Source organism: Pteronotus mesoamericanus, unplaced genomic scaffold (genome assembly GCF_021234165.1).
Source record: "Pteronotus mesoamericanus isolate MK-2021 breed Mesoamerican mustached bat unplaced genomic scaffold, CSHL_Meso_final contig_101, whole genome shotgun sequence".
Classification (NCBI taxonomy): Eukaryota; Metazoa; Chordata; class Mammalia; order Chiroptera; family Mormoopidae; genus Pteronotus; species Pteronotus mesoamericanus.
Genome location: NW_026555001.1, coordinates 15,734,432 through 15,799,148, shown reverse-complemented (window position 1 = coordinate 15,799,148; position 64,717 = coordinate 15,734,432). Strand labels below are relative to the sequence as shown.

Genomic DNA, 64,717 nt, shown 5'->3' with positions numbered 1-64,717 from the left:
GTCCTGGGAGGACTGGGCCCTAACTGCCCTGGAGGCAAGTGGAGGGGGCCTGCCCAGAGCCCGGTGTCCTCATCCCTCCCCTCCCCCTCTGGCTCGGATGCGCCTCAGCCTCCAGGCGCTCGGTTCCCTTAGTGGGGGCCCGGGCTCACCCTCCGCTTGTCCCTGGAAACTTCACTGTCTCCCCACTTCCCTGCAAACACCCCTCCTGGCTGAGAGAGGACATGGGTGTCCAGGGAGCTTGAGGGACAGGGCCAGATCTGTCAGATCAGAGGAGCCGTGGGACCAGCGCAGCAGGCCTGGGCAGGCCCTCGCGTTCCACCTTAGCTCTGGCACAGAGCGCGGCCTGCCCAAGAGGGAGGCAAAGGGAGAAAGGAATGCACAAGGAGCTTACCTGTGCCACCTGCTGAGCTGGGCCTCATTTACCTTACCCCTGCTGGTCACTCGTGCCATTTACTCCCCACAGCAAAGCTGGTGCGGTGTGTGTCCTTATCCCCATTACACAGGTGAGGAGCCAGGCTCAGAGAGGCCACCCAGCTGGGGACTCCTCCAGGGGCACCAGGGGAGACAGACACCACTCCTGCTCAGGTGCAGCCAGGCAGGGGCTGCAGGTGCCCAAGGTCACTCCTGCACACTAACAAACTGTCATCTCATCCTGGGTCAAACTGTAGATGGCACAGCAGCATCGAAATTACTATCAAGACAAGACGGAAGTGGTACCCCGGGTCCCCTACTTCGTGCTGCCTGTGAGGGAGTGGGATCGGTACCCCATCCCCACCGACCTGTGAGTACCTGCCTTCCGTCCATCTGTGCATTAACAAACACATGAGCACAAGGCCCCTGTGCTCAGCCAGCCATGCAGGCACCGCAGACCAAGAAATGAGTTAAGGCCTTGCCCTAAGGAGCCTTTGCTCTAAAGGGTGACAGTTACAGAGCAAGGGGGTCAGGGTTCCAAAGCTTCAGGATTCCAGGAACCTGAATGGGCTGAACCAGGAAGAGCATTTTCCTGACCAGATGCAAACCCCATCACTTTTGCGAGGCTGAATCTAGGTTTCTTCCTTTGCACGGGCACTGGTCTGAACGCAGGTGCAGCTGCTCTGAGCTGCAAGGGGCTGCTGCCCTCTGGTGGACGTGGAGGACACTACACAGAACAGGGAACCGATGTCTCCAACCCCAACCAGTCTTGGAAAATGTTCTCCTAGGGCCTTGAAGATAGCTTTCAAACTCCAACTGTCCCTGACAAAATATGAAAGTTCCTCCAAGCCTGCATTTTATCTGGGAGGGCTTTCTTTCCCCCAGGGAAGGCCAGCTGTGCCCTGCAAGGTGACCCAGGCACACGGTTGCCTCACTTTCCCTCCTGATGCCCAGGCAGGGAGATCAGAAGTCTGTGCCATCGGGGTGTCGGGCAGGGCCAGAGGCACCAGGGGGTCAGTGGACAGATCTTGGGTTTCCAGCTCCATGCTGGCCCCTTGCTTGCCTCAAGAGCCCTGAGCCCTGCCATCGTCACTGTTGACAAAGCAGCAACCCTTTCCTCAGAGTTTAATGATTCTGTTAAAGAAACAAATTTAACTGCCTCTATAGGTTTCCCCCTGCAAGACAGATGAGCCCATTTCATAGAGAGGAAAACTAAGGTTTAGCAGTAGCCTGAGAAATTTGTGCCTGGTGTCAAGTCCGGTTGGAAGTAGAACCCGGAGGAGCTGAGGCCTCCTGATGCCAACTCCAGGATGGCGGGTTAGCCATCCCCGCCCCTTGGGGTGGCTCAAGTCGAGCCAAAGCTGGAGACAGTGTGGGGCCTTTCCTGGGGTCAAGCCTCCTCTTGAAACCACTCTGGGCAGGGTTTGTATCTCCCACAGCTGTGGGGAACCCAGGACACCCCAGCTTTGTTTCTTATCCAAACTGCCTGGCATCCTGTGCTGTGCTGATGGCTTCATGTCCAGTGCAGAGGGCTGGCCAGGCGTTGGGGAGTCAGAGGGCCACCGTCTGCAGCCAGCCCTTTCCCTGGCTGCCTCTGTGGCCTGGAGCAAGTTCCTGCCCTTCCCTGAGTTTCATCGCCATCATCGCCGTTGCCACCTTCACCATCATCACCACCACCGCCATCACCACCACCACCACCATCATCGCCGCCATCACCACCACCATCACCGCCATCACCACCATCACCACCATCATCACCACCATCACCACCACACCATCATCATCACCGCTATCACTGCCATCACCACCACCGTCACCACCATCATCACCACCACCGCCATCACCACCACCATCACCACCATCATCACCATCACCACCACCATCACCACCACCATCACCACCACCATCACCACCATCATCACCACCATCACCACCACCATCACCACCACCATCACCACCACCATCACCATCACCACCACCATCACCACCATCATCACCACCATCACCACCATCACCACCACCATCACCACCACCATCACCACCACCACCACCACCATCACCACCACCATCACCACCATCACCACCGCCATCACCACCCTCACCACCGCCATCACCACCACCACCATCACCACCACCATCACCACCATTCCTTACAACATTGGTTGAGTGTTTGCCCCTTGTGCAGCATTACATTAAGTGCTTTATATGCATTACCTCATTTATGCCTCAACACAAAGCTAAGAGGGAGGTCCAACATCAGTTCATGTGATACGTGTACACTCCTAGCAGCAGCTGGGCCAGAATCCATTCCAGGTCTGCCTGACACCCATGACCTTGCACTTAACCACTCTCCTATTGTACAAAGATAAGTTGTGTCAAGTGCAGGGTTCCTTGTCAGATGCTAAGCTGATGAGCAGCCAGCAGGGTGAGGGTCAATGTGGGTTAGAAAGTGAGCAGGTGGGGTTGTGGTCGGGCATTTTACACCCTCCCTCCCTGGCACCCTGGCTAACCCTGACTCCATCCTCAACCCCAGGCCTCCTCTGAGCCCGAAGGATAAGTGGCATCTTTTAAGAGTATCCCCCGAGAACTTGAAGACCTACCAGACGTTCCCATCGGGGAAGAGGGTCTCCTCACAGGAGCGGCAGAAGAGAGACTGTTACTTTGAGTTCAGAGCATGATGCCTGAGAGCTGTGGCCTTAACCAGGTTGGCTCTTTGGAATAAAATCTTTAGCCAGGATTCTCCTGCACTCCTCTGAGCTCCAAGAGTGTCTGGCCACAGCAGAACAGCGTTGGAGGGTCACATAGCACTACGTCTTAAGGGCTATAAAAAGCTCAGCCCAAGAGGTTCAAGCCAAGAAAAAGTAGTGTCCAGTGACCTGCTCACCCACCTCTCCCCCTGACATGAAGGAGGTAGAGCTGAGGACTGTAGGGCTTCTGAGTCTGGTGGCAGGTCACTCAGGTACAGAGACACGTTCCACTGGTGTAACCAAGGAAACCCCATTATCCCATGTCTGCGAGCTAGGGTGAAGTGACTGCAGACAATCACCCTGGGTGTCACATGCAAAGAGATCCCCGCTAGCGCCCTGGCTCGGCATTATTCAGCCCACACAACACCCGGTAACAGCAGCGATGCTGCTGATAGGCACTGAGGCTGCAAGAAGCTGCCCGAGTTCACACGGCTTGGAAATGACTCCGCCTGGACTTGAACCCAGGCTCTTCTGACCCCCAAGACCTGGTTGTGGTCCATATGGAGACTGGGGTGCAGGGATGTTGCAGCCCTTTGGATCCCAAAGGACACTGTGGTGCCCCAGGGAAGAAGCACAGCCTCCTGCCTCCTGCACAGATGGGCGTGGACACGCTGATTTGCTGTCTCCCCTGGGACTGTTTCTAGGAGGGAGTGAGCCAGGACTAAGCCACTCTTCAAGGAACCTCTGTTTTAGGAAACTCTAGGCCAGACGTGGCCACTGAAAGTGGGTTCCGAGGTCACATGCCTGAGGTGGCCTGGGAGGGCCAGGGTCTGGAGTGTCTCCTCTCACCAAGCTGCTGCTCCCACCTCCTGGGAGGCCTCCTGCCTGGGACAGGGGACAGGATACGAGTGACAGCCCCTCGATGGACAGGATGTGGGGTGGGGACCGCAGGCCAGAAGGAGTCCTCCAACATTCCAGCGTCTCCTGGATTTGATCCAGGGACTCCATCCAGCAGCGGAGCCCGTCTTACCCCTGAATGGCGAATCGGGACCTTCAGGCAAGGGGACCACTGCCAAGTACGGAAGGTGAAACAGCCTGTGGGCCAGCATTTAGACCCCACCCCCCAGGACAGTGTAAATAAGAAAAACCATGTTCCCATCCGAGAGGCATCTGACAGCCCTCAGAGACCCCCAGAAGGGGCTTCTCCTGTGTCCTCAAGTCCCTGACCAGCTGGGCCCCAAAGAGCTCCTGAGGGAGCCAAATTCCTCCCAGAGCTTGGCCAAATAGCAAAGCAAATAAACCCTGGTTTCTGGTCATACACTGTCACATCCCAAGGGCCCAGGGGTGGCAAGGGGGCTAAGATGGAATGACCGCTATGAGCGCCTCTCTGTACAGGCTGCACGGAGGGATTCGAGGACGGATGCAGGGCTGGAGGGTGGTGGGCTCCGGTGAAGGAAGGGAAAGACGTGTCTTTTCCTAGTGAATTTCATTCCATTTGGCCTGGGCCCCACTGTGCTGAAGGCTGGGATTTGAAGCCTGCCCTCACAAAGACTGGCCACCCCGGCTTGCTTGGCATCATCGGCAAACTTAAGCGCTAGGACAAGGAGTTCTTAATTGGGGAAGAAAAAAAAAACAACTTCTATGTGACCTTGCATTAAAAAAAAAAATGATGAACTGATGGGACAAAGAAAAGGCTTTCCTTTTGCTTTATTACATAAACAATATACTGTAAGGGAGGGAAGGACAGGAACAAAGTCATGCTTCCAATCCCAGCCCCCTGGAGCTGGGAAGGGGTTGGATTCCAAGTGCCAGTGGTCCCCTCGAAGTCACCAGAGCAGGTGTCTGTGGCCACGTCAGCATCCCCAGGAGTGAATCCGAAAGGAGCTGGAAGAACCCACGAGCCGCTCGGAGCCTGCAGGCCTAACACGCCCTCTGACCTCGCACGTCCCTTTCTCTGAGCGTTGGCCCATCAAGCTCTCCCAAGCCAACCCCGAGCCTCCTTGAGGCAACTTTATGCCTCGCTGGAATGCACAGGGTGTCAGAGCCTTGTGGGGCTGGAACCCACTTAAAGAAATGGAAGAGATTCAGAGAAAAACTCCAGAAGGACAGGATTCTGGCCTCAATTATGCGGTGGGCTGTTATGAAAGAAGAGGAATTACCCTTGGTTGGGGTGGTCCTAAATGTGGACCCTCGTACAGAGAGTCTGCCCAAGCCACGACCCCCTACAAATTTGGGGTCATACATGGCTTCTCAGCCTTTTGGTTAAGATCAAGTGTAAATTTGGAGTCACAGCTGAAGGACATTACTTAGGAGTCACTGAGGGTCATTTGTAGTCAAGGAGATGTAAACTTGATTGCTGTGGGGAGGCCACACTTGGCCCCTGTGTGACGAGGCAGGGGTTGCTGGTTTGCATGCAGAGCTGAGGATGGGGTTGCTGAGGAGAGACGCAGGGACCGGGCGCCGAGCTATCCCGGGCTCCTGGCCGGGGCTCTCTGGGGCCTCGCTGTCTTTGTTCTATGCTGATGGGTTTGTTAAATCATTTTGTGTGGGCATCCTTTCTTCCCATCGAAATCCTCTTGACTATGAGACCGAGGGCAGAATAGGGTCCAGGGGTGGCAGGCGCAGGCAAAGAGATGCCAGCTCCACGTGGCAGGGGCTCTAACGGGCTGCCTCCAGGGGCGGCACCTCACCCACATGTGGAAGGCTCCAGACAAATATGGAAACGGTCAGTTATCTCGAGGGTGTTTGGACCAGACAAGACCATTAAGGCCCCTTTCTGCCTGAAACAAGGTTTGAAATGCTGGAGCTCTTCTCTGAATTCCACCACCAGCATCTTCACACCCCTCTGCACACCCCCAAGGTTGTGGGGGAAGGGAGAGGACCAGCAGGTCGGCCCTGGAGCCCAGTGGGCTTTGGGAGCAGCACACAGGTGCTGGCTGTAGAGGAGCAGCGCCTGAAGTCTGTACCCCACACATCATTTGCAAAGCCTAGGATGCAATCCTCCCCTTGCCTTTTAAAACCCTTCTGGCTGGTGTGGCTCCGTGGATTGAGTGCTGGCCTGCAAACCAAAGGGTCACTGGTTTGATTCCCAGTCAGGACACGTGCCTGGGTTGTGGGCCAGGTCCCTAGTAAGAGGCATGTGAGAGGCAACCACACACTGATGTTTTTCCCCATCTCTTTTTCCCTCCCATCCCCTGTCTAAAAATAAAGTAAATAAAATCTTTAAAAAACAAACCAAAAAAACCCCTACTCCCTGACTCTAGGTTATCTAATTTCTCTGAAGCTCTAGTTTTGTTGATTCTGAAAGAGTCTGCAAAGTACCCTGGAAACTCGTTACCCCCTTGGGAAGACAGAGGTGCCCCACTGGCCGAGGGGAGGCTGGGGGCCCCTCTCTCTCCCACTGTGCTGGGCATACCCCCCACCTCCACCTGGAACACCTTACTTCATAAAGTCTGGAGCCTTGGCCATCGCGTGTTCAAACTCGGAGAAAGACAGCATGTTGTCGTTGTCCAGATCCGACTCGTTCAGGACCTGGCCAGGGTGCGGGCAGAGCAGAGAGCCGGGGGAGTCGGGTGTGAGAGAGAGAGGGGGGCTCAGCTGGGGGGCGGGGGGGAATACTGCACGCAGAGGCTTCACACACATCCCAGGGTCCCCGGGCCCCCTGTGAGGCAGAGGGTCTCCTCCCCCCCCACCCCCCCGACCCCAGACAAGGACACCGAATGCAGAGAAATGAGGTCCTGTGCACGGAGGTCCAGGGCCTGTGGGCAGGTCTCATCACGGGAAGGGCCCCCGTGTGCCTCCAGCACAAACTTGGCGGTGAGAATGGGTGCAGGGTGAACAGGATGACACCTCCCCATTCCTGTCACCCGGTCACAAGCAGGGGTCGTGCACGGAGAGGGGCTCAGTCAGATCTGCCTCTTGTTCCCATCAAGACCAAAAGCCCTCACAGGCCCTCATGGTCTTAAGACCAGGGGATCCGTGCCCTGTTGGGTGCCCGAGGCGGACTTCATGTCCTGTCACACCCTGGGCTGTCACGCCGGGACCCGTGGCCATTACGTTATGCGGGGATAGTGTGGGCAAGGGGATGATGCGATGTGGTCATTTGCGGCCAAGCTGCTGTTGGGCCACCTGCCTGCTGCGTTGGTGAGAGCGGCCCTTGGAGTGGGTGGCTCGGCACACTGCTCTGGGGACCCTGGAAGGGAGTCATGGAAGAAATACTGATCCTGGAGGAAGGACAGAAACTTGGGGGGTAGTGGCCTCCAGCCATGTGCCCATCCCTCAGGGCGCCTCCTTGCCCGCCATCCGGGGCTCTGGGTGACTGCCTGTCCCAGCCCGGCTGTGTAGCCCCAGGCACACACGTGGTTCGTGAGGTCGGTCAGCAGGTCCTCCGACACGTCATCGCTGTTGAGCAGTCGGAGGACAATCCTCTGCAGGTCCTCCTCATCGATGAAGCCGTTCTCATTAAAATCTGCGAGGAGGAGGCAGGGCCTGAGAGGAAGGGCCCCACAGGCTCCCATCAGCCCGTGGGACGCCCCGCAGAACCCAACTGTCCCGGGGGGCCCAGGACCCAGCGCTTGGGGAGGTGGGGCAGGCCCGAGGAGCGGGGCACCACCGCAGCGGGGCAGGCTGCACATGAGGGTGGTGCTTAATAACATGATAAACAAGAAGGAGGAGGAGGAGAATAAGAAGAGGAAGAACAAAGCAGCAGCAGCAGCTTTGATTTAGTTGTGTACCTGTCCAAATTTGCCCTGAGAGTTTCATCCGATTTAAGTCACTGAATCTTCATCATCAACCTTTTATTCGTCTCACTTTACCAAAGGGAGATGAATAAATCTTGGAGTTTTCTGTCCCTTTACCCCGCAGCTCATGTGTCAGCAAACCTCCCCAGCTCTACCTTCAAAGGACAGTAAACCCAGCCTCCTGAGCCCTCCTGCCACACTGCCTCCACTGCCTCGGCCCTGGTCTGGCCGCCAGCACCTCCTGCCGTCACCTTCCGGAGGGATCGCGGTCGGTTTCCCTACCCTCGGCTGCCCCCTTCAGTCTATTCTCCTCTCGGCAGCCAGTGAGGCTGCGAATCGCTCTTCAGTCCTCCCTCAGCACCTTTTCCCGTCTCAGCCAGAGGAAAGCCCGGGTCCCGCCGGTCGCCCCCCGGGGCTGCGCTGCCCTCACTCCGCGGCCTGCCATTCCCCCGCGGGGCCAGGCGCCCGGCCTCGGGACCTCTGCTCCGCCTTTCCCCTCCCTGGAGCGCTCTCCCCAGAGATTCCGAGTCTTCTTTCCAATGCCAGCTTCTACCCAGAACTGCCCAGAAACTGTCTAAAATGGCACCTCCTGTCCTTTTTCCTGCTTTATTTTTCTCCAGGCACCAAACACTACCTAACACGCTATGTTTCCCCTACTAGCTCGTTTATTTCCCTCCACCGGAATGTAAATTCCACAAGGACAGAAAGTCTGTCTTTCAGTCACTGCTGTATCCCCAGCTCCTGGAACAGTGCCTAGGACCGAATAGGTGCTCAATGAACACGGCTCGAGTAAGTGGATGAGTGAACTATCCAAGGTCACACATTGGTAAGTGACAGAGACAAGGCCAAACCCAGGCAGCCTGGCTCTGTGAGCAGCTTCTGCTCTTAACCACTCATAACTCTTGCTGTACTAAAGTGCCCGATTTTTAGATGGGCACGTGACCATCTACAACCAGCACTGCATTTCCCCAGTCTCCCCTGCAGCTAGATGGGGGCACGTGACTGAGTTCTGGCCAATGACATGCAAGGAGAAGAGGCACTATCAACTTCTGGGCAGGTCTTTTTTTTAAGATTGTATTTATTTATTTTTAGAGAGGGGAAGGAAGGGAGAAAGAGAGGGAGAGAAACATCAATGTGTGGTTGCATCTCCTGCGCCCCCTACTGGGGATCTGGCCCGCAACCCAGGCTCGCACAGTACCCTGGGAATCAAACCAGCGACCCTTTGGTTTGCAGGCCGGGACCCAGTCCATTGAGCCACACCGTCCAGGTCTGGGACTGTCTTTAAAGAGAAGGTGTAGCCCTGTGACAATGAGGTGACTTTGGAAATGGATGAAGCAACAAAATAAGAGGGACCTGGGTCCCCAGAATTGCACAGCCACCGTGCAGTGGCCTCTGTGACTCTCCATGTTACAGGAAAGACATGTAACTGCCAGAGATGTTGGGAGCTATCTTGCATAAACCATTTAGGATTCCTGTCATTTGCCACCAAATTTAATATCCATTCATTGCCTGAGCCTCATCTGTGAAGTGGGCAATAGCAGTACCTCCACACAGTTTCTGTGAAGATTAAATAAGAAATACATGGAAGACAGCTGGCATGGGGTTTGGAATATAGAAGATGCTTAATAGAGGCAATAGAGGCTCAATTCTCTATCACCTGATGGTTCTTAAACACAAAAACGCAAACCTTAAAACTGTAATATTCTGCTTTAAAGAATGAGAGTGGGTGTCATATTGGGCCCAGAGTGGAGGAGTTTGCTGATGTCACAGGACCCTTCAGTGGTAGAGCCAAGACTTTTGTCTGTTCCCCAAGGCAGGATACGGACGTGGAGGTGCAACTAACCACCCCGCTCCTGGAGCAGGTAGCCGTCCCTGGGCCAGGACCGCTCTGCCCTCACATGCCACGGCTATGGCTGAGAGCAGGTGGAGGGAGCGGAGGGACGGTCACCAGGACTGGAGGCAGTAAGCTACCGCAGTGACACTGCACTGCCGGCGAGAAGCTCTGCAGCCTCTCCCAGAGACCCCGCAGTGTCCCCAGGCGTCCTGCTGGCCCAGCTCCCATATGCAGAGGCTGCAGCAAAGTGACATGGCTTTGGTCCCAAGCCATCTGGAAACAAAATCATTTGCTGGAATAAAGTGCAGTCCTGGACAGTGCCCCTCCTTTGGGGAGCGGGGGGAGCAGCCTGGGAAAGCGCTGGTGGCTGGGAGGTCTGGGCCGCTGGCCAGCCCGTGGGGCCTCAACAGGCCCGGGGCCTGCCACCTCAGGCCACTCGGGGCGGGGGGCGTCCTCTTGCTGTTTCCCAACAACAGGGGAGACTAGAGAGCTGGTGGGATGAGGGTTCAGCCTTCAGGTCCCCCCAAAACATTCTTACAGTCAGCATCCCAGCCTCTCTGTCACATTACTCTTTGCAATTTACAAAATACTTTTGCAAAAATTACTCTGTTCAATGGAGCAAGGCAGGGCATGCTGTTGCTATTTTATTCCCCCGAGAACTGAGGTGGCCTCCCAGGCCTCTCCCTGGCCACTAGCATCCCTCCTGACTGTGACAGATCTTGGGAAGATGTGGGAAGATCTGGCGCTGGCGCTCTGGCACCTGCCTGAGAGTAATTCACATCTGATGGATGCTGCACTGATTGGAGCAGGAAGGCAGTGCTGGGAGGCTGGTGTCCGATAGGTAGAACTTCTCCCCAGAGGCGCTGAGGGGGCGGGGACGGATCAGCTGAAGGCCAGGAAGCATCCCAGGAAGCAGGAACCAGAGCCCAGGTGCGTCCCAGGCAGGTGTGGCTGGTCCTGCTGGGTTCTTGACCAAATAGCCATTCCCTCTCTCCTTCTTACAGTAGAGTTACAATTCTTGTTCAGAATGACATCAGCCCAAAATCCTCAGTTTCCCAGTCTCCCTTGTAGTTATGCCACGTGATGTAGTCTAGCTGATGAAATGTCAAGTTGCTGGGTGGGGCTTCCAAGAAGGTTTGCTAAGGGAGAGTGGACTTAATCGGTGCCTTTGAATGTCCACTGTGCCCATATCCTTTCTTCCATCCCTTTGTCTTTCTGCTGGAATGAAGATGAGATGCCGGTAAGCACAGCAACCATCTTGTGATTGGGAGGACAACAGCCTTAGACTAAAGGTGGCAGATGAGGAGGCTTGAAGGGGTTGGGCCCTTGCTTACTTCCTGCAGCCTTATCCCGGCTCTGGACTGCCTGACTCCAGAATGCTTTTTTGTATTGCTTTGGTTATTTTTGTTTTTTGATTTTTGTCTTTTAATATGGACATTCTTACTCATAACTGAATGCAATCCTAACTGATAGAGCAGGTTAGAGCAGCAGTTCTCAAATTCTGCTCCACTTTAGAATTGCCCGGGGAGCTTTAGAAAGCCCACCAACCAGGGCATATCCGGCACCATCACATCAAATCTCTGCAGCAGGGGCCCAAGTGTCTGTAGGTCTTAAAATCTCCCCAGGTGATCCCAGTGTGCAGCCAGGTCTGCGAACCAGTGGGTTGGAGCTTCTTAAACTTTAAGGTACAGAGGAACCACCTGATTCAGTAGGTGGGGCGGAGATTCTTTATTTCTAACAAGCTTCCTGGCAATGCTGATGCTGCTGGTGCACGGGCCATGCTGGGAGTAGCAAGGGGTTGGGCACTGAGTTAGGTCTTTGGCTTTGGCTAAGAGCGATCATCGCAGCCATTACCATCACTGCATTTCCCTTCCTGTCTCCTTCTCTTTTTCCTTCTATTTTTTTTCTCTTTCTTTGTCACTGCTGTCACAATGGCCTGAATTTATGGAGCCACAACCACGTGCCAGGCACCAGGCTCAGAGCTTCACGTGCACCATCTCTAATCCTGCTGACAGCTGTGTAAGGTAAGAAATCTTCGGAGCCCAAAGAGAATTGGGATTGTCTGGGTGTATCTGATGAAGGCTTGGAGTTTATGAGTCCCTAGGCATCTCTTTGCAGAGCTGATTTGCATGAAGGCTTTGCACTTTTTGATTTTGTGCCTGAGCTCAAGGAGGAAGGAAACCACAGGAGGGGACCCGGGGAGGAGGGGCGGAGGGAGATACAAGGACAGCGTGGGGGACAGGTGGTATGTGGTCCTTGATCTGACCTGAGGCTCTCTGTCTGACCTCTTGGAAGTGAGGGCGTTCTCCCCACTTCTGAGCTGAGCAGTTTTAGCTCCTGTGCATTGAAGCCTGAAGGGAATCTGCCACTCGCCTAGTTCCCTGCGGGTCCGGGTGGTTTTGTTTGCTTCGCTCTGGAAACCATGGAAAGACAGCTGAAGCTGATATCTTTCGGGACATCTGCCCAGCCTACACTTCACCACCTCGGGGAAGTGTCCCCAACACCAGCGGTTGCCCTCTGCAGCCGTGTTTGTTTCTGTGACTCTGCTTCTTCTTGGCTGTGGTTGATTGGACAAGCCTGGTCACCCAACCTGGAGGGAGCCAGGTCACCGGTTTGGCTGAGGCAATCAGTGTCTCCTGGGAAAATGGAAATGAGAAACAGAGATGCTCATGGCTAGTCAGAGTGAAGGAGGCCATGTGAAGGGCCAGGGTAGTCATCTTTGGCCCATAGACACAGGGGCATAAAGATCAGATCTGCAGAAAGTGCTCAGAGAGAAGCAAAGAGGAGAGGCTAGGCAGCCACAGAGAGAAGAGGAGAAAGCAGCTCTCTCCCTTCCTGCCCACCTGCCAGCTGCACCCCGGCCCTCTGGAGGCCTGCTTCAGGTCAACTGTGGGCACCAGACTCCTGCGGTGGACACACTCAAGCGCGCCCTTCTCCTATGATCTGCCTCTCTTGGTGTTTACGCTTCCATACAATGCATACCCCCCTTTAATGTAGGCAGGATCTATGACCTCTAACCAAGAGATCAGCAAGAGCGATGGGATGTCACTTCTGTGATTATAGCAAATTATATAAGACTCCATCTTGCTGGCACACTGGCTCAAGAACCTCTCCTCCTGCTGTCTTGGAAGAAGCAAGTGGCCATGTCGGGAGGCCCAGATGGCAAGGAGCACATATCAGCCTCCAGAAACTGACAGCACCCAGCCCAGAGCAGGAAGAAGTCCGGGCTCTAAGTTCTGTACGCACAAGGAAATAAATTCTGCCGACAACCGGAGTGAGCTTGTATGTGGACTCCTCCCCAAGTCAAGCATTCTCCAGGTGAGAACGCAGCCAGGCCAGACCTTGAGGGCAGCCGTGTGGAACCCTACGAGGAGGACCTGACCAAGCCATGCCTGGACTCCTGACCCACAGAAACTGTGAGAATATAATGTGTGTCTCCTACAGCCACTACGTTTGTGCTAATTTTTTAGGCAGCAATGGAAAACTATTATACTGCTGTTCTTCATCGGTTGTCTTTCACACAAGTACATTCCTGTTATATGCAACCTGAAGATTCTTGGATAAGATAAGAGCACCCAGCCTTGGGCCTACATCCCCACCCAGAAGAGGTGCCCCATCTAGAAGAATACTGACAGGAGACACAAGAGGCTATAGACCTCGTAGCAAGTCCTCGGTGGCAGAAGGCCTGACAGGGAGTAGCTGGTGGACTTGTACTCCTTGAATCCGTTGAGAGCTTCCTGGGGACCCTCAGAAATACCTGTGTTAGCCAGCAAAGCTGTATAGTTTTTTTCCATAAAATAGAAGACACATTTTTCATTTTCACCAATAACTTTATGGATTTCAGTACTTTGAGTATGTCGGCTCTCTCCCATATGGTACAATGTTGATTTTTCTCAATTGATGTCTCGATTTCATTGCCATCAACCTCAGCTGGTCTGCCTGACCATGGAGCATCATCCAGCGAGAAATTGCCAGCACAAAACTTTGCAAACCACCTTTGACACTTTCGATCAGTCATAGCATCTTCTCCGTACACTGCACAAATCTTTTGTGTGGGTGTTTCAGTTGCATTTTTACCTTTCTTGAAATAATAGAGCATAATATGTGAAAATGTTGCTTATTTCCTTCCATCTTCAATATTAAAATGTCTACACAAAAATTCACCAATATTGCTAATTTTTAAAAAAATAATTCATGATGATATGACAGCTGTGACAATACAATCTAACAAAATTGTCTCAAATTAAGTTAAAGACAATTAAGCACTACTAGAGCCACCTTATAGAAAAAAACAAATGGAACTTTTTGGCCAACCCCATACTTTGGATACGGAAGGATGAAGTGGATGGGAGGTGGGGGCCATTAAGCCAACCAGATGTGGGTATGTGACTTCATTTGTACTTACTCAGCTTGAAGGCCACTGTAAATGTGTGTCTCATCAAATTTAGGACACCTGGGGCCATTATTTCCCCAAATATCTTTTCTGCTCTCTTCATTCTCTTCTCTTCTTCTGAGACTCTAATCGATTATATGTTAGACCTTTCTATTGCCATTTGTGTCCTTGAGGCTCTGTTCCTTTTTTCTCTTCATATTTTTTCTCTCTGTTCTTCAGATTAGATTTTATTTCTATTGATCTATCTTCAGGTTTGCTGACTCTTTTCTCTGTTATTTTGATTCTCCAGTTAAGCACATCCAGTGATTTTTTTATTTCAGATATTTTATTTTTTTAGTTATGTTTTCCATTTGGTTCTTATGGTTTTTATTTCTCTGCTGAGACTTTCTACATTTTTATTCTCTGTGAGCATACTTTCTTTTACATCATTGAGCATGGTTATAATAGTTGTTTTAAGATACTTATCAGCTAATCCCAAACACCTGGGTCATATCAGAGTCAGTCTCCATTCTTGAGAATGCAGCAATTTTTTAAAAATTTTAAAGACTTTATTTATTTATTTTTAGAGAGAGGAGAAGGGAGGGAGAAAGAGAGGGAGGGAAATGTCGATGTGCGAGAGAAACATCTATTGGTTGCTTCTCGTACACACCCCAACGAGGGACCGAACCCACAACCCAGTCATGTGCCCTGACCATGAATCAAACTGGTGACCTTTTGCTTTGCAGGACGACACCCATCCAACTGAGCCATACTGGTCAGGGCTAAAATTTTTATATATCAACTAATTTTGGATTATATCTTGGACATTATAAATACTTTCCTGTGGAAATTCTAGGTTCTGTTATATTCCTCCAAAGAGTGCTAAATTTTTGGTTTTAACAGGCAGTTGGTTGGACTCAAACTGCTAACTCTGTCCTATAGGGTCCTTGTTAAAACACAGTGGCAGCTCAGCTCAAATCTCAGTTCAGTTTCTTTTTCCTTACCTAAGCTGCTTTGAGTTTGCCCTTGTACATGTGGTTTAGAGGTAAGAAAAAGATTTAGGCGTAATTCATACACAAAATTTGGGCACCCTTTCTCTGGCTTCTTTCATGGACTCTCCTCTTCTTTTTGTTTTTCAAGGGCAAAGTGCCCCAACCTCTCTGATTCATCAAGTCAGAAGGTATACAGAGTGTCTATCAGTGCTGCATGAAGCTACTCACCGAAATGCACCTTCAGGCTAAAAAAAGTTGGGTTTTTTTTAAAGTGTGGGGGAGGAGGACTGCCTAGTACCATTTCCTTCTTTCAAGTGTCAGCTGCCTCTAGAATCTATTTGCTTTTGGTAGCTTTCCAGTGCCATCAAGTAGTTACTTTCTATATATCTATTTAGAGTTTATGATTGCTATCTGTGGAAACGACATGCGGTAGGAGCTTACTCAGCCATTCTCAGTAGAGCGATCTATGATTGCAATTGAGTTTACCGGACACTGAGCCTGAGGACACGTAGGATGCAAAAATAGCATTAAGTCCTCTTTATAGATTCCAAAACTGAGTCCTCACAGGTCCATCTGGCTCAAAGCCCTTCTACTCCATCCTATCCAGTCCACTTGGGTGAAGCGGGACTGAGACGGTGTCTCCCGCGCAATGACAGGGGAGGAGCTGGCAGGAACAGGAGGCAGGTGAGAAGCCAAAATGTGTAAGCCTAAGTGAACAGGTCCTTGGCGGGCAAGAGTGGCCACAAGAAGCTTAAAGCCTTGTACATGGTCTTTGTCAAGGCTTCCCAAGGTTTTTTTGTTTCGTTCCTTCTGATTCCTTTCGAGAATTGCAGGCATCCTGGCCATGCTAAGGGGACAGGGCCTGCTGAGAGCACACGTTTTGTAGAACCTATGGTTTTCCGAGACAAAATCAGAGACCAAAAAATGTCATACGGCCTCCAAGATGATCCTTTCATTTAGAAAAGTGAAATGATTTACCCAAGATTGCTCAGCCACTTAATGGCTGAATTGCAGTGTTCAAATCTCTTTGGCAAAACAAGCGTAACTCCGTTATATCCTAATGCAGTCTCTCCCCGGCTCTCTCGCCATCTCTATCTGTCCGCTACCCACACTATGACCATGAAACAGCAACATCAAAGACTCCATTTGCCTCTGATGACACAGAGGAGAATGCATCAATCCATTGGAATAGTAACTCTCAATTTTTAAAACAATCTACAGTCCTTGAGAAACATGATCATACCCTCACATACTCAAGTAAACCATAGTTAACACCCTCCCATCCATGCGCTGATGTGGATGCACGCCAGATGCGGCATGAACTCTGCCCCCCTCATCACTCAGTCCCCCACAGCACTGACCATAGATGCGAAAGGCATACTCGATCTTCAGGCTGGGGCAGGCCTGCTCACTGAAAACAGACGCCATGCCCAGCACGTCCTCAAAGGAGAACACATCGTTGTGAGAGAACACCCTGCAGATTCGGTCTCTGAAAGGGTTGACCTGCGGGTGGGGAAGAGGACGGAGTTCTATCAATGCCGGGTTTGTGCCTCCCTGGGTTCTGCTTACCTTCCCAAAGTACAGTGTCCTGAGTTTGAGAGGAAAGTAATAGCAACGAGCTTGAAACTGGCGCTGACGCTGGGTGGGGGAGCCCGGCCCCCGGCCGTGGGAGGGGCGCCTGGGAGGAGGGCGTGCGCTCAGGTCACTCTCTGCACCATCGCCGCCTCCTGCACGAACCTTCCAAAGGTGTTTCTGTTGTTTTTTCATGAGGTTACTAATTTTTCTCCATTTTATGCATAGAACTTGGAGAATACCAAGAAAAAGAATAAAGAATGGGGTCAAAGTGGCTTGTCATCCACTCCCCTGTGTCAGCCACTGCCAACACATTGGTGTGGAGTCAGACAGACCTGGGTTTAAGCGCTGGCTTCACTCTGTGCTAGTGAGCGACCTCAGTTTGGACAAATTATACCATCTCCCAGAGCCTAAGCTCTCTCATCTACAAAGCAGGGTGGGATAATACTCTATCTACCTGGTCTACGGCTGTGAGGATTAAACGGGGTAGCTTTAAAGTTGCAGAGTGACTGATAATGTAAATACCACTCAACAAGTGGTAGTTGCTAGTTGTTACCTAACTGTTATAGGTAACAATTTTCTCTTTTAAACCAAACTATCTATCAAGTTAGAGCCCCTATGAAGAAGGGTCATGTGATCCGAGGAACCCCTGCTTTCCCTAACCTGGGCGTGGCCAGGATCGTGGGGGAGAGGGCCCTTCCGACACTGGCTCCACAGGATCTGGCAAACACCCAGCCACTTCTCTTCCAGCTCAGGGGCAACTTACCGGTGCCTGGCGACTCCCCTCCGTTGCCCAGGAATGGGCAGGTTGGCCAGGCTGGGGGGTGAGGGAGACCAGTGCGTCTCATGAGAGGCAAAGGGGGAACTGCACCAAACAAGCCTGGATGTCTTTAAAAGTAGCCAGTTCATCCTTGGCGCCCCCCTCCTCCCACTTTCCGTGTCCCTAATCCAGCCCTGTTCCAAAGTGACCTCCATCCCTCCCCCTCACCCCCCAACCAAAATTCCCTTCCCTCAGATGCACCTCCCCTAAGAAAGCTACTTGATTCTGTGAATTCACAAAGCAGATCTGAATGGCCAATAGTTCTTCAATCTTCCACATTTTTAATTAGTTAAAACAAATGTCTGGTTCCCCTTTCACTGATAAGGTATTTCCTCAAGGCTCAGGCTTCGTGAAAAGGGACTAGTTTCTCTGCCTGAGGCATGCAATGGCCCTGTCACGTCCTCCATGGGCATTCGAACCCCAGCCCCAGCCTCTAGGGGCCTGTACCCTCCTGTCCTACGCTGCTCAGGGTGGCCCCAGCCTCAGAAATCGGATTTTGAGTTCTCCATTTTGGACACATGAAAATTCTTCTTTCATTTCTCTTGAACTCAGCTGTTTATTGAAATCTATGGTTTAATTTTTTTTTTTTTTATATTCCTATGTATTTGAGGTAGAAGAAAGGACATTCTGTGTCAGCTCAGGTGGCCATGGAGTTCTCAGATTTTAGTGAGCGCATGAGTTACCCGAGGTTCCTGTTAAAAACATGAATTGTAAGCTTCCACCCTCAGAGATCCAGTTTGAGAAGGTCTGGAGTGAAATTTGGACACAGGACACGTACACAGGGAGAACAGCGTGAGAAGATGCAGGCAGAGATCGAGTGAAGCTTCTACGTGCCAAGGAAGACCAAAGACTGCCAGCAAAGCACCAGAAACTAGCGGCGAGGCATGGGACAGATTCTCCCTCACGGCTCTCAGAAGGGACCGACCCTGCTGACACCTCGATCTTGGATTTCCAGGCTCCAGAACAATGAGGTAATAAATTTCTGTTGTTTAAGTCACATAGTTGTGGTACTTGGTTATGAAGCCTTAGCAAACGAATACACCCAGGAATCTGGACTGTAAGTAAGATCCCCAGGTGACAGGGTTCGTCTCATATATACCCGCACATGTGTTCCAGGAGTGTCCAGTGTCCAGAAGAATCCTGCTGGGCCCTGTAAACCAGCTCCCACTCAGCCTGGTCCCTCCGTCCTTTTACTCCCAGAAGCTCTGGGTTTGACTGCCTCAAATGGAAGCGAACAAGACTTATCTGCTGTGGTGTGTCTCAGGGCACATGTTCCTAAGCCAAGTGGCTTTGCAGATTACTTTGTTGAATTTTAACTAAATTAACTCTCACAAATGAATAGGTGGCTTAACACGATTCCTGCAAGGAACCCGCAATTGAAGATAGTGCTTAAAATGCAAATGCAAGTGAACAAGAAGAAAATGTCAGGGCAGGTACCTCTCCTACTTAAAACACAAGTTTTTTTCTAGGAGGTAGAAATGACTGAAAATCCAGTCAGACATAATCAGAAGGACCGTCTTCAGTTCTCTTGTCCTGCTCTCAGGCAGGTGCAAGGCAGAGCAGCAAGCTGACTGGCCAAGCGTACAGGCAGGGGAGCAAGACAGCCATCTTCCCTTCCCTGGGGCACCCCCATTATTGGCTTTGCTGGTAGCAGAAGGGGAGGGGGGTCTATTGGCAGAAAGCCACTGCACTTCCCCTTACACCCATGCCACGTGACTGCTCTGCGTGCGCACACACCTTGTCTTACAGGGATGGGGCGGGGACAGTTGGTGTGGTAGCTGTCGGTAGCAAGAACAGTATGTAGAACACAGCATGGTGACCACAGAGATGCTGTTGGAAGATGTGGAGAAAACATTGCTGAAGATGTAGAGAAATAAGCATTAGAACAAACATCACACTGTGGAAGTTTTGCTAACAGTTGAAGAAAATGTTACAGATGTTTCTCACATGGTTTTCCTAGATTCTGTTTCAATAATGAAATACATGGAGCACCACATTTCTGTGAGCCATGGAAGGAAAGAGATGATATGGACTGAGCAGCACATTAGTGCTTTAATAAAAACACCATTTGTACGGGAAATTGTCTGAGTATAATCGCTGATGGAGGGGCTGCTCCATGGTGAAAAGGATTCTGGGTAAGGATGCAGGGTGTGAAACTGTGGACCAGCTCCCTGCAGTTTACTGCAGCCAAAAGTTACATCCAGAAGTACCAAGTGCTGCAGGATGCATTGATATGTTGTTTTTCTTTAAAGAGTTTAAAAAGTAGTAAAACCTGTACAATGATTTGTAATCAGAGGGAAGTAACTATGAAAATCTTTTGAACCACCTGAGGTCTGCCTGATTACCCCATGGCAGGGCACTTAAAATAGCCATCAAACTAAAAGAGGAGTTCTACATGTTTCTTGTACAAAAAGGAAAGTCTCCCAAAGTTGCCGAACTTTTTATGACGACAAGTGGCGGTTGGCAGTTTCATACCTTGCAGATATCCAGCAAAAAACGAACTCGAATACTTCCAGCTCTTCAAGGTAAAAGTGACTCAAGTCAACAATGAGTAAGAGAATATTTTGAAAGTGAGATTTTTATTGTTGAGCACATGTGGTGTCACCTACAAAAAATGCTCGCAGCTGCATACCTGAGAATATTAGAAACAGATATTTTTAAAATGTTTGAAAATCATCCAAATGAAGAATGTCAGTGGATTTTGAGTCCGTTTGTTAAAAATATGAAAATGCAATGTTTTCCATTTAGCTTGTAAAGAGCCACTGACTGATGTAAGAGGAGATGGACATCTACTAGCTTAATTTCAATAAAGAGCCATTAATTGGTGGATGGGACTGATAATGAGCACCATAATTTAATACAGCCAATGATATGCCTCTTCTCTTTGGATTAGTTATGACAGCCATTAAAACTAAACTCGGCCAGAACCAGACCTCCAAATGGCTCTATGTCAAAGTGTTAAAGCAAGATTTCAAAGAGTAATGAAGAACATCTCACCATATTGCTGTTCCTTACCCTCGTGTTATTCATTATAAGCAAACAATTCAATTGTGGGTGGAGGAAATTTTGTTATATAAAATAAAAGAGAATTTATTCTTAACATATCTTATATAACCTTTAGCTCTTGTATGTTAACACAGTAGTATTGTAGTAAAGGCACATAATTTATAAATGAACATAGGTATATTATGGGTGCAGGCTCCACATAGTTCACATATTTTTATTGCCGGAAATGCCCGATAAAAAAATGCCTGGAGATCTCTGATCTCGACTAACCCCCTCATCTCACAGGTGTGTAAATGCAGTCTGGAGGTGGAGAATGACTTGATCCAGGTCACTCAGCCTGCGACCCAGGTCACCTGAGTCTGCCTGGCACTGTTTCCACGTTGGTGCCTTGTGGCAAATAAACATAGAAGAAAAAGGTGGTGATGGAAGCGGAGCATGTGACCATCAAAACGTGGAAAACTTTGGGAGTAGAACCTTCTTCAATTTTTACTCTAATTAAAAAAAGTAAACTTTTTTTTTTAACTTTGACACCAACCGCAAAAACAGAGCCTAAATTGAAGTCAAAGGAGTGGCTCATGCCTGTGCGAGCGGCAGAGGCCGTGGGCAGTGACCGTCCACACAAGTGTGAGCCCTGGCGTGGCAAAGACTGCGGGAGGGAGAAGCGGAGGGCCAGGGTGAAGGCCCCGGGGAGTCTCAGGCTGGGGAGGCTGGAGGAGCCAGAGCGAGGAGCGGGGACCCTGTTCCCGAGCAGGCAGGCTGGGGCTGGGCCGCCAGAGCTACCCCTGGGCTCTGGAGGCCAAAGGATGGCAGGCGCAGGCCCTGGGACCGCGGGGGCACCTTCCAGGAGAGTGTCCGGAGGCTGCCTCTGTTCCAACAATGGCAGCGTCCCTGTCCCCCAAGTTCCCTGCTTCTGCTTCATCATTTCTGGGAGGGAGGCCCCTGGGGCCAGGCTCCCCAGGGCGCGAGACAGCCTTAGCGCAGATGCAGCTTCGCAAAGGGACCCCGGCGGCGGTGCTGCAGGCGGGGAGGGTCCAAGATGAGCTGCCTCCGTGCCTTGCCCTGCTCTCTGTCCCGAGCCAACGCCGGCCCCGCTGGGGTCCTGGGCTCCAGCCCCGCCACCCGCAGACCCAGGAACAGCCGGCAAGACGCAGGGGAGGCCACAAGGCTCCTGAGTGGTCACGGGTCCAGCTTTTCCAGACTTTTGTGGCTATTACTTCAACAACCTGAAGTCTGAACCAATAAATGTTGGGATCTAGCCAGAGAGGGAGAGTCTGCATTAAGTTCCACACTCATTGAGTAGCCTTCAATTCTCCAGAGAAGGAAGACGACAATAGATGAAGCAACGCTCTCCTTTGAAGAATAACATGTACCCTGGTGTGAAGGCGTTCTGAACAAGAGAACATAAACATGTCAGTGTAGAAATTTATACAGGTAACTCGACAGTACAATCTCCAACTATGCATGATAAAACTGAAGATGGTGAAAACAAACCCCAAATGCTGGTGATTTTTTAATTTTTATTTTTGGAAACAGAAACTACAGTTTGTTGACAATAAAATGATCGCAGTCTTTGCCAAAAAAAAACCCAAAACCTGAATTTTTAAAAAAGATCTTCTCAAAGTTATTGAACAAGAGATTTGATTTGAAGATGAAAGTCAAAGGGAAAATATTTGGACTTAGCTTAAAAATATCTCTTCTCTATTTCTCCAACTAGTGCATAATCAAAAAAGAGCTTTTGACAGTTGCTGGAGAAAATTCACACAAAAATACGCTAGTGACTCAATAATGACATCATTGACACACTTGGATTTTTAAGATATCATTTTTAAAAAAAGATCAAACAGTATTATTTCGTTTAAAATCTCTCATTGCTAATGAACCTCTCTTAATTTTTAATGTTTGTTATTTTTGAATAATGCTTTATTTTTGTTCATTTTAGCTTTTAAAATAATATGATTAATGCTTATATTTTTAAATTTTTTAAACAGTGCAGAGCACCTGTCCAGAGAAGGAGTGGGAGGAGGTGGCTGCTGAGGCAGGTACAGAGAGGCCCGCCCCTCCCAGGTCCCGAGCTGAGGAAGTGCTGCTCAAAAGACCCTTTGCAGCTTTGTGCAAGATTGGATGAACAGCCCCTGTGCCCCGGGGGAAGGGTGTCACACAATCCTTTGTGTTTTAGCGCTTTAAAAATCTTGCCCTAAATATATCATTTTTATGGATTAGAAGACTCAATATTATGATGTTGATTCTTCCCAGATCAGTTTGCAGAGTTACTGTGATTCTAGTTAAAGTCTTCTAGCAGATGTTTTTGTGAAGATTGACAAGCTGATTCTAAACTTTATAAGGAAATGCAAAGGGCCAAGAACAGGTGCTTCGGTGGCAGATCCATGCCCCAGTGCATCTGTTTAAGCCCGCAGAACTGTCCATCACAGTGACTGGGCTTTACTGGATGTGAAAAATAAATAAATAAAAATTAAAAAAACCCAGGATGCTGGTCAATCCAGGATGAGATGCAGACCATGAGAAATAATAGTAACTGTACCACAAGTGAATTGCAAACCTCCCTGGAAGGAATTGGGAAAGAGGAACTGACCAAGTAATTTTGGAAAATGGCATTTCAACTGGGTACACTTAAGTCTAAAGCCAAAAAGAGCCATAAACCAACAATGTACTCTAGCTGGCACTTTTGTTTCTCACAGGGGTCTGTATTAGCAATTCTGTCACTACATGGATGCTGGGTTTGAACAAGTAGGCAAATAAATAACAGATAATAGGAGTCAAGTTTCTCATCCTCACAAAAAGATGTTACACATAAGTAAGGGGGGAAGGCTAGACCTGGTGCTGTATTGGTCAGAGACATCAGTATGTACTCATGGGTATGAATACATACAGCCATGAATAGATAATATCCAAATAAATATTGGTGTGTGGTATATATGGGTTAGTACACATAATTATGTTTCTAGCTCTCTCCACCAAGTAACATTATGGTAGAGAAACCTGGAAATACCACCTTAACTAAGCGATCAAGGTTAACATCCCCACTAATAAGTCATGTTGACATCACGTAACCCTGGGTGAGATGTGATGAGCAGGGCGCTTGGCCTCTCTGGTATTTATTGCCTAAATTCATAACCCCGTCTAATCAAGAGAACATTTGACAGACTCACACTGTGTGTGTTCTACATAAATACCTGGTGTTATGTAGCACTCTCCAAAATATCAGAAAAGACAAGACAGAGGAACTGTCACAGATTAGAGGAGACTAAGGAGACATGGAGACTGAATGCAACGCGCGATCCTGGAGTGGATACTGGAACAGAAAAAGGGCTTCAGTGAGAAAGCTGATCAAAGCCAAACAAAGTCTGTAATTAGTTAGTAGTGTCCCACCAATTTTAATTTATTTTTAGTCTTAATAAATGCACCATGGTTGTTAAGGAGGTTATACAGTACTTGTCTTAATAAATCTTAAAAGCCAGATTTAAAAGGATTAAATTCCTTTTGAGTAACAAAACTCAATAACATTTAGATAAACACAACAAAACTAAGTACCTAACAATATAAAATGTACGGTGTTCAGCAATGAATAAAAAATTGCCAGTCATGCAAAAAAAAAAAAAAAAAAAAAAGGTAAACAAGGCCCACAACCAGTAGAAAAATCAATTAATAGAGACAGACGAAAAAAGGATACCAATGATAGAATAAGCAGGCACAAATGCTGAAACAATTCTAAATATGCTACATATGTTTAAGGGAGTTGAAAAAAGCATAATGAAGAAAACTACAAACCCACAGATCCAGAAGCTCAGCAAAACCCACGTAGAAGAAACTTGAAGAAAACCACACTCCAGCACAGCACAATCAAGTTGCTAAAAACCAGTAGTAAAGAAAAAATATTTTTCAAGAGTGAGGAGAGGATACAATGACACTAGACTCCCTGTCAGAAACTAAGCAAGTCAAAAGACAGTGAAGGAATTTCTTTAACTCTCTGAAATAGAGCCGGAGAGGAAAAGCTTTCGTCATGTTCTATACCCAGCAAAAATACCTTTCAAAGCTAAAAGCAAAGGACTTCTTTTTTTTTATTTTTAAATCATGTTTATTCTATTACAGTTGTCTCAATTTCTTCCCCCTTTGCCCTCCTCCACCCATCCCACCCCAACCCCGCCTCCCACAGTCAATTCCCACTCTGTTGGCCATGTCCATGAGTCATTCATACATGTTTTTTGTTTAGTCCCTTATCTTTCTTTCCACTATTGTCTTTTTTTTTTCTCTTTTGGCAAACAGAAGCTAAGGGAATTCATCAGCAGTAGACTAGAGCTAAAAAATTTACATATTTTAAAAATAGTTCTTCAGGGAGAAGGAAAATACCAGAAGGAAACTTAGATCTACACAGGAATGAAGAACACCCAAAATGATAAATATGTGAGTAAGTACAGGCCTTTTTTCTCATTTTAAAATTCTTTCGAAGAGACAAAACCACATATGTAGCTGGAGATGTAACATCCCTCTGTCAATAATTGACAGAAGGGTAGAACATAAAATTATTAGGGATGTAAACTACTTAAAAAGACTATCAACCAGCTTGAGCTACTTGACATTTTATTGAACACCCAACACAGTAGTATGCACATTTTTGTTCAAGCATACTTGTAACATGTACCAAGATAGACCAATTGAAAAGGATCTAAATCATAGAGTGTGTTCACTGACCTCAACAAAATTAAATTAGAAATGTATAATAGAAAGATATCTTGAAAACCCCGAGTCAAAGAAATGACAAGGAAATTAGAAAATAATTTGAACTAAATGAAAATGAAAACAGCATATCAAAATCTGTGGTATTCAGTGAAAGCAGTATATATAAACACATACACACGCTACAGAGAAATGAACAGCATTAGTGCTTTTATTAGAGAAGAAGGGATTAAATGTTTATTTAATTTTTAAAAATAAGTCCCTTGCCCTTTGGTGGGAGTTTGTCTTTGGGGGAAAAGAGCACAATTCCGAGTCCATCAGGTGGAGTCCATTCTAACTGTGTGCTCTTGGGCTACTGGCACCTAAGAAGTGGCTGCCCCTGCGGACATCAAAGAGCTTGTCACCAGTGGCAGTGGCTTGGAAGCCAGAGGTGGTTGGAGCTTCTGGGTTAAACTGAGAATAGATGAGCAGGACGCCTCTTCCATCCCATCGCAGAGGGGAAATTCCTGGTTGTGGGCCTAGACCCAGTCACACTTCAGCACTAGAGAAACTCTACCAGAAGGTGGCAGTGTTGAGTTGGAGTCATTCAGTCAGCTTGCCCACCCAATGTGCGTGAGAACCTACTGTGTGCAAGGCATTGGGTTAGGCCGTGACTATCTCGTGGGCAGGTGGCAGGATAGGTGTTACCACTTTGTTTTACAAAGAGAGGCAACTAAAGCCCATCAGAAGGAGGACTCAGATTCCTCAGGTAGTGCTTTGTCTACAGCGCTGCGCTTCACTCCCCTGAGTATTTAACTGACATTTTCCAAGAAAATGTCACAAAATCACATTCTTGCACACCCAGAACAGTCAGGGTTCAGGGCATTACCCTGAGTCCCATGTCCCTGCCAGTTGGCAGCTGCTCAGAGAACAAACCCATAGAGCTGAAGGGTGTGTTCCTCAGTTAGGGCTGAAAGACACAAAGCCGATAACCTGAACTTCAAGTCCTCGCAGCAAATGTGTAAGGCGACTGATTGTGTGCCAGGCACTGAACGAGGTACTGGGGCCCCCCAGTGGTGGAGACACCGCCCAGTCCTCTGTGGGACTCAAGGTCTGGCACTGACTGATGGAAGTGTCTTCAGAAACAGGAAGTTCCTTCAGGCACTTCAGAAGTGCCTGGGTTAAGAACTGGCAAAGGGAAATGACAAGAGTCCAAACAGGGCGATGTTGCTGGACGGTGGGACAACTAGGGGCCCGGAAGGAGAAACCAACTCGAGTACAGAGGCAAAGTCAGAGCCAAGGACAGATTCAGGCAGGGGGCAAGATGGGGCGGGGCTTGGGGAGCTGCTCGGGACCAGGCTCCCCTTCCCTCTTCACAGGCCTGCCTGCTCTCCCCTCCCTGCTTCTAGGATGCCCAGGTTTTACCTGAGTGGATAAAATTGTTAACTAGGGGCGGGCCATGGCGAGGCTTAACCTGGACCCTGAAACTCCTCAAAGGCCCAGATTGGGCTGTGTGCTCTTCACAGGTGGGGAGAAGCCTGACATTTTCATTTCTGGGGAGATGGGAACACGGAGCGTGGAGAATGAGAGTCACTTGGGGGAATGCACTGCCGCTATTGGCCAGGCCCCAGAGGCATCTTTCCTGCCAGTTGTTTATAAGAAGGGGACAGTCTTGGTGTCGTAGATGTCCAACCTCCTTGAAGTCTAAAAACAGAGAGGCCCCTCTGCAAGCTGTCTCCTAGTGACAGATGGGTTGGCAGGGACAGGCTGAGGATGTGTCCTGCCGGCAGCTGGAGGCAGATCACTAATGGAACAAGGAGGGGAGAAAGGCAGTAAAAATGTTAAATATTATTAAACATCCTCAGAAGCACGTGTCCTGAACCTGGCTCAGACACAGCAGAGCCGTCTCTCCCTGATTTCTCGGCCCATAGGTACCTGCCACCGCCCTGAGGAACAGAGGAGCTCAAGGGCCTGCGGGCCTGAGATTTCGGGGGCGGCCCAGGGGACTGGTGTTGTGCTTCCGAGGCTGGAGGTGGGGAGTGGAGGTGGGGAGTGGAAGGAGCAGAGCCTCTGGAGTCAGACTGACTCTAAAAAGTTAGTATAATAGGTTTTTATTTGACAGTTACAGGATCTGGATATCTTGCAGCTTTTGAAGTTTAGACAATCTCAATTTTTCAGTAGTGCAACACACCCAAGCAAAAGAAAAAGAAAAAAAGGAACCAAAAAGACCAATTTCCCCCTCACTAGTTAATCGAATCCATTACAGGAGAAACAAAACTTACACTGTAGGTGTCTATTCACATTTGTATATTATTACCATTATAACAGCTTGAGATCAACTAATTCTATAGTGTCTGACAATACATTAAACAATATTCAGGTTCCTGAGTAACAAGAATAGCAGCAACCAAACAAGCTATGTGACCCTGGGCAGATAGCTGAGCCTTTCCTTTTTCCCATCTGTAAAATGGGCGCAATCATACATTTGCTCATAAAGTTTATGGGGATCAGATGAGATCATGCTTAGCACTGGCAGGCCCCTGGTTACAGTTAGTAGCCCCACACCCTAAATGCACTGCTTCCAATCAGCATCACAAGCACCCCAGGCACTGTGCAGAGTGATAAATGTGCAGCTTCCCAGAAAAGCTGTTCCCTGGGCCAACATGTTGCCAGGAGCTCTCCCTGCCTGCCTACGGGCCACAGAAATGTTAATTCTGGCTCTCGTGGGCGCCTGTGGCCCCGCAGACTGTGGCCAGAGGCGCCACCTCCCTGGGAAACCTCTCTGGGACTCCCAGGAGCAGCTCTCCTGAGAAGAGGGCGAGAAGCTACTGATGCGAGGAGGGCGTAACCTCAGCGCACAGCCCACGGCAGCCAATCACAGAGAAGCAAGCAGCCTGCTCTGTCTGAGCCCCCTGGGAAGCTTTAATCAAACCGCACCCCTAACTGCACCCTTAACCGCACCGTGGGCTTGCTGAGAAGCACCTTTAAGGGTTGGCCCAGGAATCCACATCTTAGCAAGCTGCCCAGGTGGTTTTATGTAGCCCATCCTTAGATGACACTAAGTCACAGTGCTAACATGGCAGGGACATGGCGTCAATGCTGCACAACACCCTCCACCCCGGGCCACACTGTCTCCTCCAGGACACAGCCTCCCCCCCCAGCAATGACGTGGGTGGGGACGAGGTGGGGGCCTGTGCAGGAATTGGTGTACAGCACAGACCAACCTCTAGCCTCGCCCCAGGGCTGACCTCAGCCTCAAAACATTGGTTTTGCACAGACTCCCCCCAAAGCTTTCCCCAGCTCCCCTCCCCACCCATTCCCCCAACCCCAGGGCTGAGGCCAGGGCCTGCAGAGGCAGGCAAGTTATGGCACCCCCAGCCCACGTGGAACCCCCCTTTTTTGCTCTCTCTCCTTGCTCGCAATTTTCCACCTGTGACAAACTGTCCCGCCTACCAACATGTCCTTTCACTCTTTCCCCTCTTACTTCTCTCTTCTAATTTCAGCCAGATTTATTTAGGAAATGCTTCCATTTACCATCCTGGCCATTCTGATGAAAACCAATTCTCCCAGAGCACCAAATAAAAAGCTGTTGTTGACTGAACGACTCTCTAGTCGTTGTTTGACTTCATTGTTTTATTGAATGACTAGGAGAATGAGAGAAAAATGGCGGGAGGTGCGTCCTGTGAGCAGGAAGACCTTTGTGCTCTTCAGGCCCGGAGGAGAGAGGTGCTCTCTGCCCTGCTGAGAAGGGGGCAGCGGCTAGGAGGTGGGGGTAAGGAGCACAGATGGAAGAGGGAGAGGAGAGGAGGCGGTGGATGCAAATGTTCCAAGTGGGACCCTTCCTGACACCAACCTACCCCCCCCCCAGCCTTCAGCAGTGCTGATCCAAATTCATACAGTCCTTATCCCTTGTAAACGCACCCCTGCCCACCCCGGAAAAAAGAATAGAAGAACGGGAGAGGGCTTTTTGCACCCACAGGGCTTAGGATCAGAGGGAAGGGAGTTCACAGCTATTTCCGTCCAATTTTTTGATGTTTCCGGGCAGAAAGGCTCCAGGTGCTTTTGGGTTCATGAGCATTATTTTCTCATTGCAATAGCATTAAAATAGACTTGTGACTCAGGCAGAGAACCTAACAACAGTTTATAGGTTTTTCCGTGGAAAATGCAAACAATGCTCTGAACAGCCCATATAAAAACCTGTTAAAACACAACCTGTACCTGTGCTTTTAAGGCAGTTTGTGCAAAGCAGGAAACTGTGACTAACGTGATGCGGTCACCCCGGGCAGCCCAGGCACCAGGCAGTTTAGGGAACTGCCCAGAGCCGCGCTCCTCTGCCGCTCCACGGAGGGAGCGGGCGAAGCAGCAGGGCCGGGGGTCCTCCTGGTTCCAGCCTGCTGTTTATAAGCCGCCTTCCTGTCCACAAGCAGGGGGGTTCTCAGATGGTGTTGGGGCTGCTTCACAGCTGTTTGGGGACACCCACCCTGGAGCACCCTGGGAACACATTCCCCTGTGAACTCTATAGGATGTATATCTTTGCCTTAAAACAATTTCTCTTTTAACAACACATCTAAGCAACAACAGTTATTTATCTCGCCTGTCACTTGAATCAACTGATACAAACCAAAATAGGCTCACACCACAGCTTCTCTGTCACCAAGGGCACTCGTGTGCTCTCTCTCCTCCAGTGACTCATGAAACACTATAAAGTGAATGAAACAATTCGAAGTTCCTTTTTTTGCTTCAGTCTCCAACACGATAGACTGCTGAATTTTTGAAACCTCCAACTTCTCGTTCTTCCCTTTCCCCTGCGTCCTGGGAGCACCGCCCCCCGCCCCGCCACAGGACGCCCTTCGGTGCTCAGGGGCGCCCCCCGCCCCAGCCCGCTGTGCTCCATCGCTGCGTAGGCATTCCAAAGGCGCCTCCTGGAGGCCAGACCTCTGTGCGTCACACTTGATTCATACTCTCCCTTGGACCCGAGGGGGTCCGGCGGGCAGGAGAGAAATGGGTGTTTGTTAAACACTTGCTCTATATCCGGTGATGTGCCAGCCACAGCCATGCGTGTTAGCCCATTTATTCTTCCCGTCAACCCAAACAGTAGATATCAGCAAGTTCACTGCGTAGATGAAGAAAAGCAATGGGCAGAGAGGTTAAATAACTAAATACGAGAAAGAACAGGAACTTGACCCCAGATCTGTCTGACCCTCAAACCTGAGCTCTTGGCATGGAGTGTGTTCCAGGAAGGCGCTGCATCAAAATGGAAAAATGAAAAGCACACGGAGGTGTCAAGCCCCTGGGTCAGCAGCAGGTCCAGGCTGAGCGCCAGGGAGCGTGCTGTGGCTGCTGTCGGTGCCAGCTCAGAGAGGACCAAGGGCAGGAGAGAAAGATGTCCTGCGAATCCTGGCATTTGGTGGGGGTGGCCGGAGGAGCCGATGCTGGTCACAGGGGGGATGTGGAGTCCTGCGCCCGGGCTCCCAGCAGCTCCCTCCAAGAGGGTACCAGCCAGACTGCAGGACACGGGGGCGGGGGCTGGGGCTGCAGAAAGTCAGCAGAAGACGCGGAGAGAGCAGCCTCTGCCGCGGAGCACGGCCAGGGAGGAGCCCCAGGGACACTCTCACGGAGGATGGAGAAAATGGCTGGGGCCACAACCCAGGCACAAGTGCCTACTGCAAAACCACACGCAAAGCGACTTAGGCAGCTACGTCAACTTGGAGAGAGATCTCCAGTGATGTGTCACACACGTTCCACCTTTTATCGTTCTCTTGGATTAAGGATATTTAAGAGCTCAGGTTTTTAAAAATTGTGCTTTACCTGCCTTGAGACATAAATGTTTTTCCATGTGGTTACGTAGTCAGTATTATTATCTTTTAATGGTTACATGGTTCAAATGCCCAGAGTGGACAGCTCTGTCTTTCTAATGCTTCCAAGGAGAACCTGGAAATCTAAAATTAAAAAAAAAATTATGAAGAAAATAATATATAAGGATGTTTATTGCAAAATTATTTATAGTAGCAAAAAAATAATAATCTCAAACTGGAGACAATGTTAATGTCCAGCAAGGACAGGATGGTTTAGTAAATCAGAACTCAATGCAATTATGCAACCATTAAAATGATAATTACACAGACCATGTAGCAACATAAAAAAAAATTATGCCTAATGGGGGGAAAAAAAGCATAAAATAAAATTATATTTCTATCTATAGTGATGCAAAATAAAGAGTGCCTCAGGGGGGAATGTGACAAAAGAAAATAGAAAATGACAACTTCTGTTAGGGCGGTTGGGTGCTAAGGAATTACTTTTAGAAAATGTATTTTAATGCTGACATGCTATTTTAACAATAAACAAAAAGCAAGTTAAAAAACTGTACACTCCAGAGACAATTGGCTATGCAAGCAGACAAGCTTTCCCCCCAGGGGTGGGAAGCAGAAGTTTTTGCTTCTTGTCTCTGCTTTGTAATCTGCTCACCATGGTTGGGCCCCAAGCAGAGCTGGACTCTGCTCCCAGACCCAGTGCGGGACTGGGGGACGGGCTGTCCTGCTCAGCCTGGCAGAAAATGCTGGAAGTTCAGTGGAAGATGGCCGCGGTTCATCTCATGGTCTGTGTCTGTACTTTTCCAAATACATTCCTAAGTACATGGCCATCTGCCGTTCCTCTATGAATATTGCCCCAAAACACCTGCCTGAAACATTTAAGCTTTTTCACATTCATTCTTTTTTTAAAATCTTAATTTTATTTTTTCTACTACCATTTAGTCCCTTCATATACCCCTCCCACCCCACAATCACCATATTGTTGCCCATGTCCATGAGTCCTTTTTCCTTAATTCCTCTACCCCCTTCCCACGCTCTTCCCCTTAGCTGTCATCCTGCTCTCTATTTATGAGCCTGTCTCTATTTTAGCTTAATAGTTCAGTTTGTTCATTAGATTCCACACATGAGTGAAATCATGTGGTATTTGTCTTTCTCTGACTGGCTTCTTTCACTTAGCATAACGTTCTCCAGGTCCATCCATGCAGTAGCAAAGGATAAAACTTCCTTCTTTTGCATGGCTGAGTAGTATTCCATGTTCACACCTGCTCTCATCCAGTCTTTGAAAGGACCCTCTGAGGCAGGCAGGGCTGCTATCATGAGGTCCATTTTTCAAATGGGGAAAACTGAGGTCATACACAAACAGCAAACTCCAGCCTAAGACTTTCAACAATGAGCTTGATGAGCCTGCGGGACCTGAGGGACTGAGTCCTGGAGGCCTCACCCAGCACCTGGCACATGGAAAGTACCTGTGGCTCTAATAGGGGCTGAGGCCAGGGCTGAGAGGAAGGGAGGGTCCCCGGGAGGCCCCTCTGCGGTTGGGTCTGCATTGCACCTGGCCCGCCCTCCCTCACCTGGGTGGCCATGTCCCCACACCCCAGCTGTGTGGAGCCCCGGGGGCCGACAGCTCCAGGCAGGCAGCACGCGCAGCCCCCACGCCAGCCGCTCATGGCACCGGGAAGCCCTTCAGAGCTGCAGGGTGTCTTGTCCCTGCGGAGGCGGCAGCATGCCCGAGGCCTGCCAAGGGTAGAAAATCATGGGAACAGAGCCCCAGCCAGCCCGGCCAGCACCTCGTTAGGAGGCCCAAAGGCGGGAGGGGGCCACTTCGGGAACAATGTTGTTTACTTTTCTATTTTTAAACAAGTCTGAGGTCTCTGGGGGCACAGATGAAGTTATCAGAAAAGACATGAGTGGAATAAAGCCTCAAGCCAACAGGCTGGGAAGAGCCCTTGGGACCAGGACCTTGAAAATCTGAGACGAGCTTGTTTATCTTGTGCTCTGAGAGCACAGGACTGGGACCAGGGCGCTGGACAAGCATGTCCCCAAGCCCTCTGCAGCCTGTCCCCTTGGTGCCTTTGGGGGATTCGGGTGTGAGCGATACTTTTAAATGATCCCATCAGTGTCATCTGCAGCCGGGAGTGGGGGCGCACCTCTGGAAGGAAGCCCAGGTTCACTTCTCACTTCTGCCATGTGAACATCTCCCAGCGGAGCCACCGCCCCCAGGGAACCCAGCCCTGTCACTGGTGGCTCTGCCGCTGGACAATCTGTCCCGCCGCCGGAGCCTCCACTGCCTCATCCTGCACCAGGACTGGCCATTCTCACCTGAGTCCCAGGCCCTCTCATTGGGAAGAGCAATGGATGACGAGCGCACCTAGCGAGGGCTGGGACGCCCACTCACTGAATCCTGGCACAGCCCTGACCAGGGGACTTGTCATTCCCATCTTACGGGCAAGGAAGCCGAGGCCTGGAGGAGCTGAGGCAGCTGCCCCGAAGCATCCAGGCTCAGGCCCACCTGGTTCCAGAGCCCACTGTCCTTCCACAACACCAGGCTGCTCTCGGGTGCTCCAAGCAAGGGTAGTGCGTTAGTCCCTTGGGGGCTTTCAGAGAAGTCATCACTCATTGACAGAGTCAATGAAAAGTCTGCGTGGATTTGGCCGAAGGAGAAATGTGTCCCAGGAAGTGAGAAGCATAGTAAGAAGCAAGGAGAGCCGGACTTGTGGTTAATGGTTCCGGATTGATTCTGGCCCTTGCCTGGTACCAGTTGGGTGACTGTGGGCAGGTCACCTAGTTACTCCAGACCTGAATGTTCCCCTCTGTGAACTGAAGTCGATCAAAGAGCTACTTCCCCAGGTCAATGAGAGGGTCTGATTGAGCTATGGCAGGTGAGGCAGCAGGGGGAGGCTTGAGCTCTGTACAAATGAAAGCCGACAGCCCTCCGGTTCCTGCCCCTTGATGGCAACGTGAACGATGGGTTGTGCAAATTGCACCAGACAAGTAGCAGCGAGTCCTTATATATTGCCGCCTTCCAGAGGCAGCCACTGCGCAGTGCGGAATCTCCCACCCAAGATGCACTGCGGGAGGGGGCTGCCCATGGCCATCCCTGCCAGACCACTCAGCCAGAGGAGGGAAAGGCTAAAACTAGAACCTGGAGCTCCTCCCCACCTTCCAGGCTCTCCTAACTACCTGTCTGGGAGGCACGACACACTGGGAAGATGAGGAAACTGAGGCTGCGAAGAGAGCGGTGTGCCTGAGGCCACTGGTGTCGGTGGTGCAGCCGAGGCTGGAGGCCAGACCCCACCTCCCTGCTGCTGGCTGCTCAGGCCGGAGCAAAGACTGCGTCCCACATCGCTGAGCTTTTTCTGAAACCAACCACTTCTTAATTCTTTGGCTGAATGTCTAAATAAGGATTTTTGCCAATTCTGAGCCCTGCTAACTGATGAAGTTGTCAGAAAAAGATCTAATGATGCTTGAAAATGCAGGGAGTGAGCCAGCTGCCAAATTGCCCTCCCAGCTCTGACTCTGCATCAGGGAATCGGGGACCCTCCCACTCGGGGGGTGGTGCTGGAGGTTGAGATTCTGCTGCCTTTCATCAGCTGTATGACATGGATGAGTTGCTTCACCCCTTTGATCCTCTGCTCCCCAGCTGGGAATGAGGGTAATAACTCCTGCTTTGCTGGGTTACTTTGAGGATTAAATGAGATGATGTGTGTGTGACATTCTAGCCCAGTGCCAGGCACTGCCCAGGAGCAGGGCAGGCTGGGAGGGTGGGACAAAACCAGCTGACTTTAATCTGCTGAATGGACGGAGGTGGCCATGCCTGCAGCCCAGGGTGAGTGAAGGCTTAAGTCACCAGCTCCATCTGGGGGAGCCCTGGGTCAGCTCCAGCATCTTGGGGGAGCAGGGGCTCAAAGAGCCAGCATGCTTCCCTCCGATGGGAGGAAAGGCCCAGTGGACCCCAGGCTGTGAGGTGGGGCCTTGGGGCGGGAGCCTGGGAGGCTGGGCCGGCCTCTCCCTTTGCTATCTCTTCTTTCTCAGTGGAACATTTCTTCTGCTCAGGAATCTGGGCACTAGGGGCGGGGCCTGACTTGGGGACTCGAGAATCAGACAATTCCCAGGCCTGCCACAGAAGCCTACGAGGCTGGGCTCTGAGAGGGACCCTCCCGAAATGAGTTGGGCCTAACTACAGGCCTCCCCCAAGTAAGAGAAACACATCTGTGATCTGCCCACCCAAGGGTGGGCCCGGGTGGGTGTCCCAGCTAAAGACGGGAAAATCTCCCCCTCGATTGCCAACAGCCCAGGTCACATCTTCCACCTATCTTCCTTTCTTGCCCTGCTACATACATGTGCACACATGTACACACATATGCGCATGTGTGTCACCTGTGTGGTGACCTTACATTTTCCCTAGAAGATGAAGAAGTATGGAGAAGAACGAACAGGTCTTGGGTGCAAATGTACTTTTGCAATTCTGTGGCTTTGTGTAGAGCTGTTAACGTCTCACAGACTCAGTTTCCTCATCTGTCAGTGGGGAAATACCACTTTGTTTTCCAGGCCTGCTGCAAGACACAGGTGAGGCGGAGCATGAACAGGGCTCATAAGCAAGAAGCACATGACTAATGGCAGTAGACATTTGGGGCTGGAAAGTAGAATTGCTACAACCAAGCAATCTGCTTCTATTTTTAGCAAGCCAGGGAGAGGCTCTGAGGGCAAGGGAGGGGCCCAGGCAGACATACAGCACGAGGATTATCATGGGGTCCAGCTGTCCCGGTCTGGCTACCAGGGATCGATGATACTCCTCCTAGTGTGCTGCCTTGCCCACGTGCTCAGTTCCCTGCCCACTGACTGAATGCAGTGTGCTCAGAGGACTACCCTGAGCTCATGGGAGCCCAGAGGTGGGTGTTAGGAGTGGGCAGGCTGGCTCTTCACCAGCGACCAAATCTCAGAGTTTCCTTAGGACGCGGTGGAAGAGGCAACAGCCTAGGCTGCAGAGGCGAGTCTTGGTTCCATCCTCCACTCAGCCTCTAGGGGGCCCTGGGACCTTGCGTGGTCACATCCTGTCTTTGGGCCTCAGTTTCTTCATCTGTAAAAACCTGTTCACTCTTGGGAGGTGCAGTGGGGAGGTGGCATGAACAGGCTCTGACAAAATTGATCCAAAAATGCACAGGAAGATGCCTAGAGCCCAGGTACTGCCTCCCTGGCCCCCACAACCTCTTCTCAGATGGACGAGCAGACTCAGAGTCTGCAGGTGCTCCTTCACCTGTGGAAAAGGGGCTCAGGAATCCAAAGGACTCCGGGACCCTTTCCAGTCAGGACTCTGCAAGGCGAAGCAGGACGGTCATTTATAACAGCAGAGTTTTCACTGGCCGGATTGCTTACCCCTCTTTGACCCTCTGCTTCCTCAGCTGTCAACGCGGCTAGTAACTCAGCCGGCCAAGGGCCGCCGGGAGAGTTCGCGTAGGTGCCGGACCGCCAAGTGCTGGCCTGGCTCAGCCACAGAACAGTGCTGGGGAGGTCCTTTTGGGGCCTTCGAAGAGGGGTGCTGTTCCCAGACCTGCCTGACTGCCCCAGGAGCCACTCAGCATCCTAAGAAGTGGGGAGGAGACACTGACAGAACATGAACAAGGTGCCTTTCTGGGAGGAGGAGCTGTGTGCACCGGATGGCCTGGGTGAGCCTCTCTGGGCCCGAGTGTCTGGCACTGGGGTCAAGGATCAACTCCGGAAAGCCCCAAAGCTTGCGATTCTCCTGTTTGTTCTTAACCCTGAATTTCCTGAGAAAAGACCTTGTAAGCCCCTAGAACCTCAGTCAGCACACAATGCATTGGAAGTGCATAGTAACTACTTATGGGGTGAATGAATGAGAGCCAGGTGTGCGAACACCTATTCATCAGTCTCAAAAAATGTCTCTTATCCCTGGGAGCCTCCTCCTGATAATCAACAAGGACAAGGGGTGACATTTCCCAGGGGCTCTTGGAGAAGCAGGAGCTCCCCAGGGCAGCCTAGCGGGGCTGGAGTGTGGTGTGGGGACAGGTCAGCAGGGGGACAAGGCTTTGGGGACACCAGCCAAGCAAAGTGGAAAGTTGAGAGTGGAAAGCACAGGAGAGGAGTCTGGGAGCAGCAGCCGTCTGTGTAGGGGATTCTGAGACAAGCCGCAATGAGGAGAGGGTGTGTGGGGATGTTTCACTGAACATCAGGCATGCAGGTGCTGTTCCTCAGTAAAGATGACAGGTTAAACACTTGCGTCTATTTCTGTTTCCTTCTGGCACCCGGTAAAACTCAAGTAAAAGGAGTCTTTAAGAGGGGCTTGGCCTACAAAGAGAGAGAGGACGCAAGAGAACAGCAGCAATTACACAGTGACACACAAGGGAAGCAGATGACTGAGCAGTCACTGACCCAACAGACATGAGAGAGCGGGTCCGTGGGCCCACAGTAGGGGAAGGTGAGTACTAGCCCATCCTACACCCCAGAATCCACTGAAAGGCTCTGGAACCGAAAACACCAAGTCTCACTGGAAACAGAGGTCGTCTAAAAGGAGGACAGATTGAAAGTCTGCAAACGCAGCTGGAGTCCTAGACCTCCGAGCTACTTGAAATTGTGGGGTGACTGTCCCTCCCCAGCCCTGCAGATGATGGGGAAGTTGTTCTCCAGGATGAGCGTCACAGCGGCTTTCTGCTGGGGTGGTAGGGGCGGGGGGCGGGGGAGGTATCCGCCACAGCTGAGAACTGGAGATGCACTAAACACAAGCCCACTGAAGTCGCAGATTCCTCCCACCCTCTTTCCCCACTCAGCTCCAGAACACTGGCAGCCAGGACTGCACTCCGGTCTCCCCTAAGGCATCCTCCTGAAATGGCCCCTCCAGCTCGCCCTCCAGGATAGCTCCAGCCAATAAACCCCGCCCAAGGGCTTGAGCTTTGAAACAAGTTTTTGGCGCCCACTTGAGCAGGCAATTACCAGAGAGCCAAGGAAGGCCTCCGGAGATCCAAACCAGCTGGAGGGGAAAAACGTCTGGGAGACAAGGTTGGAGAAAACACCGCCTCCCGGAAAAAGGAGAGGACGCTATTTAAAAAAAGAGAATCAACAGAAAACAAAATCAAGCTCTTAGAAATCAAAAGCATGATGGCAGAAGCTACAAACTAAATCAGACTTAGAGGTGAAGATGAGGAAAGTTCTCAGGAAGAAGAGCCAAGAGATGAAGAGGAAAATTAGTAGAGAAGAGATGCACAGTGGACGACCAACCCACGATGTACAACCCCGCGATATCAGAGTTCTGGAGAGGGAGAACAGAGAAAACAGAGGGGGAAAATTGTCAAAGGAAGCATTCATAGAAATGTCCTTGAACTGAGGGACAGCTTCCACCAAATGGGCCCTCTGTGTGCCTAGTGCATGGAGAACAGGACCCACACTAGCCCAGGTTGTTGGTAAATTCAGAATAGTAGGAATCAAAGCAAAGGCACTACAAGTTTCCAGGGCAAAAAAAAAGGGCAGGTCACAAAAAAGATCAGGAAACTTCTGAATAACAACAGTGAAAGCTAACATGCAATAGAGGGATGCTTTCCAAATTCTGAAGAAAATTGATATACAACTTATAGTTCAATTCCCTCTAAACTCCCCATGAAGAGCGAGGGGAGAATAAGACATTTTCAGATATGTAAGGTGTCAAAGCATTTACCTCCATGCACCCTTCATCACGAAGCTACTAGAGGATGTGCTCCACCAAAACAAGGGAGGAAACAGAGAGAGGGGAAGATGAGAAAAGGCAGATCAAAGCAGCGGTGAAAAGAATCCGGATGATTGTGGAAGGAGATCCTAGAATGACAACATGTACCAGGCTCAGTGGACAGCCCAGCCCCGATTCAAGCGGGCCTGGAGGCTCCAAGAGAAAGCTTGCCAAGAAAATGGAATATATAAAAAATGCCTCTCTCCCGAATGCCTTTAGAGGAGATTCAGTTAATAGGCAGAGGTTTGGTGTCGGACATAACAATAACGTAGAAAACTAAGCAAAAACGATGGTTACACCAGGCAAGGTAACAGCAACTAAAGATGTGCAGGAGGAAAACGAACCATAGTCTATTTCATGGCTCAGCTCTGAACAGTGTATACAATCACAATAATGTAACAATGAATATTAACCTAACCCAAATTAGTATATAGCTATATTGGGAGGGAAGAGGGGAGAGAACGGTGTGTAGGATAAGCGTGGGGTGGGGGGTGAGCTAGACTCCTTCTCCAAGGGGAAGTCCAAGGCTGAGGCATCGAGAAGGGACAACGCAAGTGTGCTCTTCAGCGACATAGTGCAAATAACATGAATCAGCCGAGAGCTGGCAATGGCCGCCTGCAGAGAAGGACGGCAAGGCCAACCTACACATGGCAACTTGACTCTTGGCATGCATAAATAATTTTGATTTAAAAACTAAAATCATAATAATTTAAAAATGTACTCCCATCCCTGCCCCTTCTACTTTGGTGATTTCCCAACAGACTAAATAGATACAAGGACTCCTCACTGCTGAAAGCCTCGGGAGTGAGTTCTTTGCAAGCACTTCTAAGCAGATAGGCCCGGCCTTTAGGCAGCCTTCCGAAAGGCTCAGAAAACTGGGGCTACGCAGAAACCAAGATGGAGCTGAAACCTCAGGAGCCACCCTGGAATGCCCCCTGACACCTCAGGCAGGTTTCCAGACTACTCCGTGTTTTTAGAGTTGATGCCCAGATAGAATGCAGTAGGTGGGGAGTGGGGGTGGGGGGAGGGGAGTAACTGGGCACAGACCACCCACCTGCAGGAGCCCTGCTGGGGAAGGTAAGAAGGGGCCAGGGGAGTGGACGGGACGCATTCACGATGCAAGCTTTCAGCAGACCTGATCTGAGACCCTGAAATCTTCCCACAGGTCCTGCCGCGCACAGTCCTGAGCCTGGAAATTAGAGACCCAGGTCACCCCACTGCCACTCCTCACCCGTGTTTACAGAAAGCAAGACCGTTATTTACAAGAACAGAAACACTGGGCTAATTCACTTTCAAATATACCAAATAGAGCAGCAGACAAAAAGAAAACAGAAGCCTTCTGAGTAGGAAAGTCAGGGCATTGTCAGCGGGCTCTTCCCACCACCCTCTGCAGCCCAGGCCGCTGTCTCCCCTGCTCCCCACCGACGGGCAGACCCTTCCCAATATTAACCGACCCACTTTTTCCACGAGTGGAACCAAGTTAAGAAAACAGAGCTTTCTTCCCAGACCACTCAAGACCCTGAGCCAAGTTACAGCCTGGGGTTCCGTGGGGCCCATTCTCCAAAGCCTTTTCCAGAGGTGTGTTCTGGGCAGCGTGAGTCACACAGCTCCCGTCTCTGGGGCCTCTGGGGACACAGGGACACTCAAACCCCCACCTCCCAGCAAGCCTCTCCTTGCTCATTTTGGGAAGCAAGTTTTCTGCTTCCTCCAGGATTGGAAAGACACAGAAATTTTAGTCCTAGATCGAAACCCACAACAGTTAAGCTGAGGACCAGTGATGGTCAGTGAAAAAATTCTTGACAACCAGAAACAAAGGGAGAAAAATAAGAACAAGAAAGGAGGCGTATGGAAAGAACTGTTCTTGCTTCTGGGATTAGATCTCTCTTACATTTTTTGCTCTAAAATGAACATTTTTTAAAAATAAAATGATGGTGATCATGGTTGACGTATTTGTTAATGTCCTTACTTGGCAAAATTGGACAGTTGACATCTCTAGCTAGTTCTTCCTAAAAAAAGGAACTGATGGTGGGGGATGGAGGGGTGTGAATTTCATTGACTATGAAAGTCCAAAGTCTGGGACATAGTGTGGTAGGCGACACAGAGGAAAGTAGGACCAAGCCCCAGGTCTGGAACCACAGACTAGGAGGGTAAGGAGGGCACCGTCCCATGTGGTTCATTCTCCTTTGATACCTAAGTGTGTGCTAGAACATTCCAGGTAGCTGCTTGGCTGGCCCCACTTGGTGCCCTTCAGTGACAGGGAGCTCATTCCTCCAGCGCACAGTTTGGATGAGTAGAAAGTGTTTCTCTGTGTTGTCAAGAAACTGGGTCCCTGCACCCAGCTGCATGTATGCCTGGGAGGACCTGGAACCAGGCCTGCCTCTTTCAAGGACAGCCTTTCACCCGCAGAAGAATGAGCTCCGTGTCCCCCCCCCCCCACCCAACCCAGTTTTCTTTGGTCGGGGTCTATGTCTTCCCTCAACCCCCAATCATTCTTCTTGTGAAGTGACTTTCCTAAGATCACATGGCTAGCAAGTGGGTTCAAACCCTGCTCTTCCGCTCCTGACCCAGTGCCCTGTCCCCTAGTTCTGTAGATGTGGCAATGGCTCAGTGTCCTCAATTCATGAGATGGCTCTGATTGTTAAGAACCAATAGGAAAAGCAACAAAGAAACCAAAAATATTTTAAAAATACAAAAAACAGTCAAAGTGATCCCAATAAATACATCTGCATAGAAAAAAGTATGGAAGGAAATAAGGCAACATGGTCATGACGGCCATCATTTGAGCTGGGCTACCTGATGATTTTTATTGTATCTTGGCTTGTCTCTGTTTTCTAGGCGTTTGGTTTGTTGTTGGGTTTTTTTTTTTTTGCTTGTTTGTTTTGTTTCATTTTGTTTTACAATGACCTGGTTTTTATTTGTGTGATAAAATAAAATAATGACCGTTTAGAAAGATGAAATAGGTAATCCTATCCGAAGATCCCCATCTCAGTTTCTAGCCACTTTCCAACCAGTAAGTTCTGGGGGGGTGGTCTGGTGTTCCCAGCCCCGCCCTGTGGGCGTGGGCTTCACAGCAGCCTGACATCCTGCATCATCCCCCAGCCTGGCTGCCAAACGGTGAGTCCACAGCCAAGCAGAACCTAAACCGCCCGGGGCCACCGCCAGTGCGCTCCTGCCCACCTGCCCAATTAGGAATGGAGAGCCCAGCGCGGGGGTCGGCGCTGACTGCTGGGCCAAGCTCTGCCATCAGGTGGCCCTGGCAAGTCAGGTCCCTCTCCGGGCCTCAGCGATTCAGTGGGTGAGCCCAGGGTGGAGAGCCTTTGACAGGGATCAGGCTGGGTGGCCTCTAAGTTCTTTTCCAGGCTTAACATTCAGATGTTCTGGGACTGAGCAGTAACATCATCCCCCACCCATGTGCCCTTGCCTCGCTGGGCTGCCACTTGGGTCCCTGAGTGGAGAGTCTAGACCTGAGAGAAATCCCAGCCACCTCGTGCATGTGTGTTTGAGGGCACGCATGTGTGTGCATGCGTGCGCGTGTGGGGACGTGGGGGTGTGGAGGGACATGTATGCGAGAAGGCGGTACCAGAGGGACAGGGTCCCTGTTTTGTACCTGGCACAGGCACATTATCCAATTATTTCACTTGTTGAGGACTCTGTTCCTTTCCTCCCCGAAACCCCTCCCATCCCTCCACCCTCTGCGCCCCTTCTCACTCCTTTGTCTTCTCTCTTCCTCTCCCTCCCTGTCAACCCCCAGCTCTGTGTTCTTTCTCTGTCTCTGACTAAGACCAAGACCTGTCGCTTCGTAGCCCTTGTTGACTATGTGCCCCTCCACCCACGTGGTGTCTCCCTGGGAGCACCTTCCCCTCCAGGCCCCTGGCCCTCTTCCAAGAGCAGCCACAGCTCTCAGTGTGCATCTTGTTCCAGACAGAAATGAAGACGAGTTCTACTGCACAGTGACAAATTCAAAGCATTTTTCTGCTCAGATCCGAATGAAAAATCAGGAAGCCTGACACTGCCGTGATTTGTTAACCTGACATTGCCTCTCTATGCATTGAACAAATTTTAATTAAAATCTCAGGAGTGACTAGAGAGCCCTTTTATTATGCACCTCTGGGCTCTTCCAGGTGCCCTGGGTGGAGAGGAACAAGGCCTTTTCACAACAGGGACAAAGGCTCAACGATGGTCCCTAAAAGATTAGGGGAAGCGGAGCTGGTGGCTCAGGCAAGCACAGCCTGTGGGACCTCATGACACTCCAGCCACACACACCCTCCACCCCCTTCACACATGACACAACTGAGACCAGCACTTTCACAGGTCCCCATGACGCCACCCCCACGCACCCATCATCCCAGACTCACCCTCAGCGCCGGCAGGGAGCTGACCTGGTCCACGGTCAGGGTCACCTCCTTGTAGTACTTCCCAGGGGGGCAGAGCTTCAGGAAGGTGTCGTGAATGCTGAGGAGAGACACATGATGGCTGGGGAGCAGAAACCAAGAAAGCGCGCCCCGCCCCCCGCCGCCATGCTGTCTTCGGAGGAAAGGGACTTGGTTGAATGACACAGAAAAGGCAATTATAAATGCTTCCACCCTTCCAGAAACATCCTTGGGGCTCCAGTGTGCCTAGCACACCATGGGGGATGCAGAGAGTAGCCAGGCGTGAGGGAAAGTGAGCAAACGTGCTTATAGCCTGGAACACACGCTACAAGCATCAGTCATAGGAAGTCAGAGCAGGAAGGGACTCCTGCCGTCACTGAGTCCAGCCCCTCCTTTACAGACAGTGAAACCAGTGGGGTCTTGCTTGGGGAAGCCAGGCCCACCCTCAGCCCAGAGAAAAGAGCCCTTCTGCGGGTGTGGCCACGTCAGGATGAGGACCCAGCGGCCGACAGTCAACAAGCTACAGGCTGCCCCAGGCCCAGCCGGCTGGGTCCACAGACTGGGCCACTGAGAAGTCGTCCTAGCCGATCCTGTCATCAGGGTCTCTGGAGGCCCCTCCCGCCCCCCGCCTCCCGGTCCAGGGGATTCTGCTTATGAGCTACAGGCAGGGGGTAAAACACTGGGTGGCTGCTGAGAAGAGAGGGCGGCCGGGAGCTCTGTCCCAGGCTGAGAGAGGATGCATCCATATCCTCCAGCCCCGCACCCCTGTTCAGGGAGAACCGTCCGCGTCAGTCATGGAAAGGTCACCAGAGACTTGACTCTGACAAGTTTGGGAGGGAGCCGGAAAGTGGGGCATGGGACGGGTTGGGGGGAAACACCCTCCAGCAAAGTCCTGGGGGGAGCCTAAAGGGCAGCAAGGGCCAGAGGCAAAGCCATCCTGCAGGGGACGGGGCATGCCTCGTCGGTCCTAGCCCAGAGGAGCATTTTATCACCTTTATTGTTAGAATTGCAAGTGGAAGGGGGACAATACAAAGCAAACCAACTTTCAGTAAATTCTATTCTGTTTTAAGAATTCTCTGAGGCCATGGACCCATTTGGCCGGTGCCCAAGGCAGGCTGCTCCTGCTGTCCCCGCCTCCCACTGGGAGTCCCCGCCACATGCTGCCAACTCTCAGGGACATTTTTCAGGGAACCTGCATGACAGTCTTGCAAGGACAGGACCCTTATCTCTAGTTTACAGAGGAAGAAACCGAGGCTCAAGGAGGTAAAATAACTTGCCTGAGTCACACAGCGGTGAGAGAGGGAGAGGGAGGAAGAGAGAGTGGGGAGAGAGCGCGAGCCAGAGCTGCAGACACCCCAGCTCCTCCCCAGAAGCCCGCAAAAAGGAGGCGTCAGCATGGCCAAGGGACACAGCATGGCCTCTCCTGCCCCTGAAACCCTCTTCTCATTTACCAGGGGCCATGTGCTGGGGTCACTGAAGCGCGTTGTCTCATTGAATCTACCCAACAAGCCCTGGGAGAGACACAGGGGTGATCCCTTCTACAGGTGGGTAAACCAAGGGGAGAGTAAGGGGTGCGCCCAAGGTCAAACAGCTTGCCGGAGATGGAGTGGGGTCTGAACCCTAAAGCAGGTTCTTCGGGCTGAGTGTTCATCCCCACCCAGGTGACAGACTCGTCGCCCCTCCCCCTGGGAAAGCCTCCTGGGGAGGGGGTGCTGGGGGGGGCCCTGCCCGGACTTCATGCCTGCCCCCGGGTGGGGAGGCTACCCGCACATGAATCGCAGCTGCGTCTCAGCCGCCACAGAATGGTCTCCTCCTCCCAATATGGATCAGTTGGCTCTAAGTGGAGCTCTGAATTAATCACTAATGGACTCAAAGTCAAAGTCATTTAAAAAACTCACACTCGGCCTGCCAGAAATCACGCAGCCCAGGCTGGGGCTCCTTCCGCACCTAGCCCAGACACAGGGAGGGGCCGCCTGCAGCGCCGGGGGAGAAGGCCAGCTCCACCGCTCTCACTCGGTGGGACCTTGAACCTGCCCCGTCCCCTCTCAGGCCTCCGCTTCCCCTGTGTAAGATGAGTCTCGTTGACACCCTCCCGCCCCCGCCTGGTTCCCTCCAGTCCAGGCATCCTGTGGCTCTTTCTGGGCCCTTCTCTGGCACCCCGTTTGTCCCTTGCCTCGAAGGCCCTGTCGTTTAGTTGTTTTCAGCGGTGTCCCTTGTTAGAACCCTTCGGGGAGCTTGTGAAATGGTCCGTGTTCACCCTGAGACAGTCTCATTCGAGGCCAGGCAGGGTGCAGGCTCCTGCAGGTTCTATGAATGTCCGTGTTTCTGTGGTGCAGGCAGGGCTGAGGACTCAGCCCAGTGCGGGCCTCGACTCTGTTCCTCTGGTCCCATCCTAGTGACCTGGGTCATGGGGTCAACAGTCCTTTGCCCCGTGGTCAGTCCGTGGGTATTTTATAAATAGACCTACTTTTAGCCTGAAAACATGGTTTTTAGTCCCATGATCAGCTACTTCCAAACTGTGTGACTTGGGCAAGCCATTTCTGGGAGCCAGTTTCCTCATTTGCAAAAAGGGGATAATAGTACCATGAAAATAACAGCGAACACACACTTAGCACTGGCCCTCACACCGGGCACTGCTCCAGCTCCCAACCCGAATTTGATCCTCTACTTGTTCTAATGACAACCATGCAAGGGTAGGTTCCAGCACACTCCCTTCACACTCTTTTTATAAGTGTGGAGACAGAGGCTCAGGGAAGGTGAGAAACTCACCCACACTCTCACAGCTAGGAAGTGACAGAGCTGAGGCTCGAACCCAGGTTTCCAGGAAGCAAGCCTGTCCGCTCTCCACCTGCTGACCTTCGGACATCCCGGGAGGACCAGGAGCAAATGGGCAGGACGGGGCATGGAGGCTGGAAAAGTCTCCATTTCAGTGGCTGGAAATTTCTACTATGATGTAGTCTCACCTGTTGGATAGCCTGCTTGTACATAAATGTTTACTATGACATTATTTGCAAAACTGAAAGCCATAAACAACTTAAGTGTACATGATGGGGAGTTGGTGAAAGGAATTATGGTTCTTCCACAGGAAGGAATGTTCCACAGCCATTAAAAAAGAATGAGACCAAAAGAAAAAAAAAAAAAGGCAGATGTCACGTGCTTTAAGTAAAACTAGCCAAGATGAAAACTTTAAAAAAGAAAGAAAGAAAGAAAGAAAGAAAGAAAGAAAGAAAGAAAGAAAGAAAGAAAGGTCCAGAACAGTATGAATGCTACAATATAAATGGATAAATGCTATGGTAAGAATGGAATACAATTTTTGAAGGCTATACATGCAGGTCTGCCTATGAAAGATCTTCTGGAAGGGTAAATGAGAAACTGACTAAGCAGGGGCTACTTTGGGGAGAAGGTCTGGAAAAATTGGAGGGAAGCATTTACTTCTTTATTTAGAACTTTCTATGCTATTTGAATTTTCTAGTCATGATCACATATTATGCTTTAAAATTCTATTTCATTTTTACTCAAGAGTTACTCAGTAGGGTAGTAGGATATGAGTCATTAGAGTTTTGTCATATTTTTTTCTATATTTAAAAAAATGAGTGAATTTTTCATTTTAAGAGGAAAATAATGTGGCCCCCCAGCTCCCCCTGGTCTCTGGAGTTCCTGGGGTCCTGGCCATCCCTCAGTCCCCCTCGGTGCCTGGGGCAGGGCTCATGCTTGTGGCAAAGTCACTGCCTACCTGGGACTCTGGGTGGGAAGTGTGGCTTTTAGGCTGGACATCATGGCTGGGGAGAGGGTTCTGTTCCTGAGGGTCTACAAGTGGTTTCCTCTCTCCGCCTCACCCCGCCTCACCCCGCCTCACCCCGCCTCACCCCGCCTCACCCTGCCTCACCCCGCCTCACGTCTCAGCGAGCTCATTGATCCACCTAACAGGAGTTTGTTGAGCACCTGTCTTGGCTGAGCGCTCACCCATCTCTCCTGCCTTCCACTCCCGCGGCAGCGCCATGCGCGTTATTGGGATGGGTGCCTTTGGCCTGGAGCCTCCCCCGCTGGACGGAAACCTGCACATCAGGGACTGCACTGCTCCCTGTTGTTCCCCTAGTGCCCTCACAGTGCCTGCCACCCACCTGGCACTGAGGATGGACTTGGGGAGGGAGGGAGGGCGATGGGAGGGGCTAAAAGAGGTTCAGTTAGCGCATCATGGATACCCAGCCAGTGAATGGTCCAAAGTGCTGCAGGCTTGTCTCCTGAGTGCTTCCTCTCTTTTTTCTTCATTATCCCAAGAAGGCCCTATCCAGCTGTGTGAGTCTTAAAGAAACCCAGCCTTGGATCCCATAGCAGCCTTAAGCCTGACGTGTCACTCAATGCAGTCAGGCCTGGGACTCCTGACCTCAAACCCCGGGGGCTGGGGTCCACCTCCACTCACCCTGGGCAGCCTCATCGCCAGGGCTCGGTGGCTGTGAGCAGGGACCCTGCTAGGGACTGGGGTAAGATCCCAGCTCAGGGGCAGGGAAGGGGGCACCCGCTACTCACCACAGGATTTCATTTCTGGTCAGGAAGGTCAGGGCCTACAACAAATCACAGAGAGGTGACCTGCCCACTCCGTCTGGCCCTGCCCTGGCCTCCCGCGGAGTAGGGGGCTCCGGGGACGGGGTGGACAGGCCCCTGCTCTCTGCACACAGCCCTCAGTATCAGATGCCTGAGGGGGTGGCCGAGGAGGACACGGTGCCCTTCCCCCCTCCCCGTCTCTGATGGTCTTGGGAAGCGGTGTGTGGGCACAGGCCTGGAGGGGGGATCAGAGACAAGACTAAAAACTGGGCTCTGGCCCCGGGCAGATGGGGAGGACCGGGCTGGACCTTCCTTAGCGACTGCTCTGGCCGGTACACTCTAGAGCTTCAGGTAAGTGTTTTCCCACTCGCCCCACCTGCTTCAGAAGCTCTCCCCTCCGCCCCGAATCTCCAGCCTGAGCTGCCCACCTGGTATTCTTCCAGGTCCTCCCAGTGTATCTGGTACCTCAAACACTGGCCCATGCCAGCCACGCCCTTCTCTCTGCTGGCAGCAGAACCGTTGGCCCAAGGGCTCACCAGTTTGTGTGCCCAGGTGATCTGGTTGCCATGGTGACCTGCATTCCACCTTCTGCCCATTCTACCGGAGCCCCTGAGTGCTCAAAGAGATGGCTTCTTTTGGTTCCCTAGGTTAACAGACACCACCGCTCGAATGGCAAACAGAAAGGCAGCCCGTAGCGGGGCTGAGTGCCAGACTGTGGCCTCAGGGGTCACACCGCCTGGGTTCGCAGCCCAGACCTGCCCATGCTGACAGGTGACCCCGGGCAGGTTACTCAACCTCTCTGTGTCTTAGTTGCCTCAGTTATAAAATGGGGATGACAACCGTGGGATTGTTGTGAGGATTATTTGGGCTAATACAGGTGATAACGCCTGGCATATAATAGGTGCTCACTCAACGTTAGCTCTTGGAACCGTGTCCCAAGCACCGTGCCAGGTGTGGAGACACAAAAATGAGGCCGCCTCGACCCTGACCTCAAGAAGGGGCCCAAAGAGCCCCCGAAGGGGCTGTCCAGCCCATCTGCGAGGGTCCCTGCAGGAGCAGAGGGCCCATTCAAATTAGGATGATTGGAAGAGGGTCTAAGAAAGGAACTTTATGGGCCTCTACACAAGGGCAAGGTCAGGGTGGAGAGAAGCCACCCAGGATAGCGCAGGATCGTGGGGCCAGTCACCTTGGAGTCGCTACCAAATATGCAACACACGTGGAATCCATACCCCGGCATCACCCTCTCTCCTTCTCTCTCGCGGGGACAAAGAGCCACAGGGTGCGAATCTGGAAAGACAGAGAAGTCGGTACTGGTATCGCAACAGCATTAGAGGAAGAGCCTCCAGCCGGGGAGGGCAGCAGGCCCACCCCCGCTGTGCCGCTGTGGTCTCCCCGCTCTCCCCAGCCCTCCCACTCGCTCTCCTAGATAAGCATCCCGAGGGCTTTCTGTCGAGCTCATTTATATCTCTGGAAATCAACTGCTCATTTTTCTTCATCTGTCCTCTCGGAGGGAAGGCTGGCAGAAGAAACCCAGGGGCCCCAGTCCCTCACTTACCTGGCAGACACAGGTGGGGAACCCACAGTGCGCCCGGAGCCCACCTGCCCCTGGGGAGAGAGGGGCGAATGTGGTCTCAGCCCTCAAGGAACGGATACTTGCCACACAACACATGCGCGAGCACCGAGGGAGATTGAGCTGTTATCATGTGAAGCATAACAGTACAGTTATGGGTCTCAGAAGAGGTGAGACCCCTGGGTTGGAAGCGTGCATGCAGGGGGCGGCAGTTGAGCGGTTACTATAATGGCGTGGTTAAGAATGTGGGCTGGCCACGACACCTCAGGCACGTTGTCAAACCATCTTAAGCCTCGGTTCCCTCATCTGTAAAATGGGATAGTAAATGCCTACTCTATAAGATTAATACAAGGATAAAAATAAAATGTTTTATATATGTAGCGAGGTACCTGCCACATAATGAGTTCTCAATAAAGAGTAAGAGATATGGTTACTTTTTACTGTTGGGCCTGGAAGAAAGGGTGGGATTTTAGCAGGCAAAGTCAGTGATTAAATCCCTTCTTCTGCTAAGCCCTTTCTGAGCTTGTACCGTCGTTTACTGAGCAGATGTGTCCTTGTCAGCGGAATAGCGAGCCCTGTGAGGTCAGCGAGGTACTGTCCCTTTATTCTGGGGAAGGTGGAAGCTGCTGACATTCAGTGATGCTGTGGGATCCCTCAGGCAAGTGGGTGAGGGAGGATCCAAGCCGGTGCTGCAGGTGCAGGCCTGGGGGCTCCCACAGTGTGGGGTGGGAGACAGGTGAGCTGCGGATGACACCCCCAGAGGCCGCCTCCTTCTCAAGTCTCGCTCAGTCTTCCTGTTACCTCGAGGTACAAGTGGCAGCCTGGCGCGCAGGCGGCAGGGGCCTTTAACACCCGGTTGACACTTTGCTAAAAGGAAACAAACTAAGGAACATCCCTGCAGCCCAGAGCTCTTAGCGATTTGTTCAGCAACTATTTATTGAGGTAGACAGAGGAGAGCGAGCCGAGGAGAGCCACACAGGAAAAGCAGCCTCTCTCAGACAGCGACAAGTGCCGGATGCAACAAAGCAGAGATGGGGAGGGGCGGGGCTGGACAAGCTTCTTGAGGAGAGGCCGCTTGAGTGGGGACCTGAGGGACAAGGAGAGGTGAGCCAGGCTAAGTTGGGAGAGTTTTTCAGGCCCAGAAGCTGACAGCATCCAGCTAGAATTTATGACACAGCTGGGTTGTCCCTATATCTGTTTATATTCTTCCTTCCATTTTGAAAGTGTTACCGGCTTGCAATTTATAACTGTGATATACAGTTTCCTCTATAAATATATCTGTTTAATGAAAAGAAATGAAAACCTTTATAAAGTAAAATATTAAATAAATAATTGCACAGGTGGTGAAGGAATATGCCAGGAACACAAGGCCTCTCTCTCCGCCCCCCTCATGCAGGTAACCAAGGTTTGCAAACTCTGCTACCCTCCTCTCTCCTTCGGTTTCATCCCCCCACATCCTTCCCAACTCCTCCCCGCCTACCACACACAGAGGCTCTGTGATTTCATCCTAGAGAAGGTTTTCATTGGTTCTTACAAATGACAATAGTAGCAATAAGAATATCACCTTACATTTGCATATCCCTTTGTCATTCCAAAATGCTTTTCTGTGTATCATCTCATTTACCCAAGAAATACAAGCCTATGCCCCTTAAAAAAAAAAGAAACAAAGAAGACTTCCTTCAATATGCTAACCAACCAACACCTCTACCCGCCTCCACCCAAATCCCCCTTCAGCAGGGACTTTGAAAGGGGAGTGACCGAGCTGCAGAGGCCCAGGCCTGCCTGGGCGGTTCGCCCTCCCTCCTCAGGGCCTGCCCCTGCCCGGACCTTTGTTGCGTGGGATGGAATGTGCTCTTTGCAAGGCTCCTGGTGCCTTGCAGTGAACTCTCCCCGCTGTTCAAACTGCAGCCCCTACTCCAACCTTGATTTCGATACCCTTCAAGATGGGCTGGGGAAAAAGAAAAAACAACTTTGTGTCAGGAACATGTAAAGAACTCTTATAATTCAACACTAAAAAGACAAATAGTTCCACTAAAAAACGGGCAAAGGGTTTGAATCGACGTTTCTCCAAAGATATTCAAATGGCCAACGAAGGAGCCCATGAAAAGGTGCTCATTGTCTAATTAGCACCATTGAGGTCATCTGCCTGATAGCTCTTTGCCAGCCCCTAAAAGAAGGTGGCCTTGCTGCAACCAATGTGGTTTTTACTGATATAACTTCCTTATTCCCACTCCCTTCTGCCTATAAAAGTCTTTCATTTTGTACAGCTCCTTGGAACTTCTTTTTAGCTGCTAGATTGGATGCTGCCCGATTTATGAATTGTGGAAGAAAGTTAGTCAAGATCCTTAGCATTTACTCAGATGAACTTTTTTTAACATATATGACCCTGAAGTTCCCCTTCTGGAGATATATATACCCAAGGGAAATGAAAACACTTGTCCACATAAAACCTTGTACCTGAATGTTCATAGCAGGACTATTCATAATTGCCAAAAAAGTAGAGACAGCCGAAATAATCATCAACTAATGAATGTATAAATAAAATGTGCACATCCAATATCACAGAGCATTATTCTGCAATAAAAATAAAGTATTAATACATGGTACAATATAAATAAAGCTTGAAAACATTACACAGAATTAAGAAAGCTAGTCACAAAAGGCCACATATGATGTCATTCCATTTATATGCGACGTCCAGAGTAGATGAATCTATAGGAACAAAAATATTTGTGGTTGCCATGAACAGGGGTGGGGGTAAGGGGTGGGGGGTGGAGGGAGGGAGGTTGGGAGGTTACTATTAATGAATATGGAGTTTCTTTTTGAGGTGCCAAAAATATTCTAAAATTAGATGGTGGTATATGGTTGTACACTTTAATACTGAATTACATGGTAAGTCAATTATTTCTTAATAAAGCTGTTATTATAAACAATTTCAAGGATTGTGTATGTCCTAGCACATCGTAAGCCCACCATAAATATTATTTTAAAAATGCATAAATGAGATTATATTTTCAAATAGTTTCCGATCGATTTTCTCAGGCTGCAAGTCTTAGAGTTGGGGGCCCCACCCACGGTAGTTAGTCGGTGCTAAAGATGAGCGCACGTCCCGCTGGAGCGAGTCACTGCCCAGCTCAAACATCAACTAGATTTTTGTTTGAGTTCCCAGAAACTGAGCAGCCTGAAAAGCCATGCTTGGTCTGGAGAAAGGATTTTCTGAATTCCTTCGGCGTGGCAAGGGGCCGGCCTGAGGATGCAGACCGTGGAATCTATAGGAACATCCTGGCACACTGAAAGAAAAAGGATAAAAGGATGGCCCTTCTGGTCCTGGGGGCAAGGAATAAAGAAGACAGCGAAGACACCAGACTATAATGAAGGCTTGCTACCTAAGGATGAGGGTGCAGGGGTGCTTAGAAACATCCCTAGGTGCTGAGCATGCCTGAGTCACGTTCCCTTAAGCTTACTGTTGGGGAGAGTCAGGGCACCTGTAAAAGTCTGCCTCATGCTCGTGGCTATTTCCAGCATGGTGCAGCGTAAAGGTGCCCTGTGGCGGAGGTGGCATGACCAAGGCAGGGCTCTTAGCTTCCCTGGCCAAGCAGGGGACCCTGAGGTTCCCCTGTGTTCCAGGAAGTGGATCAGGGGGGCTGAGAGCTCAAGCAAAGTCTTGGCCAGTATGAAGAGGCACTCTCTCAGGGACAAAGGGGACAACCCAGACTCCCACAGTTTGTGTTGGCACACTGTCCATAAGGTCAGGTGTGCCCATCATGCCTAGTTAGACCCCAGCAAAAATGCACAAAACAAGCATGGCTCTAAGGATGTCTCCCTGCAGCCAGACGCTGGCTTGGGGGGCAAAACCTGAAACAATGAACATTTACTTAGACGGACTAGCTCATCCAAAGAGACTGTTTAAACCAATTCTTTAGTTTCCCGTTTACATTGCCGGGGGAGAGGAGGGTTGTTATGGCTGGAGCTAGAAACAGAGTAAATATTCCAATAGATTGCATATTTAAAAGGGAAAGAAATCGTTCAACTTGGAAGATGCTGGAGTATTATTCATGGCAAGTTCAGGGGGTGGGAGCTTGGGAGGAAGATCTGAGCAGTTTTAGAGAACAAGCTCTCTTTTCTTTGCACACAGCAAGGAAAGACCCCATGGCCAGACCAGGGGGGAGAACGCTGAGGTAAGAGTAGCTAGAGCAGCCTGGGAAGCCAGAAGGGGCTGATCCAGTGGGCCCTGGGGGTGAGCAGGCTGGAGCCTGGACACAGCGGCAGGGGAGGAGGGAAGGGCGGGCAACTGTCTAGGCACACCCCCACCAACCGCTGCCTTCGAGCAAGGCGGCTGCTCACCACGCACACATCACCTTTCCCGAACTGTGCTAGACCCACTCGGGCTCACCCCAAGGACACTTTTCATGCCTCTCTACCTGGCTTCTGGGATGAGCGTGGGGATGGGCCTATGTTTGGGAGAGACTGAGTCTCGTGACAGCTGAGTAGGGCTCCCCAGGCAGTGATGGGAAGAAGGTAGATACACCTGGATAAAAAGTGACTCTGACACTAACTACAGAGGGTTAATGCAGACTTTACAAGTTAAGGGCATAGTCCTCCACATAACCCCCTTCACTTCAGACACCAGATGCAAGTTCTGGGGTTCTCGGGCTACCTGCACTTTCAACCAAGTGGCCACTATCCCCTCAGGATTGATAATTCACTAGAATAAGTCACAGAACTTGGGAAAGCACTATCCTTAGTGTTGGCGCAGATGGCTGGATATTCATAAAGAGAGCAAAGGGGATGAGACGTTAAGAAGCCTAATCAACTAAGGAGCTGAATCAAACTGGGAGCCTGAGTAAGTATGGAACTTAAGCTTCAGACACCCCAGGGGACCACGAGGGGGACTGACATTCCTCCCTCCCTCCCTCACCAAGGGGGCATGGACCAGCTTTCCAGTCTCCAGAGGGTACAGCTGGTCCACTCACCCAGACTATGGAGGGAGGGATAAACAATAAATGGGGAGGTAAGCATATGCGCAATAAAAACAAGATGACACAATAGAAACTTAGATGGCACAGGGGGAAGTCTTTCTACTATAAGGCATGTGCAGTAGTAACTAAGTTGGTGATCATAAGGGGCGGAGCCTAGCCTGGGGAAAGGATCAGATTGGGTAAGGGACACAAACCCTGGAAGATCTAGGAAGTGGATTGGTTAGGGGGAGGGCCTACTACAAGCCCTTGAAGGATTGGGAAATTGATTGGTTACTTCGAAAGAGCACCTAGTCCCTTCCAAGCCAGAGATAATATAGTTCAAGCTTAACAAAGCTCTTGCTCACCTGGTAACATGCCTTGTTCCCTTACATGTTCTCCCTCCACACCATCCCTGCGGCCCTAGCAGCCACCTACAGCCTGGCAGCCATGTGGACTCCAAGTGCAGGCTTCAAGCACAAGCCTGGGTATCACAAAGCAATGCCAGCTGGAACGCAGCTGGGAACAGAGACTACGTTAGCCAGGCAGGGACAGAGGCCGAACTGGACGGAGCTTTGGCACGACAGAGAGTCTCTGGACACTGGCTCTACTTCCGGGCCTGATGAAGACAAGGCTGGACTTTTTCCACAGTGGCACTGACGGAGATGAGACACCAGGAACCAGGGGGCAGTCACGTACTTCAACCCCAATAAATCTTTCCATCACATCTCATCCTCTTGTGCATGGGTCCCCAGAAACACTTTTCTCACAACCCCGTGAAAGGACCCTATTTCCACCAGCAACGTCAGCCTACGGTTTTATTATAAAGAGTTCGAATCAGGACTAGCCAAATGAAGAGGCGCATCGCACGAGGCCTCAGAGGGTCTCAAAGGTGAAGCTCCCAGGTCCTCAGGATGTGTTCTTCGGACCATCGGTGTCACACCTGATGTAGGAAGAGCTCACCTGAGCACTGGCAACTCGAGTTTGTATTGGGCTCTCATTATGTCAGCATTTTGACTGACTCATCCGTCGGCCCTGTGACTGAACGTGATCTCCAGCTCCCTTACCACCCTGGGGGCTGTGCTGATATCATCTGGCTCAAAACCCCAACCCCCTCATCACAGAGTCGGCCCCCATCCTGAGTCATCTCATTAGCATAAACTCAGACAGGGTCCAGCAGTCCGCAGTGAATAACAAAGACACTCCTGACACTTAGGAAATCCCAAGGATTTAGAGGTTACCTCCCATGAACCAGGGACATCGGTCCCCCTCCCAAACTCTTTATTACTCAGAACTAAGAAATCCGAGGTGGAGTGAGGTGCAGTTAGAGAAACAGAGGCCCAGATCCAACCTTTTGAGAAGAAAGAGACCCTTTCTTCTCCAGAGGAAAGGAAAATCATGGACAGGTAGTATCTTAAAATTTAAGTCTTTGTGTCCTTTTCCACGTTTTCATAAGAAACCTTTTTTTTTTCTCTAGTCTCTCATTCACATTGCCTGGGAAAAAGTAGAATTGTCATAGAAAAGGGGAAAAAGCTAGAAGTTGCCAATGTTCCTTTTTGATTTAAAAAAGAAATCAAACTTTTGAGAATCCCAAGGGAATGCTGAGGGAAGCAGCGTCCAGAGTTTATAAGAGAAGGATGGTGAGGAAGCACTGTGTCACCAGGGAGGGGGGACAAGGGTCTCCGACTGGGGCCGCTGCCACTGCCAGGCCCAGGGAGCCTGAGTCTGCAGTCAGACCCTTATTGGCCTTTCGGGAGCATCGCTGATACCCAGGGAGAGGAGCCCCGAGAACAGCCAGCATCCTCACTGTGGGCTGGCCTCTCCGTCACCAATCCAGCCCAACCGTCACTCGAACGTGGCCTGTAGAATGACAGGTTGTTTCCCAAGGCCCTGTGAAGCCCCACCTGACTTGCCTGTGTGGACACACACCCCCACCCCCATTTTCAGTGGCCCAGGACATGAAAAAGCTCCACAAAAAGTGGGTGGGGCCTCAAAACTTGGAGGCCTGAGGACTGGCGGGCGGGGTGCAGAAGGAAAGTTCCAGCACCGCTGTTGCCTTGGCACTGGACTGTGGTGTCCCTCGCCCCTTGTGCCTTGTATCAGATGACCTGGTGCCCCGCGTCCCACCATGACTTCCAGCAGTGCTGGGAGGACAGGTCTACGTGAGCGCGGTCCTCTCAGAGTGTTGTCTCAAGGGTTCTCTTTGCATTTCCTGCTCCAGGACTTCTCTATCAAGGAGCCTCCTTGGCCTCTGAGTGAGCCCAGCCCAGAAGGCCGGCATGACGCTCCTGGGGGCTGGCGCTGGTGGAGAAAATGTCCCATGGCCGCACTCCTGGGCGGCAGCTCAGGGAGGGGCTCTGTGGCTTCTCAGCAGGACTTGGTGAAGTCAGGGTTCTTCAATACAGAAGACATTGAACACTCTGGCCTAGCTGGGCTTCTCCCCTTTCCCCATCTCTCTCCCCCGCCCCTCACTCCTGCCCCCTGGGACCAGCTCTCAAATAAATCACCTATGCAAACGTCCTGGTGTCTGTCCTGCTTTCATGTGACAGCTGGGGCACCCATGGCATTGCTAGGAGCTTCTGGAGTGCTGCCCTGCTGCTTGGCTTTCCAGTTGGAGCAGACCTGGCTTTTTAGCTCTAAATCTCCATGGACAAACCTTAAAGATCATCTCGTTGGACTCCTACATTTTGCAGATGAGCCCAACAGGAACCTTGCCTGAGCTCACGCGAGGAGGTGACGGCAGAGCTGGGTCTGGAACCTCACTTGTTTGTCTCCTCCCTCCCAACAGGCCTCTAAAAGGTGGAGGTCAGTTTAATGAGACCCTGTTTGTGGAAATGCCTTGTAAACTGTGAAGCATTGTAAAAATGCTTTGTTGTGATTTGTGCCAGACCTGTGACTGGAACCCAGATCTGCTGACTCCGTGGCCAGTGAGTTAAACCCGACAGTAAGAAGACTGTGTTAGGCAGCAGTTTAGGATTCCTTATTTTTCTAGCTACCCACTCACAGACCCTTGCTTACTAAAAACCCCGCCCCGGCGGCCGTGCCGCTGCGCAACGCTACCTTTCTGCTGAGCCGCTGGGAGTCGGAGGTGGCTGCTGACTTTGTCAATCTTTCATTCACTTATTCAAATCTTCTAAGACGTCCTGGGCACTTTGCTAGTGCTGGGGCTGTGGTAGTGACTAAGACAAACACAGTCTCTGGTCTCAAGGAGGTTAGCATCTAGTAGGGGAAACGGATTCAACAGCCACTTGATTAACTAGGTCATTTCAATGCACTGAGTGTTATGGACAGAGGGCAGGATGCAACGCCAATGAGTCCGCAGGGGCATCTAACCACTTTGGGTGGGGGGTCAGGGCAGCTCCTTCGAGCAGGGGACGTTTAGCTGCGACCTGAAGGATAAACAGGAAAGAGGCAGACATGAGAGAAGAAGGGGGTTTCTTGGCAAGAAAAGAACATACAGGGAGACCCTAAGGCCGGGCTGTGTGTCGAGAGTGAGGGGTGGGGCTTGGGCTCCTTGACGGCTTATCTTCAAAGCTTTCTTAAAAGCAATGGTATGTCATTGTAGGGTGTTATGCAGAGCAATGACATAATCAGATTTTTGTTTTCCAGGGGTCATTGTGCTCGCAGGGTAGCTGGCGAACATGCTTGGAAAGGGGCCAGCCTGTCTTTGGGGAGGGATGTGAGGAGACTACCAAATAACCGGGGCGGGGGGTGGGGGCAGCTGCCGGGACAGGGCTGTGGCAGTGAGAAGCAGGGGACTGGATGAGTTCATATGACATCTTAAGGTGGAATCAGCAACACGGGGAGGCTGGAAGTGGGGGGAGCGGGGGAGAGGGAATTGTCACTGGTGATCCTTGGGTTTCTGACATCCGCAGCAGGGTGGATGCAGGAGATGCTTCCTCCTGAGATGGCAGCCTCAGGATGGGAGAGGGACAAATTTGGGGGGAAGAATGAGATTTTGGGTATGTTGAGTGTCCGTGTGACAATCATGCGAGGGTGTCAAGTGGCAGTTAGATATGTGGGACTAAGAGCTCAGAACAGAGCTCTGGACTGGAGACAGGAATCTGGAAATGTCCAGGCACAGGTGATGTTTAAAACTGTGGATGTAACGGGCAAGGGATCACCTTGGGGATGGAGATAAGGTCCCTGCCTTCAGGGAGCTTACATTCCAACAGAATGGACAGAGAACGCTGCTTCCGGTAACAGCAGAGTAGCTGGTGAGAGGCCAGTCCTCTCACTAACAATGAGCTGGACAAAACACGAAAGCTGTCTGTTTGAGAGGCCAGGATCCCAGAGAGAAGGGGAGCCTGGGGAGGTGACATTTGGTGTTATTCATTCCCTTAAGGCATTGCCGATTCGTGAGTTGCATGGGGCGAAGAGGTTAAGAATCAAGCCAAGATGGTGGCTAAGAAGCTGAAAGCTTGAGCTGGAGGTTTTGGCGGTTTCATGGGGTGGGAAACAAAATTGGTGCGCAACATTCTCAGGCAAGCAGAACATGAGGGTCAAGATGTCCAGAAGAGAAGCACATTCTGTTAGTAGAAAATTCCAGGGCCCTTTTCCCTGAGGCATCTGCTGATTCATAAGCAGCATTCACCAGAGTAAGGAAGGGCTGAGCAGAAAGCACAGCGGAAAGACCCAGAAGCTGAGCGGAAGTTTCGGAACTAAAGGTGGGGCTGGGGAAACAAACTTGGAATCAAAGACCCACCAAAGAGCACAGGCCCTGGAAAACAACGCAGATCGTGGTGAGAGCCCCAAGAGGGCGAGGTGCTGGGAGGCAGAGCTGGAAACAGCAGCCGTCTCGGAGTCTGACAGCCAGCGCCGAGGCGGCTCCATCCCAGGCTGGATCGGGACGGCCTCCCAGAAAGCCAAGGTAAATCCTCTCGGTGAGAAATACGTCCGAGCCCAGAAGGTACCTGCATAATCAAAACCGACCCATGGGTGATCCAGATAGGGGCATTATCCAATAAAGACGTCCAAATAACCGTGATGAATATTGTCAAAAATGTAGAGGACAAGAAAGAGAATTTCACCAGAGAACCAGACTCTCTATGCAAAATAACCAAATGGAAGTTTTAGTTGGAACGGATAGATTTGAAAATTAATATCCTTGATGAACGGTTAATGTTCTTCCAGCAGCCAAGTGGAAGGGTGTCCCCGGGGAAGGTAAGCACCGCAGGAAGCCCCACAGGTGGCAGCCAGCAAGCAGGACAAAGGGCGGGGCGTGGGGCTGGGGAGGGACGGCAGCCCTCGGGGAGGAAATTCATGGACGGCCGCCGGGTTTGAATGTGGGATAAAGAAACTGGAGTGCCGCTGTTCTGCGAAGAGTGACCAGTAGTTACGTTTTTCTGTGGCTCCCTATGGGTTTAGTGTGCCTCCGGGTCAACTTAGAAAATGACAGTTTGCATTTTTTTAAAAAATCACTCTTTTCTCAAGCATCAGGAAATACTTAAAGCATTTTTAATTGTTTCATCTTTTGGCTCTTTTTGTCAAACTATATAACAAGCCTATAATACAGTTTCAGACTGTAACATTGAACTTTTAAACACATTCTGGTATTGAGCAAGACCTTTTTCAGCTGGTTTATTTTGTCCTTCCATTGCTGACCTTGTAAGCTACTTAATTGCGAAATATGGTTTGCCTCAGAGTGCCTCTTAACATTGTATTCTTTAAAATCGAGATTTTTCCATTGCATGGGAGGCCATTCTAACACACACAGCACAGGGTTCCTCCTTCCGCTTACTTAGAGACATATGGTTCTCATCAGCCACTTCTCTCTTCTTGGCAAAAACTACGGCAAGCATTTAAATTTTATATAGCAAAGAGACCACTCCTCTCACACAAGCCCTTATTTACTGTTCTCTGGCTTCCCTGCCCCACGTGACCCCACCTCCAGCTCTATTCCTAAGAGAGCCCCAGTCTCCTGCCAGGCAAACCCAACTGATGGAGCTGCCCCACCTGCCAGACCTGACCAACAGAGCCCCGAAACCAACCCACAGGCCTCTGGGAACTAGAGCAGATCAAGCTGAGTGTGAACCGTCTCTCAAGAGCAGGGGTTCCTGAAATGAGAGGGGTCAGCCAGCTGGGAGCTGTTCCTCACTGCTGCAGAGACTGGGCGGCAAATGAAGATCCTTCGGAGACTGGAAACTGCTGACATTTGGGGTGTCCTGACTCTGAGCCGATCCAGTGGGAAAGCCAAGCCCCACCCCCTTGCCACGGGCTTCCCCGCTTTGTGTCCACCAGTCCTTACCCTTCCTGATGTCACTCCGAGGGAGGCAGGGTGCCCCTCCCTCAATCACCTTCTCAGCTGGCAGCCAAGGTGGGGACGGCCCCCATCGCCCGACCATCCTTCCTCTGGGAGCTGGCTGAGCCCCACCGACAGAAATGGCTGGGAAGAAAGCTAGTGAGAGCAGCCCTAAACTAGGTGCTGAGGGACCCTGGCTGTGCAGCACCCTCACCACCGCCATATTTATTGCATCAACTGGTCATTTCCACCCCCCAATGTACCCTTCCCCCGCGCGCATTTCTCCTCCTCCACTGCCGCCCCCTGGTCTCAGGCTCCCTCCCCTCTTGCCTGGACTACTGAACCAGCCTCCCCACATGCCCCCCCCGACTCCCCTCGGGCCTCCCCGTAGTCCATCCTCCACATAGTCCATAGTCCACAGAGGCCATCAGCAGGCCAGGCTCCCACTGAAAACCTGCTCAGGGATTTTCTTTTGGACTTAGGGTAAAATGCCGACCCCTCACCATGGCCCACGAGGCCCTGCCTGTCTCTCAGCCTCATCCTGGGTGACTCTCCCTCCCCCACTGTGTCCCAGCCACCCTGCTGCGTACCTCCAGCATCCTGCACCTCCCAGGCAGGAGCTGGCTCAGCCGCTCCCTCCCCAGCCCAGGGCTGCACGGCCTCTGCCCCTGCCGGTGGGCCTGGCTCCAGGCACCAAAGTAATTTGCCTCCCAGCGCTGGGCTCAGGCCTCTCCGCTGCCTCTCGGGCACACCCTTCTTTCTCGAACGAGGAGACAGACACCCACCGCAGAACAAGGGTGTCCCAACAGCTGAAATGAGTTTGTGGCAGGGCTGGCCCAGAAGCCTGGCATCTCCGCTCTCAGGCCAGGGCTCTGCTCTCCTCCCCGGGTTCCCCGAAGAGGGACCTCGCAGGGCTGCCCAAGGAATAGACAGGAGCCAGGTTTGTGGTTTGTGCAGCATTTGGAAGACCAAATTCCCGTCTGGCTGCTCCCCTGCGAGGCCTGGGGTGCAGTGGGGCTCTGAGCTAGACAGATGAACATTTCTTGATGTTCCCCATCAACTGGGTGTTCCAGTGCATGCTGGGGACCAGCCAGGGGGGCCTGGGTTTGAATCACACACTGTAAGACCTTCAGCCTCGTAGAGACAGTGACCTTAAGCAAGCAACAGGACTCCTAAGACCTCACTGGAGGAGGGAGAAGAGGCCTACCTATGGGTCAAGGTGCCTCGTGGCTGGTGCTCCAGCTTGGGGACAGCAAAAACTGGGAAATAAAGGCGTAGGCTGTTCCCAGAAGACCCTTGTATTGGGAGATAGGGTAGAGCCAAGAAGATGCTGACAAGGGAAGGGTGGGATTGGAGCAGGAAGGATGCATCAAGTTGGGCAGGTGGGGTGACGGAAATATTTCTGTGCTGTAGTTAGATTGGAGCAGCAGGAAAGGAAAAGCTGCAATGTAAACAACCGACACAATTATTCTAGCACTTCTGCCTTCCAAGAGGGTGGCATAATTCATATCAAAGCGGTGAGGAATCTTTATGTGCCTGTAGAGACAACTGGGAGGGGAAGGAGTTAAGACGGATAATTTGATTGTGTTAAAGAAAAAGGTAATTTCAAAGCCGGTTCTTAATGTTTTCTGGGCAGGCAGAGATTGGCCCAGAGGCGTCTCAGGCAGGGGGTGGGGACGCGCTGCTGGTAGGAGAAATCTATGGGCTGAAAGGCTGGTGGGAGCAGGTGGGGGCGGGTGGGGGCAGGTGGTTGCGGGTGGGGACGCGGGGAGGGGTGGAGACTGGAAACACGTGGGGGCTGGGCCTCAAAAAAACAAGGTGTCTAATGAGGGTGGGGGGTAGAGGCAAAGAAATATCTGCTATTCACCTTGAAGGTGTTTTCTGTGCTGAGACCTAACACCGCTTTCTCAACTATAGGTACAGAAAATGTGCTACACAGGCCCTGTGCTCAGGCTACCTTGGGGAAATCAAGGAAAAGGCCCCATGGTTTACATTTGTTTCACACCAGGCAGAGAGAAGAGAACAGCTTGGGGGCGGGGGGCGGGGGGAAGGGAAGCAAAAGAAAGGAAGAAAGAGAGGGCGGGAGGGAGGAAATTCAATAGAGACAGAGTACATGGGTTGGGAACAAGTCCCTGGATGTGTTGCAGGAAAGCCTGGGTTTCCCCCTTTTGTGGGTTGAGGGTTTGATCCATTCCCTCTTGGATCTTAAAAGGCAAAGAGACTCCATAAGGCCATAGGACTTAGGAACACCCAAAATTAGCCATTGGGATCTGAATCTTGTGGGCAACTTACTAAGTGATCAGGAAGAACAAAGAGGATACGTGAGGTTGAGAACAGTCTGTAAGGGCACCTGAGGGGACTGATCACCTCAGAGTCTAAATCCAGCCTATTCTGTTGAAGGCAGGTCCTTGGTTCACCTTAACCAAGGGGATCCTAGGGACCTTGTAGGACATGGAAGGAAGTGGGTTCACACGGTCCTCCAAAATATTGTCCTAAGCACAGGTCTGACCCCAGTGTCTCCCAGCCCGCTTCCTCTTGCTGTTTCTTAAAGCCACCTCTAAATTATGGATCAGCTCATTAACAGCCAGTTAAGATGACTGAGTGGTTTCATCTATATTTCAGGGCAGCCCTGGGATCCATTTGGCCAGAACTGAGGACACACCCCTTTCTACCGTCCCTCTCAGAAACTGAAGTGGTTCGAGGTGCCAGCCTCTGAGAATGCCCTGTGGTACAGCCAAATTGCTTCACTCTTATAGAAATATAGGTGCTTCAAAAACCATAAATTGCCATGACCAGAGTTCCTCCAAAAGGCCTCCCCAGCACCTGACCCACAGGTATCAGCCTTTTACCTCGATTTCTCCAGAGAAGAGGCCATCATGTACTTTATTGCAATACAACTCCTAGAGAGAAGATGCTCAGCTATACTAGTGTGGCCATGCCCATCCAGAAGAGGATCACCGTGGCTGGAGGGATCTAGAAGCCAGCTCAAATGTCAGGTAAATTGAGAGTATTGAGTCTAGGCAAGAGCAAATCTGGGAGAACGCATAACTGTATGTGAGAACCCTGACTTGTACGATGAAATGCAAGAAATTAGATAATTGGCCAATATAAAAGGAAGGATTAATTATGCAGGCTTCAGGAATGGCTGGATCCAGAGCTTGACAATGTCCCTGAGGTCCCTCTCTCTCCTCTCTCTCTCTCCCCTCCAGCTGCCTTTCTACTTGGCACTGCCCATGGCTAGGTCCTGGGCCTCAAACTACGGCCTGAGGATTCTGTCTCATTCCATCTTTCAAATATGTTCTCTCCACGTGGCAGCAAGCCTTCTTGGCCACCAGGAGCCCTAGATTCATATCCTATCAGTTTAGAGACCCCACCAGGTGGTCCCTCCTAACAGCTGCCAGAAAAGTCCAGAGTTCGACTCACTGGCCCAAATTAGAAGCCCAGGACCTTCCCTGAACCAGTGTCTGTGGCCAGCAGGTCGGGCGTGCCTGTGGCTGGGCCTGGGCCACAGGCACACTCCCTGTTTTTGAGAACATTGCCATCAGTTCTACCCAGATCCCAAGGACTAGGTGCCCACAGGAAAGAGGGAATCTACTACCGCAGAAGAACGGAAGAGGGGCTAGCCAGACATAGACAGCAGAGACCCACTGCAGCTGTCTACAAATTTACGAGATAGTCTGAGTTATTTTTCTTTCTGTATAATGTAAGTTTGATCACATCACCATCTTGTTTAATATCCTTCTTTAATATCCCAGGGCCTACAAGATAAAGTCCAGTTCTCTCCAACGGCTTGCAAAGCCCTCCACGCACTGGCCCTGGGTCCCTGCTCCACTTCCCCTCCCACCCACCATGCTCTGCCCAGTTCTGTCCTCCACCCCCAGCACCACTGCGCCCATAGCCAGGCAGCGGGGGACCCTCCACCCAAAGCAGGGGCCGGGCTGTCTCCGAATTCCTTAGCCCACAGCCGAAGACAAGTTCATGACACTGCCGGAAATCTGAAGGCCACAAAAGGACCCCCACAGCGTTTTTAGAGGTGGCTCGGCTGAGAACCCACGCTAACCTCAAAGTTCTTCATGAGCCCACTGCCCAGCTCACCTGCCAACCGCCTCCACGTGGTCAGGGATCTCCTCCCACCACCAGGCATCTGGCAACGATTCCCCTCCTTGGAGCCCAGGTCTTAGCGACGCCCCCCACTCCCACCCCAGCTCTTGGAAGTAGTTTTTCCTTCTTGCTCACACCGAAGATCTGCCTCTCAAGCCCTCTTGTCCTTCCCCAGAACTTGCCTCTTCCATACAACACTTTACTGACAATAGGGATATCAAAACAAAATACCTGTTAGGACACCTTTTGAAAGTTGGGATAGTGAGGTTAACATAGAACCTCATGTGAAACACCAACCCCCAAGTCCAGGTTG

At 50.9% G+C, this 64,717-nt stretch overlaps 2 protein-coding genes across 2 annotated transcripts in view; one reads left to right on the top strand and one right to left on the bottom strand.

Annotated features, from left to right (window-relative positions):
• CIMIP2C (ciliary microtubule inner protein 2C) overlaps positions 1-3,089 on the top strand; it is a 13,041-nt gene extending 9,952 nt beyond the window's left edge. Inside the window, exons 3-4 of the mRNA XM_054566310.1 lie at positions 669-781; positions 2,945-3,089. Of these exons, the coding sequence (XP_054422285.1) occupies positions 669-781; positions 2,945-3,089 (258 nt within the window). The remainder of the gene's footprint in view (positions 1-668; positions 782-2,944) is intronic.
• Positions 3,090-4,951: 1,862 nt separating this feature from the next.
• On the bottom strand, positions 4,952-48,019 carry CIB4 (calcium and integrin binding family member 4). Its single transcript, XM_054566303.1, has 7 exons — positions 47,966-48,019; positions 47,523-47,557; positions 42,981-43,077; positions 16,397-16,538; positions 7,457-7,566; positions 6,541-6,629; positions 4,952-4,982 (listed from the first exon to the last, which is right to left on the bottom strand). The coding sequence occupies exons 1-7, from the start codon at positions 48,017-48,019 to the stop codon at positions 4,952-4,954; spliced, it is 558 nt and encodes a 185-aa protein (XP_054422278.1).
• Positions 48,020-64,717: the final 16,698 nt, after the last annotated feature.

Coding starts and splice junctions, on each gene's coding strand:
- CIB4 (XM_054566303.1), bottom strand. CDS start 48,019: ATGGGCCAGTGTTTGAGGTACCAGATACACTGGGAGGACCTGGAAGAA. Junction 16,539..42,980: donor GCTCCCTGCCGGCGCTGAGG/GTGAGTCTGGGA, acceptor CCCCACCCGCAG/GTCAACCCTTTCAGAGACCG. Junction 6,630..7,456: donor TGACCGACCTCACGAACCAC/GTGTGTGCCTGG, acceptor CACCCTGGCCAG/GTCCTGAACGAGTCGGATCT.